This window comes from Schistocerca americana, chromosome 4 (assembly GCF_021461395.2).
Source record: "Schistocerca americana isolate TAMUIC-IGC-003095 chromosome 4, iqSchAmer2.1, whole genome shotgun sequence".
In the NCBI taxonomy this organism is placed as follows: Eukaryota; Metazoa; Arthropoda; class Insecta; order Orthoptera; family Acrididae; genus Schistocerca; species Schistocerca americana.
In genome coordinates this window covers 610172553-610244641 of record NC_060122.1, presented here as the reverse complement: position 1 = coordinate 610244641, position 72089 = coordinate 610172553, and the positions used below count along the sequence as shown (strand labels likewise).

Sequence of the window (72089 nt, the reverse complement as noted above, 5' to 3'; positions counted from 1 at the left end):
CTTATCTTAGAAGAAAGATTAAGGAAAGGCAAACCTACGTTTCTAGCATTTGTAGACTTAGAGAAAGCTTTTGACAATGTTGACTGGAATACTCTCTTTCAAATTCTAAAGGTGGCAGGGGTAAAATACAGGGAGCGAAAGGCTATTTCCAATTTGTACAGAAACCAGATGGCAGTTATAAGAGTCGAGGGACATGAAAGGGAAGCAGTGGTTGGGAAGGGAGTAAGACAGGGTTGTAGCCTGTCCCCGATGTTGTTCAATCTGTATATTGAGCAAGCAGTAAAGGAAACAAAAGAAAAATTCGGAGTAGGTATTAAAATTCATGGAGAAGAAATAAAAACTTTGAGGTTCGCGGATGACATTGTAATTCTGTCAGAGACAGCAAAGGACTTGGAAGAGCAGTTGAATGGAATGGACAGTGTCTTGAAAGGAGGATATAAGATGAACATCAACAAAAGCAAAACAAGGTTAATGGAATGTAGTCTAATTAAGTCGGGTGATGCTGAGGGAATTAGATTAGGAAATGAGGCACTTAAAGTAGTAAAGGAGTTTAGCTATTTGGGGAGCAAAATAACTGATGATGGTCGAAGTAGAGAGGATATAAAATGTAGGCTGGCAATGGCAAGGAAAGCGTTTCTGAAGAAGAGAAATTTGTTAACATCCAGTATTGATTTAAGTGTCAGGAAGTCATTTCTGAAAGTATTCGTATGGAGTGTAGCCATGTATGGAAGTGAAACATGGACGATAAATAGTTTGGACAAGAAGAGAATAGAAGCTTTCGAAATGTGGTGCTACAGAAGAATGCTGAAGATTAGATGGGTAGATCACATAACTAATGAGGAAGTATTGAATAGGATTGGGGAGAAGAGAAGTTTGTGGCACAACTTGACCAGAAGAAGGGATCGGTTGGTAGGACATGTTCTGAGGCATCAAGGGATCACCAATTTAGTATTGGAGGGCAGCGTGGAGGGTAAAAATCGTAGGGGGAGACCAAGAGATGAATACACTAAGCAGATTCAGAAGGATGTAGGTTGCAGTAGGTACTGGGAGATGAAAAAGCTTGCACAGGATAGAGTAGCATGGAGAGCTGCATCAAACCAGTCTCAGGACTGAAGACCACAACAACAACAACAACATCAAACAGCGTTAAGAACGTAAACATGTTTAAAGGTATTAACTATAAGGGAGGCAGATAGTATGTTTATTACTGCGTCTTTTAGTGTGGGTTTTGTAACTTTTCGGGCACTAGCAAAGCCATTAAAATCCCAGCCATGAAGCTGAGTGAGGTAACGTTGACAAACGAACGTAGGGCAATGTCGACAGGCTGTCGGTATTTCCCCATGCTCTAAACGTCAGGAAAAAGGTGTTTACACTTAAGTAAGGCCTTATATCCAATTTTAAATGGCGAGGACAAGAAAAAGAAAATCGATAGGTGCTAAGTGGAGTCTAGTAACCTTAAAAATGGCATTTAAGTTTAATGAAGTCAGGGAGATCACTGAATATCGTATAGGAGGAATTGAAAATACCAGGAATTACACTTTATGGCCTATTAAAATCAAATTCACACAAGATCTTGAGGAGAAGATTTATTTTTATTGCTGAACAAAAACAATAATTGGCCAACAATGTGACTACATTGGCACAATAATTCTATGACATTTCCCTGATTGAGTTGGGGTGAATTGCCCATGAACTTGCTGAAAAACTAGGCCATAAGAACAATTTGATTAAAATTACCAAAATATCTGGAGAAGACTACACTTCTGTTTTTAAAAAGAAAAATCCTTGTAAGCTTCATAAAACTATCAGCAACAAGTACAAATAGATTTCTAGGTTTCAATAAAGCTGAGGCTGATATATTTTTTTCTAGCTTGAACAACTTTTATAAACACTTTTTGTGTATATATTTTGATACATGTTAAGATAATTAAATATGTTATTTGGTAGAATAGGAATATTATTGGTTCTGAGCACTATGGGACTTAACTTCTAAGGTCATCAGTCCCCTAGAACTTAGAACTACTTAAACCTAACTAACCTAAGGACATCACACACATCCATGCCCGAGGCACTATTCGAACCTGCGACCGTAGCGGTCGCGCGGTTCCAGATTGTAGCGCCTAGAACCGCTCGGCCACCCCGGCCGACTAGGAATATTATTCTGTCTGTATTTCTTACCCAGGTACTCGGGGCAATACTGACAGGTTGCACGCTTAAAAAATATTTATATAGCTTCTAAGGCATTTAATATTTTTCGATTTTCCTGGTACAGGTATACGTCTAACGTTCCTGGATCAGACACGATGCCATGGGAGTGACAGATTCCAAAGCAAACCGAAAAATGTCTTAACGTGTCGATATTGGCCCGGTCTCTCCTACTCCAAGGGGCAGGGAGGGGGGACGGATATGGTTTGAAATCTCCACCTAAATGGTGACGTCACATCATTCCTGTTCTCGTCTTCAGTTCCAGCCTACCTTCCCCTACACTATGTGTAGTTCGAATACTACGATTTGTTTTACAACAAACTATATCCAGTTTCCTAATAATGAACAAGATCGGACGATGACGTTGATAACGAATGTTTCAAGTTAGAAGGGCTAATTATAGGTAGCTATTCTTTTATTTATCGCACCACCTGTTACACGAACACCAGTGATAGAGAATCATGCACTTTACTATGAAAGGCCTGCCGGAGTGTCCGAGCGGTTCTAGGCGCTTCAGTCTGAAACCACGCGACCGCTACGGTCGCAGATTCGAATCCTGCTGCGGGCATGGATGTGTGTGATGTCCTTAGGTTAGTTAGGTTTAAGTAGTCCTAAGTTCTAGGGGAGTGATGACCTCAGATGTTAAGACCCATAGTGCTCAGAGCCATTTGAACCATTTTGAACTACGTAAGATGCCCGTATACCACAACAATCAATAAATTATGTCAGACTGAAATTTTACCAGTGCTGATGATTTCTCCATCTCTCACATCCCTAACTTCTTTATTCTTGCAACTACTGGCGTATATTTAATCACATACCTCTCAGCGACTATCGATATGCAACGGCACGATGAAGTTAGGTGAAAGATTAAAATGGGTAATTTATTAACTGCAACTCGTGCGGCTACAGTATTCTCTCAACGGACAGAAATTACGGATGAATATAAAAACGAACAAAGACACATTAAATATACTCACTACAAGCTATTGGAAATATGACTCACATGTCAATTGCAACAAGTTATCCGAATTACTTACGCAAAGAAAATAGTAACTGTGAAGTAGAGAATATATAAGTCAAGACTAATAATATACAAGTCAGAATTTTACAGGTTATTCTCTGTAGGGAATGCCAGAAGGCAAGAGAAGTTGGTTCAGCAACAAGCTGGGAACGAGAGGGAAGAGGCGCTGTATGCGTAAATTAGTCAGCGAATTGTTAAGGTGCTCCTCACGCGCAGTACACGCTAGCCACGCACTGTGCGTCTGGATTTTCGCCGTGAAATACTGCGTGACGTCAGAGGTGGACGCTGTGTCAAGGCCTGGAATACACGGTAAATCGCGCCCAAACTGGCCAGTGGCTGAACTCGTGAAATATCACTGCAAAAAGTTAAAGGACAGGAAAACGTAATTTGTACCTGCTCAGGCAAAATGTTTTTTATGTATGTGGAGATAAAAAGAAGACGGCGATCTCAAAAGCGAAGATTTACGTTACGTATACTACTGCAGAGTCTGATTTTTTTTTTTTTTACATGCAATTATGTTACGTTATTCCTGTAAGTGATACTGCGTGGGGTGCTTTACAAAACAGCTCACAGTTGCACACTGGCTCCTTCTCGTTGGTTAGTTCGTTCATAACTACTCCTCTGCTTACCGAAGATGCACCTTTTCATTATTAGTATTCACTGATAATCGGTTAGGTGAAGTTTGTTAAGCATAATGCGTTGACATGCCACTGTTAGTTTATGATTTCATTTGCCGAAAGGTGTTACTGAAATACAGTAACAAAACCATGCCACAGGATCCGAGTAAAGCTTCAAATTTCGTGAATGGTTCAGTCCCGAACGACATTCCCTACTTGAGAATTACTGTTCAGTACCAACCTTGTCGATCCACAGCCAAACCAGGCATTTCGAACCGTAAGTGGAACTATTAAAACAACTCCGCTATCCAGTAGCTATCATTAATGAGTAATATCGCACCTCCCCAAACTAGAAGACTGGTAGCCCTGAAATCAAAGCTGAAAAAAATGTAATGGCAACCCATCCATTCCCATTCATAGCGATACAGATTTCCTTAAACGCTAGCAACAGAGACTGAAGTCAAGACATCCATCTGCAGCTGTCCCCAACCGCCTCAACACCTTCAGCATCAATGATCATCGGACATCAGTTTGACACGATCTGCAAGTCACGAACTCCCACCTCGAGTCAGCTCCAACTTGGAATGTACCAGGATTTTCTCTTACCAGAAGACAGTCGTGCAACATCAGCACGATTCGCATAGGGACTTCAGAATGTCTCTGATGCGACCAATGTGAAGCTGAAGAGCAAATAGTAGCCCACATGGCGCTGGTTTGGCCCGATATATCCTTCTGCGCTACGTTACGAGACATCCATTTTAGCGACCGACCACATCTGAAGACTCCACATTAATGACTGGAGAGCGATCAAAAGCAAGCAGCAGTAAAAGTCGTACTGATCACAGAAAAGTTTAATCACACTTTGTCCCGTCCCATAGAGGTTTTGTTTGTTCTCGTGTCGGTGGAGATGCAGAAACGGCGACCTCACAACTCGTTACGCGTTCATTCTTGTAAGAGCGTAACTATATGTTCAGTAAGAGCATAAACATCATCCCTCCACAGATACGTCTCGCACTTGATGAGCTCGGCACCTCGAAGCAGGCGCCGTAAACTGACGCCATTTTCAGCGCAAGCCAGCGCTGTTAAGCGGTTATTACACAAGTATAGCGCACGGTTTGCTGCTGCGTGGGATTCGCTAGGTCGGTTATCGATCTGTGTAGTTTTCCCGCTGTGTATTCCTGAATCGGCCAGCCGGCTGCAGATTGGTCCAGCCTGCTATATAAGGCCGCGGACAGCCAAAGACGCGACAGTCTTGCTGCGTCCTCAGAGCTCGCCACTGCTTAGACATGCTGTCAGCACAGATGATTGTCACAGGTAAGTGTCCAAACAGGTTATGGCATACCATTAAATGTGTCCGTGAGGGACTGCAAGCTGAGCCGCTGCCAATCGTATTGGACGTTAATCTGTTGTAGCACTATTGTCATTAGCAGTGCCATTAGAACTATAGTTTGTATAAAATTGACAGTGCGAGTAAATTTCGCACTCTGAGGGTCCCAAAAAAATTTTATTGTGTACGTAGACGGTTCAGCCATTTCGGGAATCGAGAACATCGACGATTTTTGCCTTTTATCGACATTGACACTGGCAAGATTTCATTCAGGCCCGGTGATTCGAAGACTGTAGAGAATTTTTTAATTTCAACTTAGAAATCGGATAACAAATGATACAAGAAAATTTTTTCGAGTGAAATACATACAAGTTAACATTTTTCTGATTTTTCCTTTACTTATATTGTGAAACCTTGTTTCCTTCCAAATTAGATGACACGTCAACGGGAAGTAATCTATAGGTTTTTGCCTTTTATCGACATTGACACTGGCAAGATTTCGGACCCGGTGATTCGGAGACTGTAGAGAATTTTTAATTTCAGCTTAGAAATCGGATAACAAATGATACAAGAAATTTTTTTTGCCTGACATAATTACAAGTTTAGCAGTTTTCTGATTTTTTCCCTGTACTTATACTGTGAAACCTTGTTTCCTCCCAAATTAGATGACGCGTCGACGGGAAGTAACCTATAGGTTTAATTGAGTGTGTTTCCAAGTATCAAAATATGTGACACATAAGGCTATATCTTTTGCCTGCATTGATTTCGAAGCTTAACTTCCTTACAGCAGCAAGGGACCATAGACCTCACTATGCAACATAAATTTCAGCTTGATACATCTATCTGTTCCTAAAAAAAAGGCGTCTCAGTAGATGGATGAACAGACACTGTTGGATAACAAATGACAACACTATTTCTCATATGACATAACTGCGAATTAATAATTTCAGATTTTCCCTTTACTTTCACTGTTTGACAAATTTCATGATTGTACGTCAACAACAAGTACTCCATAGGTTTTAATGAGTTTGCCAGTATAAAAATATGTGGCACAAGTTGACGTATCTTTTGGTTGCACTGACTTATAGATTTACATTCATTGCACCACTAAGGGACGACAGACCTTTGTATGCGACATAAATTTCAGCTTTATATGTCTACCCGTCGAAGAGAAAAAAGGAGTCTTAGCAGACTGACGAACAGACTCACAGACTTTGTAAGAAATGACAAAAAAATTTTTTCACTTGATATAATTACAAATTAACATTGTTCCGATTTTTTCTTTTACCTGTACTATGAAACGTTGTTTACATCCAAATTTCATGATTCGAGATCAATGGGATGTACCCTATAGATTTTTATGATTGTGTTTACGAATATCAAAATGTGACATAGATGCCCATATCTTTTGATTGTATTGACTAAGAGGCTAACTTTTATTGCACCTCTAAGGGACCATAGATATTAGTATGTGACATGAATTTGAAATTGGTATGTCTACCCGTTCCCGAGAAAAAGGGGTCTTAACAGGAGGACAGACTGACAGATAGTCGGATAACAAATGACAAATATAATTTTTTTCGTGTGTTAAAATTACAAATTAACAATTTTCTAATTTTTTCCTTTGGTTGTACTGTGAAACATTGCCCTTCTTGCCAGATTTAATGATTCTGGGTCAATGGGAAGTACCCTATAGGCATATGGCATAGAAGCCGTTTCTTCTGATTGAATTTACTTAGAAGCTTCAATGTTCTACACCGCCAAGGGACCATAGATCTTAGTATGCGACATAGATTTCAACTTGATATGTCTACCCATTTCTGAGGAAAAGAGTCTTTAATAGTCGGACAGACCGACTGACAGACAGAAAAACAAGAAAGGGTTCTGTTTTTATAGATTGAGCTACGGAACCCTAAAAAAATGCTAACTGTTATCAGTAGGTTATGGACGTAAAGGTTAAAGCATTTCACACAGCAAAGGAAGTTTGTATATTCCCTTTTCCTTTTTAAGTCTCCTCTTTTATTTTATTCATGCTGTTGCCTCTAGAACGAAGACTTGTTTGATGCAGCTCTCCCTAACAGTCCATCCTGTCCAAGCCTCTGTATCTTCAAAAAACTACTGCAGTCTACATCCATCTGAACCTGCTTAGTGTATTAATGCTAGAACTCGCTGTACCCTTTTTACTTCTCACACTTCTCTCTGTTACCAAACTGACTATTTCTTGGTGTCACAGGATGCCTGCTATCAATCGATCACTTCCGTTAGACAAGTTGTACCATAAATCCATAAATCTCTTTTCTCCCCCATTCGATCATTCGATTCAGTATCTTCTCATTAATTATTCGATCTAACCATCTAATCTTCAGTATTCTTCTACAGCACCATATTTCAAAAGCTTTTATTCTCTTCTTCTCTGAACTGCTTATCGTCCATGGTTCACTTCCGTATATCGCTACACTCCGGGCAAACACCTTCTGAACAGAGTTCCTAACATTTAAACTTATATTCGATGTTTTTCGAGAGATAGGGTGCGTAGGACAAATTCTGCACACACGTTTCTCTTTTTTAACACATATTGGAGCATATCTTGAACAATTGATTTACACATGTTAAGTTCGTTGCTGCACTACAGTTTGTGAGACAACACCGTTGACACACAACGGACGAACTTCCACTATTTAACACTGCCTGCTTGCAGCTGACGTGTCAAATGCTCATCCGTTGCTTACATTTGTTATCTGGGGCTGCCACATAGATCTAGCAGTTGTGACATTATAGTTGGGTAGTGAAGTGTTGTTGGTTTCAGTTTGGAATGACTTTCATCAATAATAGTATTTGCTTTTATATTTAAATACGCTACTGAATGTTAGCCACCATCATACAGTTTGATAAATTATTTAAATGCCTGTCTTCTACTATTCATTATGTTGTATTACAACAGCCTTAATTAATTTTATGCGTTGTTTCAAATATACAAAGCATTTGAAGATGACCGTCTGTGTAAAGCTAGTTCACCATGTTACTGCTGTGTCAAAATTTATACCTTAGCAGCTGATCGGTACAAGTTGCTCAAGCCTGTGAGTTGTTAGTACTGGTAGAAAATAATAAAACATTCCTTTTCCTCACGTGCTCTAACCCCGCAGTGACCGCACTACTTATCCCTCTGCCCATGACGTAAAAGGCCAACTTCTCCTAGCTCACGAACGATTTTTTCTTTTGATTTGTGACTTTTGGCCTGAAGGCCATACAACCAACGAACGAATTCAACAACGTCAATTAAAATTAGGCATTTCTTAAAATATTACTGTCTCTGTAAGTATATTAGTTCGTTACTGAGCATGAACACTATAATATTGACGTTAGGTGAATCTTTGGATTATTCGACTGTTAGTTGCTAAACGCATTTTGTTACAAAACACAGCCGATAACCGCGGGCAGCACGAATACTTCATTCGGGCCGCAGTTTGACGACCACTGTTTTAGACGGACGGTGAACTTATGAAAGCACGATAGCAGGATAAAAACTGTAATGTTAGACATTAAGTTACGAAATGTTGCGATAGGTCCTAGAAGACAGCCTTAAAAGTTTACCGTACTTTATCTTCTTTTTACCAATAACTTCAGAAATATATCATTCATACAAGTTTTTGCTTAGCAGTTTGGGATCGAAAAGGTGTACTTAAATATTATCTTCATTGTCTTCAGTTTTATCCTAATAAACTTTCACACGTCTCCAGTAGTCTGCAAAGGTAACAATTTACAAAAGTTAGACTCTTTTATGTCGCAACGAAGATCGCTTCCGCTGTGACTATATCTGAATAGACTTTGCGATCTCAGACTGCGGATAGAAAACTGTACTGATGAACAGTTCGCTGTTCTCGTTACGACGTAAAATGACCGTCACCACCAGGATTCAGTTGCCATCAACAACTTGCTATAAATGTCATTTACTTGCATCTAACGTGAAATCCTGAGGCAAATTCCTCGCCTTCACGGCAAACTGCCAGTCTACATAGCCATCCTCAAGAATTCTTATTTTATTTCTCTCTGTTGCGTGCGAAACAGCAAATTACACTTTACTTCTTTTTTCAAAAATTGGTCGCATCTGTTCTGCAGAGAAAATACTTAGATTCTTCTTTGAAGACACTGTCTTCACCAGTAATAACAAGGAGAATCATTTGAAATCTTTAATATTAAACAGGGATGTGTCGCTGTGCTCACTATATTCTCACTATTTGTTGGTGCAGTCATTCGTCTTGTCAAACCAAAATTACCGTCAGATGTAGAAACTGAGGATTATCAACGTCTAAAAAATAAGGATCGGTACAAAAGTATCTTCAACTAGCGTCAATTCAGCTCCAATACTTGGATGACAAAGTCGTTTCTGACGGTTGAGAAGATGATACACAGGCTATTCTAAATGCTTCCAGTGAAGCAGATGAAAACAACGCCTTGATCTTAACGTAAAAAAGACATATCCTGCGTCAAGCTATTCGCATTTCCACCCAGTTCCTCCTGCCATCACAATCACTGGCGAATTCAGCAGAGCATATTGCATTTTCCTTACCTCCGTAGTCATGTATCGACAAGTACAAACGTTGATGCCGAAATCTAACGTCACCTCGAATGTGGAAACACGGCTTTCGCTATCCTGAGGGAAAGGTTTTCGATAATCGCAACGTCAGGACTCAGAATGAGTACACGTCTGTAGAACTTGAATCACCAATAGGAAGCGCATAATTTGCATGAGGAAATAGATATTTGTTCTGTCTGATGAAAATCCATGGAATCAATTTCCAAGACGGACGAACTGACGGCTAATGCTATGTACTACGTAGCGACAACTAACAAACATCAGCTCGGGATGACTGCTCATGTGGTCTATCTTCCAGACTCTCATCTCACCCAGCAAATTGTGTGCACTCAGCTTAAAAGATGGACAAAGTGAGAAAGCTGCTTGCAATTGCCATAAACTTTGTGATAAGGTACAGGTGATACGCGCATAACAGGATAACACCTGCATGGGTCAATGCGTGTGACTGACACCAACTTACCAGGTGATGTACTTCTGGTAAAGGCTAATTTTCGGTTCCAACAGGCCAACACAGTTCATGGTAATAATGTCACTACTTGTGGGGTGTTATGAAGTTAGATCATTTCGTGATTAGGGGAGTAGATGAATAATGGTTAATTTCATAATTAGAGTATGTTGTTGTTGTGGTCTTCAGTCCCGAGACTGGTTTGATGCAGCTCTCCATGCTAATCTATCCTGTGCAAGCTCCTTCATCTCCCAGTACCTACTGCAACCTACATACTTCTGAATCTGTTTAGTGTATTCATCTCTTGGTCTCCCTCTACGATTTTTACCCTCCACGCTGCCCTCCAATGCTAAATTTGTGATCCCTTGATGCCTCAGGACATGTCCTACCAACCGATCCCTTCTTCTAGTCAAGTTGTGCCACAAACTTCTCTTCTCCCCAATACTATTCAACACCTCCTCATTAGTTACGTGATCTACCCACCTAATCTTCAACATTCTTCTGTAGCACCACATTTCGAAAGCTTCTGTTCTCTTCTTGTCCAAACTATTTATTGTCCATGTTTCACTTCCATACATGGCTACACTCCATACAAATACTTTCAGAAACGACTTCCTTACACTTAAATCTATACTCAATGTTAACAAATTTCTCTTCTTCAGAAACGATTTCCTTGCCATTGCCAGTCTACATTTTATATCCTCTCTACTTCGACCATCATCAGTTATTTTGCTCCCCAAATAGCAAAACTCCTTTACTACTTTAAGCGTCTCATTTCCTAATCTAATTCCCGCAGCATCACCCGACTTAATTCGACTACATTCCATTATCCTCGTTTTACTTTTTTTGATGTTCATCTTATATCCTCCTTTCAAGACACTGTCCATTCCGTTCAACTGCTCTTCCAAGTCCTTTGCTGTCTCTAACAGAATTGCAATGTCATCGGCGAACCTCAAAGTTTTTATTTCTTCTCCATGGATTTTAATACCTACTCCAAATTTTTGTTTTGTTTCCCTTACTGCTTGCTCAATATACAGATTGAATAACATCGGAGAGAGGCTACAACCCTGTCTCACTCCCTTCCCAACCACTGCTTCCCTTTCGTGCCCCTCGACTCTTATAACTGCCATCTGGTTCCTGTACAAATTGTAAATAGCCTTTCACTCCCTGTATTTTACCCCTGCCACCTTTAGAATCTGAAAGAGAGTATTCCAGTCAACATTGTCAAAAGCTTTCTCTAAGTCTACAAATGCTAGAAACGTAGGTTTGCCTTTCCTTAGGCTTTCTTCTAAGATAAGTCGTAAGGTCAGTTTTGCCTCACGTGTTCCAACATTTCTACGGAATCCAAACTGATCTTTCCCGAGGTCGGCTTCTACCAGTTTTTCCATTCGTCCGTAAATAGTTCGCGTTAGTATTTTGCAGCTGTGGCTTATTAAACTGATAGTTCGGTAATTTTCACATCTGTCAACACCTGCTTTCTTTGGGATTGGAATTATTATATTCTTCTTGAAGTCTGAGGGTATTTCGCCTGTCTCATACATCTTGCTCACCAGATGGTAGAGGTTTTTCAGAACTGGCTCTCCCAAGGCCGTCAGTAGTTCCAATGGAATGTTGTCTACTCCCGGGGTCTTGTTTCGACACAGGTCTTTCAGTGCTCTGTCAAACTCTTCACGCAGTATCGTATCTCCCAATTCATCTTCATCTACATCCTCTTCCATTTCCATAATAGTCTCCTCAAGTACATCGCCCTTGTATAGACCCTCTATATACTCCTTCCACCTTTCTGCTTTCCCCTCTTTGCTTAGAACTGGGTTTCCATCTGACCTCTTGATATTCATACAAGTGGCTCTCTTTTCTCCAAAGGTCTCTTTAATTTTCCTGTAGGCTGTATCTATCTTACCCCTAGTGAGATAAGCTTCTACATCCTTACATTTGTCCTCTAGCCATGCCTGCTTAGCCATTTTGCAGTTCCTGTTGCTCTCATTTTTGAGACGTTTGTATTCCTTTTTGCCTGCTTCATTTACTGCATTTTTATATTTTCTCCTTTCATCAATTAAATTCAATACTTCTTCTGTTACCCAAGGATTTCTACTAGCCTAGAGTATATGAGACAGAAAGTTGTTCTTCAGAAACAGATTTGAATCTTATTGGTTTAAATGGCTCTAAGCACTATGGGACTTGACATCTGAGGTCATCAGTCCCCTAGACTTAGAACTACTTAAACCTAACTAACCTAAGGACATCACACACATCCATGCCCGAGGCAGGTTTCGAACCTGCGACCGTAGCAGCACCGTTGTTTCGGACTGAAGCGCCTAGAACCTCTCGGTCACAGAGTGAGACGCTGTAAAATGAGGGTTGCCACTGGGTTCTGTCCTGCTTCCATTGCTTTATATATGATTGACCTGTCATAAAACATTGCAAAAATAATTCTTTCTGAAGATGATATCAACGTGAAAGACTCTGGATGTATTATAAATGATTTAGCAAACAGGGCAGTGGATGACATTAGTACATGGGTAACAGAACATGGACTCAAGTGAACTGAAAAAAAAGAAAAATAAAAACATCACAGTGTATACTGTTTCTGACTCGGAACTCGCGTCGAATCAATTTACTGTCTCGAGCTGATCAGATAATCACGGAAATCGTTCGTTATAGTTTATAACTTACAGTTATATCTTATGGTGAAAAGCGCTCTTGGTATTATCACATTCATGATCGCGTGAAGAAACTAAAAGTTCCCGTCTCTAAAGTAAGGACAATCTTCACCGACTCTGAAAAAAAAATAAGTGAAGAAGTTTGTTTACTTAGCACACATTCGCTCTCTGTTCTATGGTTTCATATTTTGAGACAATTATGCGCGCTCAGGAAGAGTAATCTCAGCGTAGAACAGGGCGTCAAAACGATCTGCTGTGTCAGTTTGCAAACTTCCTGCAGGCCGTTCTTCGAAAATCTGATTCTGCCATCCCTGTACATGTATTGAGAATTGTAGTTAACAATGGGGACTCATTTGAAAGGAACTGCGAGAAGAAAACGTGGCAGATTCTGCTTTGGTGATCGCTCTTTTTTGGGAACCGTTCATTTTTACTCGTTCACCGTTCATTTGTGCTTGGTATATGGTTCTTACGAAAAATAGAAAATTAGTAGCATAGGTGACTGTAGATGGAAGGCGCCAAGAGGGGGCACTTGCCTCCCCCTGGAGTAAAGAGTTTTTATTCATAACAAAATTCTCACACACTTGTAATTTTCGTGAGTCTGCAAAACCTCTCGTTTAGCCAACTGTAGCATTAGGTGGCTGATTGCAGTGAAATAATATAAGATGGCGCACGAAAAACCGGCCCCGAGTACAGACTGCTCGCCAATTACGCACGATTTGTTGACTGCTACTAGCAGAATAGATAAACATGTAATAATTAGGCAGTGAAGAAACAGCAAATAAGCTAATGCAAGCAACAACTTCCAAACATTAGATGACGATTGGTGGGCGACAATCGGGACCGATTTTTCGTGCGCCACCCTGTACCACTGAAATAATATTGTAGAAGTTATCATATTCTCTTTACAAAATGTGACACCAGACTCTCTATTATGGAGCGCGGGCTTTATTCGGTTGTAAGTCGGTCTGCCTTCCATAACAATGAACATGCCCTTTTACCTTGGATCAAAATAGACGGAAAATGGCCGCTCGTGTGTGCCGTGCCGACTTCGTTTGCATTAGTAATAACAAAAAAAATCTTGCCTTTTTACATGTATTTCTCCTGCTGTTTATCGAAGTAAGTGAAGTAAGCTGATACGCCGTTTTGTTACCTGGAAAGATGTATGTATTATATACCACGTAATTTTTATGTAATTTACGTAATTATAAAATACATTTTAATTACCTGTCGTGGACGCTGAATAGAATACGAAAAAAACCAGAAGTTCAGAGTTAAAAAAAAGCTTGAAATAAATCGCCGACAGAACAAGATCGACAGTTTCCCGTTCCCTGGAGCTATAAGTAGAAAACCGCGACCGAAGTGTACTATGAAAGTCCGTTCCTTAGAATTCGTTCCTCGCTCGTTCCGTTCGTCTTGGTGAACCGTTCCTTTGGACCCGCTAGTTCGCGAACGACCCATCTCTAGTGTTGCCTTTGTGTTATTGATGATGGTGGGCCGCGCGGGATTAGCCGAGCGGTCTCCGGCGCTGCAGTCATGGACTGTGCGGCTGGTCCCGGCGGAGGTTCGAGTCCTCCCTCGGGCATGGGTGTGTGTTTTTGTACTTAGGATAGTTTAGGTTAAGTAGTGTGCAAGCTTAGGGACTGATGACCTTAGCAGTTAAGTCCCATAAGATTTCACATCCATTTTTTTTTATGAAGGTGAGTGAGAGAAGCCCGAGGGTGGAACTTTTGTCATGTGATATAATTCAGCTGCGGCAATTGAGCTCACTTAACGTACTCAACAGCAAACGAATAACCAACAGTGTCAACTAACTTCACTCCACCACACACTGATAGCGGTTACTATTAGACGTATCTATTAACACAAATATGGCGGAGAAAATTTCTTCTTTCGGTTTGAAACTAAATTTTTATCATCTCGAATCATCTGTGAACTTCCGTAAACGGAAAATCTACTCCGTGGAGACTTCGTTTTCGCATTGTAAAGGTCCGTAGGTGTGGATGTGAGCCCACATTGCCCGCTGCATACAGCTCACTGAATTGTTGTGACCCCTGTCTGAGAACTGACACAGCCATTAGCAGTCGGTGTGTGTTGGTATTGTCGATTGCCTTGTAATTTCACGCTCCATCTCCTGCATGCACCGACGAAATGGTCAAATGAATATATGCATACGTTTATTTTCGATTAATACTCCACAACGAAAATGCTAATATCGAATTGCCGCAGCACGACGCCAGTACTGAGAACTGTCTGCAGTGGTGAGGGATGGCGAGAAGCGGTTATTGGAGGACGACTGGTCCTGCAGAATCCGAGTTCTCTGCTCGTCCGGACAGCTTGAACAGCCCGCAGCGTTAGTCGGCTAGGAGACGCGTTGCCTTCTTGCCTTCGCTCTGAGTATTTATGAATATCTTCTCCGGAATATTTATGGGTGTAATAGAAAATAAAAGTCCTTATGTAAGGAGAATGAAATATTATTCTGTTGCGGTACAAGGTTATTCCAAAATGGCACTTAAACGATTTTCTCTCGGCTGCAGCTCTTCATGTGTTGCAACCTGGCGATAATATAGCGAATACGTGCATGTTTTCTAACTGTCGGAATCTATTTAATTTGCAAATGAGGTCCTTACCGCTGTCACATTGGACTATCGTTAAGTGCTAAGCCCGGTTGCGTGTCATTGTTAACAACGTGTTGCCGAAGTTAAATCATTCTCGATTATCTGAGGTGGAAGCTATTGAGTATAAACAGACCTGAGCTGTAACATGAGATTAAAAGGAGAAAAATGAAGCTATGGCGATTTTGCGAGATAATGAAAATGCTTTTTATTAACTGGAAGTGATTGTAGAGTTACGTACCTCAGGCGGTAAAGACGAAAGCTTTACAGTAGAGGTGTTCAACCTTATAGCTTATCTGGGCCACATTGGAAAAAGACGAGTATTTCTGGGCCGCACATAGTATGCGAACACTACTAATAACCACCGAAAAAAAAGATACAGGCCGTCGGAGGTATATAGTGAAAACATTTACGTAATTTAGTATACATTATGATTCTTCATTATAAAAAGCAAGATGTAATTAATTTGACATTTCATTTTATATATGTGATTTCCCTAAATATTTTATATATAATTACAAATCAAAGAATTAAAATGACATTTTTCTTCGAATTTGGGAAACTAATCTATCAATATCAGGTTCGATCGAAGTGGCTGCAATCCTCCCGGTGTTCATCTGAGATTCTGGTATATTTTTGCTTTCTGTGTGCTTTACTCTTGAAAATAACTGTTCAAGAAGGTAAGTGGTTCCAACCAAACATGAAACTCACACTGAAGCGCCAAAGAAACTCATATAGGCGTGCGTATTCAAATATAGAGATATGTAAACAGGCAGAATACGGAGCTACGATGGCCAACGCCTATACAAGACAACAAGTGTCTGGTGCAGTTGTTAGATCGGTTACTGCTACTATAATTGCAGGTTATCAAGATTTAAGTGAGTTTGAACGTGGTGTTGTAGTCGGCGCACGAACGATGGGACAAAGCACTCCGAGATAGCGATGAAGTGAGGATTTTCCCGTACGACCACTTCACCAGTGTAAGGTTATTATCAGGAATCTGGTAAAACATCAAATCTCCAACATTGCTGCGGCAGGAAAAAGATCCTGCAAGAATAAGATCAAAGACGACTGAAGAGAAATCGTTCAACGTAACAGAAAAAAGTTGCTCTGAGCACTATGGGACTTAACTTCTGAGATCATCAGTTCCCTAGAACTTAGAACTACTTAAACCTAACTAATCTAAGGACATCACACACATCGATGCCCGAGGCAGGATTCGAACCTGCGACCGTAGCGGTCGCGTGGTTCCAGACTGTAGCGCCTAGAACCGCTCGGCCAACGTAACAGAAGTGTAACCCTTCCGCAAATTGCTGCAGACTTCAGTGCTGGGCCATCAACAAGCGTCAGCTGCGAACCATTCAACGAAACATTATCGGTATGGGCTTTAGGAGCGGAAGGCCCACTCGTGTACCCTTGATGAGTGCATGACAGAAAGCTTTACGCCTCACCAGGACTCGTCAACACCGACATTGCACTATTGATTGCTGGAAACATGTTGCCTGGTTGGACGAGTTTCGTTTCAAATTGTATCGAGCGGATGGACGTGTACAGTATGGAGACAACCACTTGAATCCATGGAACCTGCATGTAAACGGACGGTTGTTCAAGCTGGTGGAGGCCCTATAATGGTGTGGGGCGTGTGCAGTTGGAGTGATATCTACATCTACATCTACATCTATACTCCGCGAGCCACCTTACGGTGTGTGGCGGAGGGTACTTATTGTACCACTATCTGATCCCCCCTTCCCTGTTCCATTCACGAATTGTGCGTGGGAAGAACGACTGCTTGTAAGTCTCCGTATTTGCTCTAATTTCTCGGATCTTTTCGTTGTGATCATTACGCGAGATATATGTGGGCGGTAGTAATATGTTGCCCATCTCTTCCCGGAATGTGCTCTCTCGTAATTTCGATAATAAACCTCTCCGTATTGCGTAACGCCTTTCTTGAAGTGTCCGCCACTGGAGCTTGTTCAGCATCTCCGTAACGCTCTCGCGCTGACTAAATGTCCCCATGACGAATCGCGCTGCTTCTCGCTGGATCATGTCTATCTCTTCTATTAATCCAACCTGGTAAGGGTCCCATACTGATGAGCAATACTCAAGAATCGGACGAACAAGCGTTTTGTAAGCTACTTCTTTCGTCGATGAGTCACATTTTCTTAGAATTCTTCCTATGAATCTCAACCTGGCGCCTGCTTTTCCCACTATTTGTTTTATGTGATCATTCCACTTCAGATCGCTCCGGATAGTAACTCCTAAGTATTTTACGGTCGTTACCGCTTCCAATGATTTACCACCTATGGCATAATCGTACTGGAATGGATTTCTGCCCCTATGTATGCGCATTATATTACATTTATCTACGTTTAGGGAAAGCTGCCAGTTGTCGCACCATGCATTAATCCTCTGCAGGTCCTCCTGGAGTACGTACGAGTCTTCTGATGTTGCTACTTTCTTGTAGACAACCGTGTCATCTGCAAATAGCCTCACGGAGCTACCGATGTTGTCAACTAAGTCATTTATGTATATTGTAAACAATAAAGGTCCTATCACGCTTCCCTGCGGTACTCCCGAAATTAACTCTACATCTGCAGATTTTGAACCGTTAAGAATGACATGTTGTGTTCTTTCTTCTAGGAAATCCTGAATCCAATCACAAACCTGGTCCGATATTCCGTAAGCTCGTATTTTTTTCACTAAACGTAAGTGCGGAACCGTATCAAATGCCTTCCTGAAGTCCAGGAATACGGCATCAATCTGCTCGCCAGTGTCTACGGCACTGTGAATTTCTTGGGCAAATAGGGCGAGCTGAGTTTCACATGATCTCTGTTTGCGGAATCCATGTTGGTTATGATGAAGGAGATTTGTATTATCTAAGAACGTCATAATACGAGAACACAAAACATGTTCCATTATTCTACAACAGATTGGCGTAAGCGAAATAGGTCTATAATTATTCGCATCTGATTTATGACCCTTCTTGAAAATGGGAACGACCTGCGCTTTCTTCCAGTCGCTAGGTACTTTACGTTCTTCCAGCGATCTACGATAAATTGCTGATAGAAAGGGGGCAAGTTCTTTAGCATAATCACTGTAGAATCTTAAGGGTATCTCGTCTGGTCCGGATGCTTTTCCGCTACTAAGTGATAGCAGTTGTTTTTCAATTCCGATATCGTTTATTTCAATATTTTCCATTTTGGCGTCCGTGCGACGGCTGAAGTCAGGGACCGTGTTACGATTTTCCGCAGTGAAACAGTTTCGGAACACTGAATTCAGTATTTCTGCCTTTCTTCGGTCGTCCTCTGTTTCGGTGCCATCGTGGTCAACGAGTGACTGAATAGGGGATTTAGATCCGCTTACCGATTTTACATATGACCAAAACTTTTTAGGGTTCTTGTTTAGATTGTTTGCCAATGTTTTATGTTCGAATTCGTTGAATGCTTCTCTCATTGCTCTCTTTACGCTCTTTTTCGCTTCGTTCAGCTTTTCCTTATCAGCTATGATTCGACTACTCTTAAACCTATGATGAAGCTTTCTTTGTTTCCGTAGTACCTTTCGTACATGATTGTTATACCACGGTGGATCTTTCCCCTCGCTTTGGACCTTAGTCGGTACGAACTTATCTAAGGCGTACTGGACGATGTTTCTGAATTTTTTCCATTTTTGTTCCACATCCTCTTCCTCAGAAATGAACGTTTGATGGTGGTCACTCAGATATTCTGCGATTTGTGCCCTATCACTCTTGTTAAGCAAATATATTTTCCTTCCTTTCTTGGCATTTCTTATTACACTTGTAGTCATTGATGCAACCACTGACTTATGATCACTGATACCCTCTTCTACACTCACGGAGTCGAAAAGTTCCGGTCTATTTGTTGCTATGAGGTCTAAAACGTTAGCTTCACGAGTTGGTTCTCTAACTATCTGCTCGAAGTAATTCTCGGACAAGGCAGTCAGGATAATGTCACAAGAGTCTCTGTCCCTGGCTCCAGTTCTGATTGTGTGACTATCCCATTCTATACCTGGTAAATTGAAGTCTCCCCCTATTACAATAGTATGATCACGAAACTTCTTCACGACGTTCTGCAGGTTCTCTCTGAGGCGCTCAACTACTACGGTTGCTGATGCAGGTGGTCTATAGAAGCATCCGACTATCATATCTGACCCACCTTTGATACTTAACTTAACCCAGATTATTTCACATTCGCATTCGCTAATAACTTCACTGGATATTATTGAATTCTTTACTGCTATAAATACTCCTCCACCATTGGCGTTTATCCTATCCTTGCGGTATATATTCCATTCTGTGTCTAGGATTTCGTTACTGTTCACTTCCGGTTTTAACCAACTTTCCGTTCCTAATACTATATGCGCACTATTTCCTTCAATAAGAGATACTAATTCAGGAACCTTGCCCTGGATACTACTGCAGTTTACCAATATTACGTTAACTTTTCCTGTTTTTGGTCTCTGAGGACGGACGTTCTTTATCAACGATGATAATGTCCTCTCTGGTAAGCCGTCAGGTATTTTATCGTTTCGCCCAAGGGGGGGTCCCTCTAACCTAAAAAACCCCCGTGTGCACGCCACACGTACTCTGCTACCCTAGTAGCTGCTTCCGGTGTGTAGTCTAGATACGACTCTGACAGGTGACACGTACGTAAGCATCTTGCCTGATTACCTGCATCCATTCATGTCCATTGTGCATTCCGACGGACGTGAGAAGTTCCAGCAGGACAATGCGACAACGCACACTTCCAAAATTGCTACAGAGAGGCTACTGGGACACCCTTCTGAGTTTAAACACATCCGCTGGCCGCCAGACTCCCTAGACATGAACATTATTGAACACATTTGGGACGCCTTGCAGCCTGCTGTTTAGAAGAGATCTCCACCCTTTCGTACTGTTACGGATTTATGGACAGATCTGCAGGATTTATGGTGTCAGTTCTTCCAGCACCACTTCAGACATAAGCCGAGTCCATGCCAAGTCGTGTTGCGGCACTTCTGCATGTTCGCGGGGGCCCTACACAATATTAGGCAGGTGCACCAGTTTCTTTGGCTCTTGTGATATTCGCTATTTTTTGCTTCATTCAAACAGAAAATAGTTAATACTTTCAGCCAGAAGGCAAATATTTGTTTATAAAGAATGATTAATGTATAATAAGGCGCCGCACAGCGACGGTGGATTTTCCTAAATAATGTAATTCGTCGTCTTTGGGCGGCAATATAAAAAGAAAAATACGGATAGATATGCGATCCTTCACCATTTTGTTCGCTGGAGAACAAATGAAGCCTTGAGCGCTAAAGACTTGTACTGTTTTTCTTAAGTAAGACGGACGCAGATTTTTGGCAGTCTGATCTAATTTTTACTAAATAAATAAAAACGTGTTCCGTCTAGGTTTGAGTGAAGTGTAAAAAGAACTGCTATAACTTATCGTGACGACGCACGAGCGACTCAGGAGGACAATGGCTATATAAAAGAGCGCTCAATGGTCATGAAACGGACATAAAAATCTACTGTCATTTTAGTACTACGCTTAAGGTACGATATATGTTTTAGTTATAATAAATATTTGTTCTGGGAATACTGAATCATTTAGCAGTGCTCATTTCTGTCATCTCCTTAGTATTATTTTCATTTTAATTATGCATTTTGCTAAGATTACAGACACCAAGATCAGCAGTCCAATGTGCGTGTTACATTGATAAAAAGAAAACTGTTTTATCGTCTTCTTGCATCAGCTTTAATATTGAATTTCCCTTTTGTGTGATGTTACAGTTGTTTTTGCGCCCTTAAGAACTTTCTGGTGCCTTAGGAAATTGTTTTGTCATAACGATAACTTCACAACCGGGTATGATCGTATCTACGATCATGAAGCAATTAGAAAGGAGATAATGCAATTTCTTAATCAATAGGACGCTAGCTGTGACTGCTTCAAGCCACGCAAAACTGCGAGTGAAGACTATTAACATTTCATAATGCAATATTTTATGACAATGGTCAATCCATGATTCTTACGCCAATTGTGATTGATAAAACAGTAAGCGAAATCTCAATTTCCAACTTTTCCATTGAATAACAACATCACTTGTATTTTGTTAGATCACACTCTTCAGTGTATAACATGTCAGTGGACAGCAAGGGCTATTTGTCTGTGAACTGGTATGATTTTTAAAGGTCTAACAAAGATACTTGATCAAATTTTTCTGTTAGTTGAATGCCAACTGCAATTCTATGTCTTTTATGTGAAAATCGTCTGGCAGATTGTCCATAATGGGCGTAAGAGTTGTCACATAAATACAAAACTTTTGATTAGTTTTTCGAAGATCTTGACATCTATTTTCAAATTGTTGCATCAAAATGAAAAGTATGGCTGAGTATTTCATCCCATCTTTGGGTTTATGACTAAATCTTTAGTTTCGCAGTAGCAACTGAACTATCAGTACGATAACAGATTGTGTGTCTTTTTTTTATTACAGGTCGTGTAATAGATGCTCACGCCTTGGGCCACGTTGATACTTGCTTTGGACCAAGCTGATACGTACTATGAGCTCCATGTGGTCCGCTGCCCGCGGGCCCCGGGATAGACACACTAGCTTTATAGGATCACTTTGTTGTTCATCTACTTGTCTATCTGTCCGAGTGTAAAGAATCCTTTTTGTCAGGGACTGGTGGACGTGTCAAGTTGAAATTATATGTGCTCAGATCTGTCTGTACAGACCTTGCTTTCACAGACAAGTCGGTGCTTGTCAATTACTCATCGACGGAAGCTTTGGTCTGCGCTGTTGATCGGTGTCCGGCCTGCGCTATGTCTGGGAGGGTTTGAATTTACGCAGATGGCACACAGACAGGTCTGAGCGTTTCAACGGTATCTCAGATTAACGCCCAATCCATTGTTGCTTTGGCGAGCGTCGTGTCTTTGTTGATTCGGTGTTCTGATACACAGAATTCAATATGAGTGATGTTTCTGGAGATTCTCGAGATTCGTGGATTTACTCCGGAGAGTTTGTAACAGAATTTATAGATCTTTACAGGTCTTCAATCAAAATTAGGCATTATATTTTTTTGTGTCACTCATTTTAATGGGCCTACATTACATATATACAAATTGCAAATAAATTAGTTTAATAACTGTGACAACTTTCCTCCACTGTGGAAGATTAAGAAACTTAATCGCAGTAAAAAATAAAAAAATGAGTTTGATTTTCTATTCCCACCTTCAAATATTGCAGCCTTAATACTGCATATATAGCACGACATGACGTGACTTAATCATGTTGATGACAGCAAGCAGAAAATTTAAGATCAGCACAGCTTCTGCCCGTAGCTAGAAATCTCAGTGTCATTAAAAACTTCTCGTAAGCACTTACTGCTTTACTAATTACGGTATAATGTCTCTGTATGTGTGGTTTGACATGTTGCAAAAGCACTAAAAATTTCTCTTCGTCCATTCTTAAATAGGTGAATCATTCATCTTTTTTCAAATTTTAACTCTTTTAAAAGATTAACATGTGAGAGTGACGTACGTTTTAGAAGCCAGTTCCTTGTCCACTTGTTACGCTGTGGTCTCTTTCTTTTTTCAACTTCCGAAATGACAGCTGTAGACAGCAGAATTACTTTATAAGCAAATTTATTCAGTTTGACCAGAGCCCCCATGCTGTTGCCCGATGAATTCAACACTGACAAAAACTGTACCTGTGGTCGGAACGTGTAAATGCGACGTAAAATACGCAGACCCTATGCGCAGACAGTCGTTGTGAATCCAGCCTGCACAGACAAATCGGAATATGTAAAGGTCCCCTAAGGTCTATGGTTCCCTGACGATGTAAAAATTTTAAGTTTCTACGTCAGTGGTATCAAAAGATACGGCCATTTATGTCAATTACTTTCATACTCACGAACAAACTCGCCACAACCTACATGTTACTACATAAAATCATGAAATTTGGAAGGAAGCAAGGTTCCACCTACAAGTAAAGGAAAAAAAAAATCCTAAAATCATTAATCTCAAACGAAACAAATATTGTTCTTGTCTTTTGTTATCGACTGTGTGTCTGTCCGTCTGTTAAGACGTACCGAGTTGAAATTTATGTCACGTACTAAGATATATGGTTCCTCGGCAATGTAATAAACTTAAGCTTCCAGGTCGATGCAATCAGAATATATGCCCATTTATGTCACATATTTTGACACTCGCAAACTCACTCAACAAAACCTATAGGGTATTTCCCACTGACTCAGGATCATGAATTTTGACAAGAAGCAAGGTTTCATAGTACAAGTGAAGGAAAAAGTCCTAAGAGTGTTCATTTGTAATTACATCATACGAAAAAAAATATTTTTTTGCCACGTTATCCGACCACCTTCATGTCCGCCTGTGAAGACCACATTGCCTCACGAACGGGTAGTACTGAGCTGAAATTTACGTCACAACCTAATGTCTACCGTCCCTTGGTGGTGTACAAAATTTAAGCTTCTACGTTATCATAGCTTACCAGCATTGATATCGACAACAGGCAAAAACTGTCGAAATTTTCGGTTTCAGGGAAGGACAAACTGTCTATAAACATCATTAAGTTTGTGCGCAACCCTTGGTGGGTGAGTCCTACTCGCACTTACCCGAATGTTTTTTATTAACTGGAAGTGTGTTCGACTAACAGGAAATAATTTTTACAAAGTTGGCTGAAAGAAAAAATCGTTGCTTCCTCTCACTCTCTCTTTATTCGTGCGACGCGACTTATACTGCTGCCGAATAAAGTGAGCCACTTCTCACACATTCGTGTCAACTGCAGACCAGCGAACTAGCTTCTCTCTCTCTCTCTCTCTCTCTCTCTCTCTCTCTCTCTCCCCAGGCGTTCTACATCGCACGGCAAGACAATGTCAACATGGAAAAACCATTGTGTACATAAAAGAAACATTTTTGTATTCCCATGGACTGATGATGCCGTTCAACATATTGCATTATTAAAAAAACAAAGCGAAATACCAATACACTGTGACTCATAGCGCTTGCTGTAAAACGTGTTTATCAATTTTTAACGAATTATTATGTACAACAAGCAGGCTGAATGGTTATGGAATGTTTGATCTATATACACAGTAGAGAAAACAGCTGCAAAGAATTTTTAAATGTTTCATTGCGTTCTCATAGAACGAATGTACTGTATTTCTAGCACTGCTAGAAACTAGACATTTCAGCGCAAGCATCAGCCGCAAACAAAAGACATCTCGTTAATTTTATCATTTACTAATTTCGTTCAATTACCCAAATATTACAGCTGGAAAATTGGCGTCTGTGTAAAAACGTATCGAGACAATCCGTCACACAATTCAATAGAGTCGCTACTTCAGTGTCCGACTTGTGGTCTACTCTCATTTTAGTTACAACAGACCTAACACCAGCACATCAGTTATATCGTGGCTTATGGACATAACATATCATAACTTCATTTCTGACTATACTATATGCAAATATTTTACTATATTTATTTATTTATTCATTTACTTTAACTTAGTCGCATACGCTTCCTAGTACTACATCACACTGTTAAAAACTTAGCTAGGTATATAGTGATTAAAACACGCTGCACTTTGACACTCCACCCCATGAATTTATGAGGTAATGGCACACGTTGGTGATTTCTGGTTCGGCCAAAATATGATGTTAATAATATAGTAACTATAATGACTGACAAAAATGTGAAGCTCCCAAAAGTGAAACGACACGAAGTGAAACTTCACTGGTTGCGAGAGAGATGAAAGTCGATGTGATATTACACTACTCGCCATTAAAATTGCTACTCCACGAAGATGACGTGCTACAGAAGCGAAACTTAACCGACAGCAAGAGGATGCTGTGATATGCAAATGATCAGCTTTTCAGAGCATTCACACAAGGTTGGCGCCGGTGGCGTCACCTACAACGTGCTGACATGAGAAAAGTTTCCAAACGATTCCTCATACACAAACAGCAGTTGACCGGCGTTGCATGGTGAACGTTGTTGTGATGCCTCGTGTAAAGACTTTGATAAAGGTCGGATTGTAGCCTATCGCGATTGCGACTTATCGTATCGCGACATTGCTGCTCGCGTTGGTCGAGATCCAATGACTGTTAGCAGAATATGGAATCGGTGGGCTCAGGAGGGTAATACGGAACGCCGTGCTGGATCCCAACGGCCTCGTATCACTAGCAGTCGAGATGACAGGCATCTTATCCGCATGGCTGTAATGGATCGTGCAGCCACGTCTCGATCCCTGAGTTAACAGATGGGGACGTTTGCATGACAACAATCATCTGCACGAACAGTTCGAAGACGTTTGCAGCAGCATGGACTATCGGCTCGGAGACCATGGCTGCGGTTACCCTTCACGCTGCATTACAGACAGGAGCGCCTGCGATGGTGTACTCAACGACGAACCTGGGTGCACGAATGGCAAAACGTCATTTTTTCGGATGAATCCAGTTTCTGTTTACAGCATCATGATGGTCGCATCCACGTTTGAGGACATCGCAGTGAACGCACACTTAAAGCGTATATCCGTCATCGCCATACTGGGGTATCACCCGGCGTGATGGTATGGGGTGCCATTGGTTACACGTCTCGGTCACCTCTTGTTCGCATTGACGGCACTTTGAATAGTGGACGTTACATTTCAGATGTGTTACGACCCGTGGCTCTATCCTTCATTCGATACCTGCGAAACCCTACGTTTGAGCATGATAATGCACGAGGGCATGTTGCAGGTCCGGTACGGGGCTTTCTGGATACAGAAAATGTTCGACTGCTGCCCTCTGTTCTCCATATCTCTCACCAATTGATAACGTCTGGTCAATGGTGGCCGAGCAACTGGCTCGTCACAATGCGCCAGTCACTACTCTTGATGAACTGTGGTATCGTGTTGAAGCTGCATTGGCAGCTGTACCTGTACACGCCATCCAAGCTCTGTTTGACTCAATGCCCAGGCGTATCAAAATGGTTCAAATGGCTCTGAGCACTATGGGACTTAACATCTTAGGTCATCAGTGCCCCAGAACTTAGAACTATTAAACCTAACTAAGCTAAGGACATCACACACATCCATGCCCGAGGCAGGACTCGAACCTGCGACCGTAGCGGTCGCGCGGTTCCAGACTGAAGCGCCTAGAACCGCTCGGCCACACCGGCCGGCCCCAGGCGTATCACGTCCGTTAAATACGGCCAGAGGTGGTTGTTCTGGGTACTGATTTCCCAGGATCTACGCACCCAAATTGCGTGAAAATGTAATTACATCTCAGTTCTAGTTTAATATATTTGTCCAATGAATACCCGTTTATCATCTGCATTCCTTCTTGGTGTAGCAATTTTAATGGCAAGTAGTGTATTTCAGTGATTACAGTGTAGACTCAAATTTACAAAGAACTTGGCTATATAAGCCCATTTATCACTATGACACTTGTAAAACCTCCGATTTATGTACCCCGCTCGATCGGGATCTGATAGCAGCCCAAATAATAATTAATTAATGTGACCGTGTACCTAATGGGGCTGGCAATCGGATTTGACTGCTACGGAGTTGTTACATTCCATTTTGTCCTTCTCAAATGCTGTAATAATGAAATGTCTAGTGACAAGAAGAACGCCAACACAGCTTCACTAATCAAGACCTATATTCGTCTCAAAAACACAAGAAAAAGGAGACAGCCACTGCGTTCGTCATACATATTTAATAACGGCTAATCTCAGCACAGGCTTCTTCGTTATTCATAATCGTGACACGCTAATACACTCCAACACTGCAATCCAACACTGCAATCCAAATGATGCCGGCGTGGTAGACGCGAAACCACAAATATCGGCACAGAAATATCACTGATCACTCTAGTAATTATACTTCTTCACTTTCCCGTGTTATTCTAACACAAAGGGGTTAAACCGCGGCGATAGCCACTCCCTTTGTCGGTCAGCCTTGTATTACCGCAACAGGCCTCCACACGGCTCGGCCCGCAACCTGAGAACTGACTCCTCTCTACACTCGCTCTCGCAACACGACACACTATCGATTGTTTGCCCTGTCGACCTGTGCCGAGTGCAAACTTATAGTAAGGGCTTACGGACCCCTTACACACTGCACTGCCCTGGATGCCCAACTATTGTAACTGGTCCTCGACGTGCTGGACACTGGCGTTCGAGTGGAGTTCACTACAGAGCTGGTGCGACACACGTTCTATTGAGGACAGATCTGAGGATCTTGCTGGCCAGGGGAGTGCCTCAAATCTTGCAGGCACTTCACAGAGACACGTGCCATATGTGGACGAGCAACGGCCTGTTGTAAGACGATACTGTAGCGTGAGAAGTAACACATGAGGGCGCAGGACATCTGTGATGTACCGTTGTGCTGTCAGAGGTCCCTCAGTCACTACCAGCCGTGGCCTGAAGTCATACAGATGGTTCCCCACACAGTGACGCCAGGGGTAACACCACTCTCCAAATTGGAGAGCTGGGACCTCTGCCTAGGTCGCCGCCACACTCGCTGATGACGGTCATCTGGGTAGGTAGCGCAGAAGCGCGACTCATTGCTGGACACAATACAATGCCATTCCCCTGCTGTCCATGTTTCCCGATCACGGCGCCATTCGAACTGTAGCCTTTTGTGTTGCCATGTTAATGGTAGCCTGCCATAGGACAATAATTCTCTAGTCCAGCTGCTACTAGTCTCCGACCAATGGTGCACGATGGCACAGAACGTTGCAGCATGTCCATTGCTTGTTTTCGGATGGCAGTCGCACATGTGTTTGGAGCACAATATGGCTATCCTGCCTTGTAGTGCTCAGACGTGATGGACTGGAATCTTGACGACGAACATGGCTGCACTCACGTTTCCATGCAATCCAAAATCGAGCCACTGCCACATCCGAATGGCCCACAGATGTGGGTATTGTACGGTTCGACCACCTGGCCAGAGACTCACAAAGTGGCCCGTCTCCGACTCCGTTAGGTGCTGATAACGCAGTCTCGCAGCAGTGCATAGCATCTCCGTGTCCTCCACAATGGTCACTCGTCTGACGCTATTCACTCCGTTTTCCTTGTAAGCAGGCTGTTTAGGTTTTTATGTTGGTAACGCCACGTAGCGCTCTATATGAAAATCACTGGCTGTGCTGTGTGCAGTCTGTGGTTGGTTAGAATTGTTGGAATTTTTGCTATTGTAGTGTTGGGCAGTTGGATATGAACAGCACGTAGCGTTGCACAGTTGGAGGTGAGCCGCAAGCAGTGGTGGATGTGGGGAGAGAGATGGCAGAAATTTGAGAGCGGACGATCTGGACGTGTGTCCATCAGTAAGAGTAAATTTGCAATACTGTATATCATGAACCGGTATATACAGGGTGTTACAAAAAGGTGCGGCCAAACTTTCAGGAAACATTCCTCACACACAAATAAAGAAAATATGTTATGTGGACATGTGTCCGGAAACGCTTAATTTCCATTTTAGTTTCGTCAGTATGTACTGTACTTCCTCGATTCACCGCCAGTTGGCCCAATTGAAGGAAAGTAATATTGACTTCGGTGCTTGTGTTGACATGCGACTCATTGCTCTACAGTACTAGCATCAAGCATATCAGTACGTAGCACAAACAGGTTAGTGTTCATCACGAACATGGTTTTGCAGTCAGTGCAATGTTTACAAATGCGGAGATGGCAGATGCCCATCTGATGTATGGATTAGCACGGGGCAATAGCCGTGGCGCGGTACGTTTGTATCGAGACAGATGTCCAGAACGAAGGTGTCCCGACAGGAAGACGTTCGAAGCAATTGATCGGCGTCTTAGGGTGCACGGAACATTCCAGCCTATGACTCGCGACTGGGGAAGACCTAGAAAGACGAGGACACCTGCAATGGACGAGGCAATTGTTCGTACAGTTGACGATAACCCTAATGTCATAATCAGAGAAGTTGCTGCTGTACAAGGTAACGTTGACCACGTCACTGTATGGAGAGTGCTATGGGAGAACCAGTTGTTTCCGTACCATGTACAGCGTGTGCAGGCACTATCAGCAGCTGATTGGCTTCCACGGGTACACTTCTGCGAATGGTTCATCCAACAATGTGTCAATCCTCATTTCAGTGCAAATGTTCTCTTTACGGATGAGACTTCATTCCAACGTGATCAAATTGTAAATTTTCACAATCAACATATGTGGGCTGACGAGAATCCGCACGCAATTGTGGTTCAAAAATGGTTCAAATGGCTCTGAGCACTATGGGACTCAACTGCTGAGGTCATCAGTCCCCTAGAACTTAGAACTAATTAAACCTAACTAACCTAAGGACATCACACACATCCATGCCCGAGGCAGGATTCGAACCTGCGACCGTAGCGGTCTTGCGGTTCCAGACTGCAGCGCCTTTAACCGCACGTCCACTTCGGCCGGCTGCACGCAATTGTGCAATCACGTCATCAACACAGATTTTCTGTGAACGTTTGGGCAGGCATTGTTGGTGATGTCTTGACTGGGCCCCATGTTCTTCCACCTAAGCTCAATGGAGCATGTTATCATGATTTCATACGGGATATTCTACCTGTGCTGCTAGAACATGTGCCTTTACAAGTACGACACAACATGTGGTTCATGCACGATGGAGCTCCTGCACATTTCAGTCGAAGTGTTCATACGCTTCTCAACAACAGATTCGGTGACCGATGGATTGGTAGAGGCAGACCAATTCCGTGGCCTCCACGCTCTCGTGACCTCAACCCTCTTGACTTTCATTTATGGGGGCATATGAAAGCTCTTGTCTACACAACCCCGGTACCAAATGTAGAGACTCTTCGTGCTCGTATTGTGGACGGCTGTGATACAATACGCCATTCTCCAGGGCTGCATCAGCGCATCAGGGATTCCATGCGACGGAGGGTGGATGCATGTATCCTCGCTAACGGAGGACATTTTGAAGATTTCCTGTAACAAAGTGTTTGAAGTCACGCTGGTACATTCTGTTGCTGCGTGTTTCCATTCCATGATTAATGTGATTTAAAGAGAAGCAATAAAAAGAGCTGTAACATGTAAAGTAAGCGTTTCCGGACACATGTCCACGTAACATATTTTCTTTCTTTGTGTGTGAGGAATGTTTCCTCAAAGTTTGGCCTTACCTTTTTGTAACACCCTGTATATGATGATATTTTGAATATTATTAAGGTAAATACATTGCTTGTTCTCTATAAAATCTTTCATTTGCTAACTATGCCTAAAAGCAGTTAGTGCCTTCAGTAGTTAGAATCTCTTATTTAGCTGGCAGTATTGGCGCTCGCTTTTCTGCAGTAGTTCGAGTAACGAAGATTTTTGTGAGGTAAGTGATTCATGAAAGGTGTAGGTTATTGTTAGTCAGGGCCATTCTTTTGTAGGGATTATTGAAAGTCAGATTGCGTTGCGCTTGGCTCTGAGCACTATGGGACTTAACAGCTAAGGTCATCAGTCCCCTAGAACTTAGAACTACTTAAACCTAACTAACCTAAGGACATCACACACATCCATGCCCGAGGCAGGATTCGAGCCTGCGACCGTAGCGGTCGCGCTGTTCCAGACTGAAGCGCCTAGAACCGCTCGTCCATTCCGGCCGGCAGATTGCGTTGCGCTAAAAATATTGTGTGTCAGTTCAGTGTTGATCAGAATAAGTAAAGAGAGAAATGTCTGAGTACGTTCAGTTCCGCTCAGCTGTTTGAAAATCAAATAACATAAGAGGTTAACCAGTACAGTAATTGATAAATTTTTCTAAGCGGATGTTTCATCCTACCAGACCTGGTAGCAAAACTAAACACGAAGAACACTAATGCGTTTTGGTGGTCGCTCTACCTGCCACAGAAAACTGCAATTCTAATTTTTTTATACATACCGATGGACTGTATCTGCATGAAGTTACATTGTAATCCGAACATGCCTTTATGGTACTTCACTGTCTTTATCATTCATTGTATAATCGTTCCTAAAATGGACGATAACACAGCACTTCCGACTTCGCCTGTGGCTACGAATGAAACCGAGAAAACACACGGAACATTTGTGAATGAGGAAAAAGACATTTTATTTTGCTCCACTCTTCGGAGCCATTAAGAATAAGCTTGTTAAAGCAATATCAAAATCTCCTTAATGTGCACTGCTCAAATTACGTTCACGACAATCGAGAAATCGTTATTTACACGTAATGTAGTTTCTTAGCGAACCTTTAATATTTAGAGTATTTTCACGTTGATCTTTACAGTGATCACTCACTGGCCTTCTACTACTTCGTTCTCGGCGTTCAAAGATAATATTGCGACACATCAAATTCTTGGCATGCAAATGTGCCATCGTTCGAAATATTTGATATAAATTGATTTTAATAATTTTAGTACAAAGACATATTTATCTAACTGCGTGAATATAAAGACATACCTCTGCACTTTTTTATATTTTTCATTGTCTACCCATACAAATAGCACGGGCTGTTAGATTTCTCGCTCACTGTGAAATCAGAAACTTCCCAGCCAAATGCCAGGCGAACTGATAGTGAAGTCGAGGGAGCCCCAGTTGGAAACAATTGGGAGGCGATTTCCAACTCCGGAATTTGCCTTGCATCCAAGGGAATCCTGCAAAAACTCATTGTTAGAAGCAGGAGAAGGGAACTGTTGGTGTTGTGATCTTCAGCCCGAACACTTGTTTCGACGCAGCTCATCACGTTGGTTTACTTATGCAACACTCTTTAGTTCTGTATATATAAACTAACTGACCAAAAGTCAAGAGATTGGTTGTGCCGTTTAAAGACTTGCCTTGTATAACGCACCAGTGTTGCGAAAATCGTGTATGGAGCGGGTGTTGACACGATATCTGAGCAGTCTTTCAGGAGCAAGTGTCTGGTGAACATGACATCGTGTAACGATGTAGTCGTCTTTGAACGTTGGGTGGTAATCGGCGCAAGACGTGCGGGTCATTATAGACCTTTATAGGAGATTACACAAGAATTTGGGTTTTCATCTCAGCAGCGTCTAGGGCGCGTCTCCGTTACAGGGACAAAATTAGGAAATCAAATTATTTTGTTGATTAAATTTGCCTTCTTGAAACTTCCTGGCACATTAAAACTGTGTGACGGATCAGGAGACGAACCAGGACATTTGCCTTCCGTCGGCAAATGGTCTACTGACTATTTTTTCGTCTTTCTTTCTGTGTGTTTCTTCGTCGTTTTTCTTCTTCTGTGTCGTTGTCGCCTGATATCTCTGAAATTACATCGAAAAGAACTTCGCTCAATTTCTTTTATTACAAGGGGTGACCAGTTCTCCTGATACAATACATTGAACTACCGTGTCACCATCTGAGCTATCCAAGCACGACTCGCGATTCGCCTTCACAGCAGTACTTCCGTCAGTACCTCTCCTCCTACCTTCCAAAATTCACAGAAGTTCTCCTGCATATCTTGCGGGAGGTTCGAGTCCCGGTCCGGCACACAGGCAATTTCAATGCAGAATGAAAAATTCATTCTGAGTACTTAACAGGTCTCTACTGAGAGTTTTGATAGATCAAGGCAATTCCAATGCAGAATGAAAAATTCGTTCTGGGAACTTAACAGTTCTCTACTGAGATTTTCGATAGATTTTGAAAAATTTCTAGTGAACATAAGCTATAAAATGCATAGCTTAAGAGTTATGAGGACTTGTTCAGTGGAGGAGATGTGTTTCACGGTAGCGAAGATGAAGAAGTGCTCATAGCTCCTCAGGTATGCATTTTAGAGCCCATGTTAAATGGACATTTTTTTCCTTGTTTTGGTCCATACTACAACCTCTGCAAGTTGTCTACCCTACAATCTTAGCAACAATAGTGCCAGTAGACGTATTCCACGGTCAGTGACGGGGACTGGGCGTTTGCGTCGTCGTCATCGTCATTTGTCACAGTGGTTACATTGGATTGTGAAAAAACTGGGACTACGGTCGCTGATGACCGCGCAGTTGAGTGCCCCACAAACCAATCATCGTCATCATCATGATCAACACTGTCAGTGATAACAGAACGGTTTTCGCTTGTAACTTTCGACTCGTTCGTTTCCAGTACAGGGACCCTTGGTCCAACCAATGTAGATCGTTGTGGGTGCCAGAAGCCAAGTCCAGCTCAGTTGGTGTCTTTCAAATGAAGCGTGCTACGTGGGTGCAAACAGGTACAGTTCGTTCCAGTCTGCTGGATTAGCGGGGTCGCGTAGAACTACAGACTTGTATCACTAACGCCAATTACCCGGCTGTGTAGACGAGGTCATTAAGGTACGCCTGTGACTCCCGACTCGGAGGTAGCCAGTTCGACTTCCAGTGCTGAAAGAGTTTTCACAGCCAGTATTTGATTGGGAAAAGGAGGAACGGTGGGTGTGCACCAAAGCTAAAGATTAAATTTCAAACCTCTCCGCAGAGTCCCACTCTGGAACCCGCTTCAGCTGACGCAATCTGTGGTTTCATGCTTCACTTTATTACTCGCCTACAAATGCTAAAAGTGAATGAAACATAACGTAGTAACCTTTTTCTTGACAATATTTGACAGTATAAGTAACTTCTATTCAGGACATCGCTGTAAAATGTTAACTGTATCCATTACATTTAAAAAAAGTTATCTTGGTACCAGAAGGAAGTAGAAAATTTTGGTTGTTAATTCGTTAAAAATTCAGCAATGTATTTCTCAAAAAGATTTTCTAAGTCATTTTTTGTTCTTTACAATTAATTAAATCGTAAAAATTATTTCATAACTTGGTAGCGCATTTGTCCTAGGAGAAAATAAGCGTATAACCGTTACTGTGGGGCCATCCAGTGAGAAGATTTAGCCAGTTATCGAGAGCGCCGCTGAGATATCTAGCCAGTTACCAAGAGCACCTTTTTTTTCAAAAAGTCGATATATCTCGAAATGTTATTAACATTTTTTTTCATTTTTCTAACAAGCTTCTTTTTTACTTTCTGCTGGCAATAATTACAGTAACTAGCAAGTATGGGAATGATAATGTTAACGAGGTACGGAGAACCCGATTTTTAATGTTTTTTTCTATGTATCTCGAAACATTGGAAAGCAAACGATATTTATACAAAATAAAGTGGTAGATCTTATTAAGCCCTACTACTTTTTCCTTTAGTATATTTCAAAAGGAGCTATATGTTTTTACTCATTGAAGAAAAACAGTTTTTTGTAGCTTTGCGGAGTTTTTTGGCTGTGTCTGTAATCTTTGATTTCGATCGAGTTTCATGGGAAATAAACTCCATTTGTAAGTAGGCTGTTTAGGTTTTTGTATTGGTAACGACATGTAGCGCTTTATATGAAAATCACTGACTGTGCTATGTGCAGTCTGAGGCTGGTCGGCATTGTTGCAATATTCGCCATTGTAGTGTTGGGCAGTTGGCTGTTAACAGCGCTTAGCGCTGCGCAGTTGGAGGTGAGCCGCCAGCAGTGGTGGATGTGGGGAGTGAGATGGCGGAGTTTTGAGAGCGGATAATCTGCACAGATACAGTAAATTTGTATGACTGGATGTCATGAAGTGATATATATATATTATGACTTTTGAACACTATTAAGGTATATACATTGCTTGTTCTCTATCAAAATCTTTCATTTGCTAACTACGCGTAAAAGCAGTTAGTGCCTTCAGTAGTTAGAATCTCTTATTTAGCTGGCAGTATTGGCGCTCACTGTACTGCAGTAGTTCGAGTAACAAAGATTTTTGTGAGGTAAGTGATTCATGAAAGGCATAGGTTATTGTTAGTCAGGGCCATTCTTTTGTAGGGATTATTGAAAGTCACATTGCGTTGCGCTAAAAATATTGTGTGTCAGTTTAAGCACAATCATGTACAATTTTTCTAAGCAGACGTTTCACTTTTAAAATTTTATTTTGTATACTCTCATATTATTTTTGGTTTTCAGGTAATACTTTTGGCAAATTTATTACTAGGCCGTCATTCCTGCACTGCGCCAACGGCGTTGCCGCAGTGGTAACAACGATTCTCGTCAGATCACCGAAGTTAAGCGCTGTCGGGCTGGGCTAGCACCTGGGTGGGTGACCATCTGGTCTGCCGAGCGCTGTTGGCAAGCGGGGTGCACTCAGCCCTTGTGAGGCAACCTGAGAAGCTACTTGATTGAGAAGTAGCGGTTCCGGTCTCGCAAACGGACATACGGTCGGGACAGCGATGTGCTGACCACATGCCCCTCCATATATGCATCCAGTGTCGGCTGTAGGCTGAGGATGAGACGGCGGCCGGTCAGTACCGTTGGGCCTTCACAGACTGGTGACTATGCTGTATTTTATACCCCTCACAGGCTGTCTGCTGCTGTCGGTGGCTGCCAGCAAGGACGGCCCATGCAAGCGGTGCCCGGCTTACAGCTACCCTGTCTGTGGGAGCATGCCCGGCAGCGGCAACTCCACCAGCACCAGCGCCTTTAGGAGCCGCTGCGAGATGGACCGCTTCAACTGCATCAACAAGACAGGTAGGCCGCCTGTAAACGATAGTTACAAATCTACACTGCCTACACAAATAATTTTTCCTTGTATTATTTCGTTTTATTCGTAACTCCTGCTAAACCTCTGGTTCGATTTCAACTTTCCTACGAAAGTAATATGGTGTCTCAACGGTACATGTATCGAATTTATTACGAAAGTAGTAGATTGAGATCTGGGACACACATTCAAGATACTTTAACTTAACAAAGACAAGGCAATAATTAACAATCAAACACAAACTCTGGCTTGTAATTTCCAACAGATTTTATTTAAAAATTGCATCACAATAGTAAACTACTGTTCCCCTGGAATAATATACATAATTGCCCTAGAATTTGAAACATTACTAAGGAGACAAGATTTCTACAGGCGTCAAAGCCCATCCCAAACAATAAATAATTTTAAAACCCTCTTTACATAAATGTTAAGCACCATACAAACAATAAATGCTTTACTGAGAAGAACTTCCACATAAGCAGGACATCTTTCAAGATATAGCAGCAGAAACAACTCAATTTCTCTTTCTGAATAAGATATTAGAAACTCAGTACAATGAAATCAAACAATGGAAAATCCAGGATGGAATGTATCAATATTAGAGAACAAAAGTTGCTGCTCACCTTATAGTGGAGATTCTGAGTTGCGATAGGCACAACAAAAAGATTCACACAATTATAGCTTTCGGCCATTAAGGCCTTTGTCAGCAATAGACACACATACACATACACGCACACACACACTCATGCAAAGGCAACTTGCTCCCACATCTGCAGTCTCAGATAACTGAAACCACACTGCGAGCAGCAGCACCAGTGCGTGATGCGAGTGGCAACTGTGGGGGAGGGGGGGGGGGGGGTAGAGGAAGGGGTAAGGAGGAGACTGGGGCAGGGAGGGGAGGTATAGTATGTGGAGATGGCAGGCAGTGAAGTGCTGCAGTTTAGATGAAGGTCAGGAGAGAAGGTGGGGAGGGGGGGGGGACAGGAAGTAGTGGAAAGGAGACAAATAAAAAGAAATTAAAAGACTGGATGTGATGGTGAAATGATGGCTGTGTAGTGCTGTAATGGGAACAGCGATGGGACTGGATGGTTGAGGACAGTGACTAACAAAGGTTGAGACCAGGAGGGTTATGGGAACATAGGATGTATTGCAGGGAAAGTTCCCACCTGCGCAATTCAGAAAAGCAGTGGAGCTGTGCCGTATGGATCTTTCCCACCAACACCAGCTTTTCTGAATTGCGCAGATGGGAACTTTCCCTGCAATACATCCTATGTTCCTGTAACCCTCATGGTCTCAACCTTCGTTAGTCACTGTCCTCGGCCATCCAGCCCCATCCCAGTTCCCAATTCAGCACTACGCAGCCGTCATTTCACCACCACACCCACTTTTTTAATTTATTTTTATTTGTCTCCTTTCCGCTACTTCCTCCCTCCCCCCTCCCCACCTTCTCTCCTGGTCTCCGTCTGAACTGTAGCACTTCACTGTCCGCCACCCCTACCATACTATCCCTTCCCCTCCCTGCCCCAGCCTCCACCTTCCCCCACCCAGACGCCACTCCCATCATGCACTGGTGCTGCTGCTCGCAGTGTTGTTTCAGTTATCTGAGAATGCAGGCGTGTGTGCAAGTTGCGTTTGAGTGTGTGTGTGTGTGTGTGTGTGTGTGTGTATGTGTGTCTATTGCTGACAAAGGCCTTAATGGCCGAAAGCTATAATTGTGTGAATCTTTTTGTTGTGCCTATCGCTACTCAGCATCTCTGCTATATGGTGAGTAGTAACGCTCCTTCTCTAATATCGGTACAATGAAAGACATCTTTCAGATATTACAAACTTTCAGTGACAAGTAATGACACATCAGAGGTGCGCGGAAACTACAACTCAGATCGAGCCTGAATGAAAGCTGAAAGGAACGGTGAATAAGTATAGACGGATGCCTCGGCGTCATCACGAACAAATAATAAAATACTCAACGTAAATTCGGCGAAGAACTGGAGTCTACTTATAAACATAGCGACCGTACTATCGATTACAATTCAAACTGGCCGCCGCCAAGGCGTCGTCCCCCAGTTGAAAGACCAGCGACAACGGACGACGTGCATCGCTAATTATACCACTGAAACAACAACATGAAACCACCAATTGGGCAGTATCCAGAGTAACAAAATCCTTAAAAATTTAGAAAAATTTCAAAACAGGAATACGGCCACAGGAGACCCACAAGCCATTTACATTCAGAATTAACCACTTTAAATATCTGCACCACTTTGTCATTAATATGTGCAGACAGGTTTATTACTGCCAGAGCAGGAAGTGATAATATACTCAAATACATAAGAAGCTGGTCATAGTGACAAATCACGAACTCTTAACTCATAGTCCTAGAGACGATTAATTATATTGTATACATTCCATAAACACACACTGAATAGTTACAGTACGACAGGACTCTAGCACATGATAAACTTTTCATCATTTTTAATTTTTTTACCAAACATTTTTCCTACTTCCCGCTGGTTCTAATTACAGAACTAGAGAGTGAATGCTTGTTTACCTCTGAACAAATTACCAAAATACCAGCAGACAGCCAGAATATCGAACCTGTGGTTTTTTCGGAGTGCACAGACACGCGCTTAGATATACACACCTTGCCCGTATCTCAAGTCCGTCCAAAACAGGCAAACCTCATTCACACAGGTAACCACTGTTCAATAAATTGTACACTAGTGGCCAATACGAAACAGATAACACTGGGAGAGACGTTAACTGCAAACAGCACGAAATTCAGTATGCATATATACAGCAAGACTTTAAGCATCTGAATAATTTCCCTCCCGCCAGAGGTTCGAGTCCTCCGTAGGGCAAGTGTGTGTGTGTGTTGTTCTTAGCATAAGTTAGTTTAAGTAGTTTGTAAGTCTAGGGACCGATGATTTAAGCATTTTGGTCCCTTAGAAATTCACACACATTTGAACATTTTTTTGAATAATTTCCACCGTTTGATTTGGTAGCGGTTGCAGGCTGATACATTACAAAGTCACTTTCAGATGTTCACATCGTTTAGCAGCACAAACGAGACCACCGCCTTCTCAATAGACGGAGTACACACTCGCCGACCGCACGCACGTCTCCGTACGCATCCCCACTGCCCACATGACAGAAAGGGGCAGAGCATGCGCAAAGGGCGACCGCCGACAGACTGCACACCGAAGCGCCAGTCACCCGCCCAAAACCAGCCCTCTCCCCACAGCGTCGTGCGCTTTAATAGCTGAAAAGCGACCAAAGCGGAAAACCGCGGCCACGAGGTACAGAGTTGGTCGCAGAGATCTTAAATGAATACAGAGAAGCGACTGGCACCAACGGCGACACGTATCAGATGCAAATGAGATAAAACAGTCATAACGGAATTACGTAGTTTCTTTCGTAACACGAGCAACAAATTAAGGTGTTTGCGTTTTCTGGATGGAAACTGGTATAAATGTGCTCTCTGTCCTGTTGTATTATTGCATCGTTAGTACTTTGCCCAAACTCTGTTCTTTCTAATCATCTCAAAAATTCTCATCGGCATTGACTTTGTAAGGTTTTGTAGTTCTTGCAGTGAAATTTTCGCCCACTCTTCTCTTATAGCTGTCTTCAGCTCGCACAAGGCCTCAAACTGCCTTCCACTGCAATAAACATGTCTTGAAAGTATACCCAAAAGTTTCTCAAGGTCTTGAAGTCCAGGCTAAGTGCAGGCCGGGGCAAAGCATCGATATCTTCATCTTCAAACTACTTTTTTGTTGTGGAAATACCTGGACAGATGCATTATCTTGTTGAAACATTAAACTTTCCTCCTCTAGGTCCTCATACCTTCTAATCAATTCTGTCTCTAGCGTCTGAGTGTATGTATTAGAGTTTGTTCTTGTGTTCACCTTTAGTGCAGAATGCTGCCCAAATCATATCACTTCCACCACCAAAATTTCTGTTCACTCTTACCTGCAACTCTGTTCTCCGATCATGCCAATCATATTGAAATCCATCCGGACCATCTAAGTTAAACTTCTTCTCATCACTGAAGATCACTTTTTCCAATTTTCAAGTCCATGACGTATGCTTTTCAGCATCACGTCAAACCGGTTCACGCTCTGTTCAGAGTCTTACGCGTGTGGTAGAGTTGTTGGAAACCAGCAGTGGGCTCTTACTTTAATGTAGGTTTTAGCTATTACTTCCAGTTGCCTCATTCCGCCACAGCTCTATTCGGCGAGCGGAAGGTGATGTAATTGCTGCAGTTGTTCTAAGAAAACTCTTTCTCGATTTCAGCCTAGGACATGATGCTTCGCTTTCAAACATGGGATGCCTGAATCGTTTTCATTTTATTTATTTATTTTGTTTTTCAACCTCTGCCGCTATTCTTCGTCTAATATCCGGGAATGCTTTGCCTGATTTTGTCAAATGAAGTTGATCGTAGATACCCACTTATAATGCGGTCTGTCTCCTTAAGAGTGGTGCCAATGTGCCTGCTGTGTATATTCTGGCGCTGCACATTCTGCCATGGAGAAATCTAGATGTAGAGTAAACTACGTTGTCTTCATGATATTCTGCCAGATCTTCGAGGGCTGCAGTCAGTTTCATTTCTGCCTCCTCAATTATTCGTCCTTGGGCTGCAATGCTGGGTCGTCACATAGATGAAGGATCTTTCGTCAGGAAATAAATACTGAAAACATTCCCGAGGGTACATTTATTTATATACTATTATTGTTACTTTGACACTGAAAATAAAAAAGTTGAAACAAAAAGAACATGAGAACGGCTGAGCTAGACCGATCATAAAAAATAACGAGTTGTGAAGTGCCATCGACTAGTGCTCTTCAGCAGTAGATAAGCAAGAAGCAAACTTTAAAAAAGGTTTATTGAACGCTGATACCGTCCATAGGGTGTGTCAGAAATATTTCCGTGAACTTTTTTCAGGGAGGAGGGAAGAAGGGTTGTCATATCCCTCATCCCAAAACGAGAAAGGAAGACAGTGTAAATATATACCCAAAAATCATTTGTCTTTCAAATATAATGTAAGTTTAAGATCTTATATTTTAGGTGAACTCCAACAGCTGAAGCTTGTAATTAACACTTTGTTAATCTAGTGACGTACCAATACACACATTACATCCCCAATGGCGATGAGCTGACATCGAGACACATTTATATTTGAGACTTACGTAAGGTACAATATTCACTTTAGGAAGTAGTTGTGAATGGCCACAAAAAAGTATTGGACAAGAGGCAACATGGTTGTACCGAAACGTAAGGAGGTCATTACATAAGTCATGACAACTATGATGTATCTTGCAAACATGTGGCATCACTTAATCGCAGTAAATACATTTCAAAGATCGCAACCAAGAGTGCCGAAATCAACCGACAGACTACGTCCGCATCCGACGAAGGCTCGGTATCAGCGCCTGAAACGTTGTGAGAGCTTGGCAATGCTACAACATGGATATAAGCAGAGTGGGACAGCAAACATACGTGGATATTGCCTTTCTCGCTGGCAGAAACGCTACTCGGTGTCATACAGAACTACGGGCAGTGTGGGTGACGACGAGAACGTCTGGTACTGCTGGTTAATGCAGTCATAGTCCATGATAACGCTGCAGCCCACACTGCAGATGTCATCAAGAGTTGTGTGCAACGGGAGGGGGGGGGGGGGGGGGGGGAGAGAGGGGGCAGTAATCCTCCGCCACCCACGCTGCTCACCCGACCCCAATCTATGCGACTTCGACCTCATTCCACAACTGAAGAAATCATTGCTTGGGAGGCGTTTTGCAGACAGGGCGGATATCCTCACGGCATTTCGGCAACTGGTCGAGCGGTTCTAGGCGCTACAGTATGGAACCGCGCGACCGATAAGGTCACAGGTTCGAATCCTGCCTCGGGCATGGATGTGTGTGATGTCCTTAGGTTAGTTAGGTTTAAGCAGTTCTACGTTATAGGGGACTGATGACCTCAGAAGTTAAGTCCCATAGTGCTCAGAGCCATTTGAACCATTTCAGCAACAGGCGGCACACGTTGACAACAATGCTAATGGCAAACAACGCCTTCCCCATCGTTAGCAAAGCCGTGTGGATCCACTGGGGGCTATTTTGAAGGACAGTAGTTGATTTTGATTCATTTTTGTTGCATTTGTACTCGTAAACAATAAACTTACACAGAGTTTCAACGGGTTTGTTTCATTTCATCCCCTGTCGCGACCTCCTGTACTGGAAGCTTGTTTTATGTTGGCATTCAGATACACAATGCCTTCCGGTTCAAAGCACACCGTGGAATTCTTAAGTCCTCACATTATCGTGAGATAAACCATAGCTGCCACGGTTTATGGAATGACCCTCGTATTTACAGTCTGAAACATCAGAGTCATCTAAAATTTGCTGCTGTTTCGCACCGCATTAGTGATACATGATCCAGAGCATCACAAATCGGAATGATGGTAGATCAAGGTTAGCTCATGTGCCTAACTCTAGAGAATGCATCCTTCATTTTTCAAGGACAGCTACCATTCCGCAAGTCAGGGTATGGTGGAGAGGCTAAATCGGACCCACTAATGTGCCGAGGCGAGCATTGGACTGAGGCTTTATCCCCAATACTTGCCGGTTTACGGACTGCATTGGCGGAGGATGCAGGCTACACTGCAGCCCCGTTGGCTAAGGCGAAAACTTAAGACTGCCAGCTGAATTACCCATAGATAGGCCCAGCTTTTCCCACAGAAAGAGGAACATACAGAGTTTGGGAAACATCTACAAAAGAATACGGTCCTGCTCCGCCATTCTATGCCTAACCCACACGACACCAAACCGGTATTCATCCACGCTGAACTGTGCAAAACCACGCATGGTTGATTCGGGGATGATACTGTCCACCTATCGTTAAAGCCGCTGTACACAGGATTATTCAAAGTCGTCCTTAGAGGAGCAAACTTACTTCAAGATCTGATGAAACGATGGAGAGGAAAAAGTATCTATCGAGCATCTGAACTCTGCATACCTTGAAGCGGATTCGATGGAGAGGGGGCCTCTGGTCTCTCCCCTTACACCTTCAGGCACCTCCTCCCACACTCATCACCTCACGCAGCTGACAAGTCCTCGGACTGGGTCGTGGAGGAGCAGCCGACGCAGGAACGCCTGGAATTGAAATCACCTAGACCACAACGTCCAGGTGTAGTAGGAAGAGTGGGCATATCAAAAACAGTTTCCAGTATTCCCAGGGATCTGGAGATTCAAAAGGAAGGGGGAGGAGAGGGGAGGCTGTTGCAACTATCAGAGGATCGACAGATCGGTCACGTACAGATAAATGACTAAGTATATGTGAAACGTTTTTGTATTGTTTTCTTTGTTCAGTTGGGAAGTGCGCGTTTTTGTTGTGCACCGAACTATTGCGAGATGTAAAAATACGTGAATTTAAAGTTTATATCCTCAACGGTGTATGCCTGTTCAGTCAGTGTTTTATTCGCATGACTAAACCAAGAAAAATCCTGCAGTTACGTTGTTCGAAGGGCACTGGATGATGTTATCAATGATACAAGGGTAATACTGAAAGTCGTGACAACGCATTGTTTAAACTCCTATTCCAACACTGTAACAAAAACGACTGCTCGATTGTAATATAGAGACTTTAAACCACATGTGACTAAACTGTGACGCCATTAGCATCTACCGCGAGACTACAGGCAGTTCTTCCAACATGGTCGACAACTATGTTTCGTTTTGGCAACTTGCTGTCATTGAATTCTCTGTTGAAGAGGCAAAATGCTTCTGAAATTCGCTCCAAATTTCAGTGTGCCTATGGAGATACCTGCGTAGGTGCCAGCAGTGTTAGGAGATGCGCCGCCAAACATTTCAAAGATGGAAACACGAGTATCCACGATAAGCCTGGTAGCGATCGCCCTCGAACTGTCTCTATGGAATGCCATGGGGAAATATTCCGATTTATTTTCTTGAACACGGACAAACCGTAAATGTTGTGCACTGTATCCAGATACTTTTGAAGCTCCGTCCTGCATTGCGTGATAAACTCCCTGGATAGGAGGTCATCTTACAACAGAATAGGACGCGTCCTCATACTACACATGCCACTTTGGAGAAGATCAGAACATTTGGGTGGGAAACTCTTTCGTATCCTCCCAATAATCTCGAATTGGGAACCCCCGAATACCACCTTTTCGGTTCTGTTAAGGAACAGATGCGATGCCCGTGCTACCAGACGATGGAGGATGTTTGGCCAGCAGTGTCAATCTCTTTTGGGAAGCTTGAGCGTTTTTCAAACTTGTGGAACGATGGAAAAAATGTGTACAGAGAAATAGATACTCTGCTGAAAAGAAATAAAGAGTATGTAGATGGAGATGATGTACATGGTTTGTATAAAAAATAAAGATTAGAAATTGACAGAGTTGTTGCTCATTTCTTCGAGTATGGGCCTCGTAGTTGTGTAGGCAAGGGATGACCAATTCCATGCCCACACATTCTCCTATGTTCATTCCTTGTTGTGTTCTCTGTGTGACCACCTAAGATAATTTATTCCTGCAGCGGATGCTTCATGAAATTGCCATGGAAAATGGTGAAACCATTTGACATCGTCCAAGGTTCTAGACTTATCTCACTGCGAGCTTGGGATTACATAATTTCGCAGCAGCTGAAATTTTTCAATTTCATTATCATCTATCAGTCACTGATGTCATCCAGTTTGTGCGTTGCTTTATGTGTAATGGCACTGCTCATTGTTAGCCATTCGCTGATATGCTTTGTCGACGTGTGAATTGTGTGTTTCGTTGTTGCCCCACTGTCTACAAGACTTTTAGACGTGGAGACGAGTACATCCATGGGTAGTGGCAAACGTAGAAAAAGTTATAGGCTTTTCACTTGACAACTTTGAAAAATGTTCTGTCTGCCCCTGGTAGCTGAGTGGTCAGCGCGACGGAATGTCATACCTAACGGTCCGGGTTCGATTCCTGGCTGGGTCGGAGATTTTCTCCTGTCAGGGATTGGGTGTTGTGTTTTGTCCTCATCATCATCATTTCATCCCCATCGACACGCAAGTCGTCGAAGTGGCGTCATCTCGAAAGACTTGCACCAGGCGAACGGTCTACCCGATGGGACGCCCTAGCCACACGGCATTTCCATTTCCATTACCAAATTTAAAAATTGAGAATTTCCGAATATGTGTAACTGTTTCCTTTTAGTGAGAGAAATCTCCCCCTCCCTCCCCCCCCCCCCCCCCACTCCCCTAACTTCGTTCAAGTATTTGTTACATCCTGTATAGCCCTTTGTTGCTTACAAATATTTAAATCTGATCATATTCTGGGAAGTTTGACGTTATTTTCTAATCCTCTTTTTTTTACTGATTTAATCTGATCGGTTTTTCTACTGATTTGATATTTTCTGTTTTTATATGTTAATTTACAACACAGAAGTCACAAAATGTGTGCTGATACCTACAGGTTTTGCGTTGTTGGTGTAAAGTGTAATCTACATTTAGAATTCATCTAGATGAGGAGGTAAACTTTCTAAAACCATTATGAAGTTATCTAGAACTACCCTTAACAGCCTAGGATATAACCAACACAGTCCTCACATTCCCAGTTGGCATTTGATCGTACAGCTGAATTGGTGGGCAGTAGAATCTATAACACTAATACTGTCTTAAGAATGGTGTTGTTAGCTTGCCAGGATAGAGATTGTGTCAACACCTACACATATCACTTTTTAAAACTTGACGAAATTTTCACGTTTATTTCCACTTCTAGTGGCGAAAAATAGCATTTTCTCTTTCTGAGTGATGCATCTCGGAGCACAGTTCAAGGAAAGAATAGCACACCTACTATTATAACTTAATCACTCTGTTACGCAAAACTGAATGTAGTCTCATTAAGTGAATGGAGAAAAGATATGCTGCTGAGGCAATTAAGTTATGCAAGGGAGCGAGTGGTTATCCTTATGGCAATGGATGTTCGCTAGGTGTATCAGTCATTATTGCGTTGTGCTGGTCACGGAGGAGAAGAATGTCCTGGGAATTGGTGATGGAGGCCAAAGATAACTTATTGGGCAGTATATTGCCAATATTTTAGATTGTATATGACACCTCCTTGGTCTAGAATAGCTATATGAAACAATTATACAGTGTGCTCAAAAAAAAGTATCGAATACTTTGAGAAATTGTAATACTCATCGAAACAAGAAACGTTTTTACAGGAGGTGTTAAAAGTGGCGTCCATTCACGACAAGGCATCCCTCTGCGCCACGGGGGTAAGGAATGACGCACCCTTTCAAGTATACCCAGTTGTTGTTGTACTTGCTGGCACCCTTTGAAGAAGCGACCCTGTATTGTCCTCACATCGTTGATTGGCTTGGTGTAGACCAATTCCTTCCAGTGTACCCACAACCAAAAGTATAGGGAATTGAGATCTAGGGAAAGAACGAGCCAAGGTGTGCCCCCTCCCCCCAATCAATCCAGCGGTCCTGAAATGTCTGTGTCAGATGTTCGCGCACATTGTGACGAAAGTGCACTGGTGAGCCATCATGCATGAACCACATATTTATTCGTTGCTGCAATGACACAGCCTCCAGCAAGTAGGCAATATATTAATGAGAAAGTCCAGATAATATGCCCTAGTTAACTTTGTGGTAGCACGTGTGGCCCTATTCATCTACTGCCAAGTACGCCGGCCCATATGTTCATTGAGAATCGGTGTGAATGCCGTCTTCCCTGAACTGATTGGGTATTTACATCTGCCCATATATGCTGGTTATGGAAATTCACAACACCATCTCTTGTGAACCCTCCTTATCGGTAAATAAAATCTTGGGTGTGAACAGTAGATCTGCAGCATACTTCTGCAACAGCCATTGACAGAACCGCCGTCTGCCATGATGATCCTGTGGCCTTAGGGCCTGAACACACTGTAGAGGATACAGGTACAGCAATTGTTCAGTTGTTCGTGAAGTAACCCCCAGACAAGAGAGTGGGACACGCCTCCTGCTGCTGCTAATCGTCGCACACTGGTCCCAAGGGTTTCTTCCACCAAACGCAGCATACGCTGGAAAAGTCTGTCAACCAGCTTTTCAGAGGTCACTCTGCATTGTTGATACTTTTCAGCTTAGAGAGCACAGGCTTGCAGGCTACATCCATTTGCTAAACCACAGCAGAATATCACATCAGTCATTTCACTTGTCGAGTAACAGGCTTCCATTGCTAACAAATGGTGGAGGAGAGAAAACGTAAATGGACTACAGCATTTATACGTTCAAACAGTGCAATAACAGTAAACACATAAGTGCGTTTGGAAGAAGGTAAAGTGCCATGAGCCATACTCACGATTGACAGTACAATAAAGCACACAAACACGACGAAAACTAACGCAGCCTACACCACGACTCCACAGCTGACTGCTGACTGACTACCTAATGATAGGTAGAGTACTGTGAGACATCACAATACCTTTCCTATAAACACGTGTTTATCTTGGAAAGTATGTTTTTCCTGACGCAAGTTTATTGTTTCGATGAGTGCAACCACCCCTCAAAGTACTCGGCACATTTTTTAATACCATTTCATATCATTACTAGTGGTTGAACAACAAATCTATCAATAAACATTAAAGGCAGCAACCCATTTTTATTCATGTTCTAAACTGGTGCAAAGGGTAACACAGGATGTAATATTTCTAGCTTAGTACCAATAATTCCTATTGTAAATATTGATTTTTTGGTTTGCAAGAAAGAAGTGCTTGGGTGTCTGTTGTATGAAATGCATCTTTAAAAATGAGTGTACATATTAAACTTATATGCAGCAGTATAACTAGTTCTAGTGTGAAAGTAATCATTTGGGAAATTAAAGAATTTTTGTCATTTCTCAGTTGTTTGCATTCAAAACGTTTAGTTGTATTATTATGGTTGCTGTTCACTTCTTAGCTTTTCGATTAAAGAAGAATTTCACAGAACATTTATTTTTTTCTATTTTGATACTAAAGAACATCTCTTTATTCATTTTGATGTTCTTGTTTTTCATTTACATTTTTGTAAAATGAGCTAATTTAGTTTTGATACTGTGCAAGTGAGTACTATGAACTCATTAAAAATAGAAATAAATAATTTCGGGCTTCAGTGGTTTATATAAGTTTCTATTTTTGGCCAATATACAGTATATAAATCACAGCTACCTGTGTTATTTGCTCCAGTACAGTTTATGTCAAATGATTATGAATTATATTGATTACTTTCATAACCACTTTTGCAAGTATCAAAACGTTTGATGACAATATCTATCTGAAACTATCACATTTTTATACAATAGCATATGAAGACTGGTAAGACTGATAAGTGACAAGCTACTTGCCCTAAAATATATATATAAATGTGTACTCTTCAAGGGTAGTATATACATTTTGTCTGTGCTCCAAGATGCTTCAGAGAAGCCAATGGTAATCACTGAAAGTAATGAAGCAATTAAATCTTCCTCCCATTCACTCAGGAATAATGAAACCACAAATGAAATAATCATTATTTTACAGAATTTTTGTTTTTAATGAAAACTACTACTACTACTACTCTGCAACAGATGAATTTATGTGTAGCTAATATTGATTTCTTTTGCTAGATTTAACTCTAGACTGAGATAATGATAGAATAAATCATGAAAATGTCAACATGTAACTATATTTTTCTCTTATATTATACAGAGTGATTTTTTCCACCATGTACAAACTTTAGGAATTAATCGATGACCTCTCATCGAAAAAAAGGACTAATGAACGTATGTCTGGAAGTGCATCCTTTCCATAATAGAGACTAATTATTCAGTCACATATTGTTGCAGACACTGCAATATAATGCACGCTATACCATGCAGCCACAGTTATAGTATGTGCTGTAAATGGTTTTCATGTGGCTCAACGCATGTGTGTACCTGTCACAACATGTTCTGTCTCACACATTCACATAGGCCAGGCTGCATATGAACAGTGTCAAAGTCAGCATGAATACATTGCTCCATTATCTCCATATCTGGAATGGGCTCTGCATACTTTTGAGATGGCCCCATAACCAGAAATCGCACAGGCTGAGATCCAGGGAATGACTAGGCCATGCAATTGGACCCCCTCGTCCGACCTATCGACCAGGGAAGACACAACTGAGATGCGTCTGGATGTTGTCAGTGAAGTGGGCTGGAGTACCATCATGTACCATCTACGTAACCCTTCGAATCATCAATGGAACTTCTTCCAGTGGGGGAGGAAAAGTCACCCACAAGAAACGCTGATAGTTCCGGCCTGTTAGGTGACGTGGACAGAAGACTGGTCCCAAAATACGGTCGCCAATTATCCCTGCCCACACTAGTGCTGATGATTCGCTGTCACCATACCTTGAGGGCTCTGCATACTGTCTCATAGATGACTGTAGTGAAAGTTGAAGATACCACCCTGCGTGAAGGTGGCCTCATCTGTGAATTGGATGGATGACACAAATCCAACAATCGTGGTTGCTTTATGAGGAATCCAGTGATGAAACTGTTGCCGATGTCGAAAATCTGTCGCTAGTAAGGCCTGCACAGGCTGAGTGATAAGGGCAGTAACAATGATCATGGAGAATGTTCCACACGATTGTCTGGCTTACCCTGTACTGGCGGACCATCTGACCGGTATTGACACAGCGTTCACCTTCCACAGTGTTAATCACGTTTACCTCCAAGTCTGGTGTCTGAACAATTCGGGTACATCCCTCATGATTTCCCTCTTCCTGAAACAACCTTGTCTCAGACAAACGACGAGACATTGTTGCAAACACTGAATGCTGCGATTGTTGTGCCGGGGATAGGTCTCCTGACACAGCCTTGCTGCCTACTGCCTGTTGCCATTTGCCTTTCCGTAAGTAAACACTACGTCGGTAAAATCTCTATTCAAATACAGAACCACTGTGTACAACTATGTAGCACATCCACTACAAGATGGTCAACAAGTGAAATGAATAGGACACAACATTACCAATTACTATGGCAGGAGAGGGCGCTAGGGCATGATGTATGAAGAACGATACTGCCCTCTAGGAGGAAACCATGCATACTGTAACTGTGACTGCAAGTATTAGACTGCAGTCTCTGTAACAAACAATGGTTGAATTAATGGTCTCTAGCATGGTAACCATGCGTTTCCGAACATAATTTCTTTAGACCTTTTTTGTTCCATATCTTCTGATCAACCAATCCCTGGAGTTTGTACACGGTGGAAAAAATCACCCTGTATATTATATTTGTAAGCCTATTCATACATATACATCGAAGACAGTTGTTGTATTCATGATCTACTGAACTTAAAAAGAAGAAAAGCATAATTCATAAGCGTAAGCTATTCTTTTGATGAATTATCTGTCTCATGAAAACGTTGATCTTTGACCTCCAATTCCACATTATAGTGAGATATTGCTGATATGATCCATGGTACATACTAAGAAGTAAACTATATTTTGCAACCATGAGTGATACTTAATGATGATTCACTTATCTTCCAATGATAATAATATCAACTCCTCTGAATTTCTCAGTGATTTTATTGACTGATTTTTTTTCATTGTCAAAATATTATTTTGTTAGTATTTGAGAATGAGCCCATTACGACAACACAAAGCACTTAGAAGTGGGCATTTGCTTCCATTTCTGCCCATATTTCTTTCATTCCCTGTGGGCTTCCTTTCTGTCTTCAGGTCATGTTCTTCCAATTTCTTCTTTGGTTTTTACCCTTGGTCAGCTTGCCATTTGTGAATTTTGGACTTGATGGTTTCGTGGTTTAGGACATTATCTGGGATTATTCCTACTAGTTCAGATAAGTCTTGATCTCACCAACACATTTCATTGTGCCTGTTTTGACTTTGTTCCCGTTGTCAAGGGAAAAAAATCAGGTATTTGTTTTGTAGGTTGTCACACAACAGTTTTTCCAGAACTGTCCCAAATCTGATGTAAACTAGAATTAAACAGACCTGTCCAATTGGAACCATTAATCTTCACTGTTAGGTTTGTATCAGTACCAGTGATTGTCAGTCCTTGGTGTAGGTTACGTTTCCATACCCAGTTGCACAGTTCATCCATTGAAGAGACCACTTTGGAGGCACACTGAGCTGAGTTGCAAGTTCACAGGTGTGCTGCTGGTCATGTAGGCTGACAGTGGAGGCCGTGCTTAGTGAAATTCATGGAAGGACTCGCTGGCAGCGTCACAGATCAATGAAACTTCGCTTTGACGATCCACCCCTGGGCACCATTCGCCAGAAAGTCACATATCAGATACGATTTCACATGTTGCAGAGCCTCTGACAGAGTCCATTTTTAACAAATGAATGTGGAAGGAGAAGTAGTTCTGTTTTTGATGGGGCCCAGAAGAATGCTATTATGAGCAGAACATAACAAGCAGAACTTCTTAGAAATACACAACCTGCGGTAGACAACATTAGAAAGTGGCGTAAGAAACCGGATTTAGGCCACCTTTGAAGGTGTGGGACCCCGCTCAGCTCAGGCACTACAAAAAAAGATGTTTTCCGCAATATTATAACAGCTAGGGCTGGCTAACGTAAATAAATTAGTAGTTATAGAAACTCGACTGTGCTGCCGAACTCCCATCACATTGTCCATAGACAGAGGCAGAAAGAGAGCTCCACACAATTTCTTAGCACCAAGTTTCAGGGAGCGTATAGTGATTGACGCGTGAAACAAGAGTCAGGGGCTGGCAGCAGCTATTTTTAAGGCGTCTTCTTAATCGTCTGCGCTCGGAATATCCGTAGCACAGCCAATCTAAATGACGTAAAGACCGAAAAATGCGATAACAGACATCTTCCTTTATCGGAAGCAAACGATGCAAAATAACTTCAGTGCCAGGGCTACTCACCGTCGGATGTATTGTCGCCAGACTACCACTCCACACCTCTTTAGCCGAGCAACAAGCCGCCTCTTTGAGCCTATGAGTGGGTGACAGAAAATTTCCTGGCTTCGTTGAACTTAGCCACAGACGCAACCAATGACCGATTTCGCATCCACGTCAGCCTCCTCCTGCAGATTAACATGGCGGGATCTTTCGAAGGCAGCGAGACGCTGTATGGACAGCCAAGTCGTTTTTACTAAGTTTCAGTAATTTCAAGCTTCATTCAGAAGACCTGCTGAAACGTCCCCTTTGGAAAATTATATACTACTGTGTCCTCTGAGGCCAGCCCGTTCTCCTGATCTTACACCTCTGGATTTCTTTCTGTGGGGTGCGTTAAAGGAGAATGTGTGCCGTGATGTGCCTACAACCCCAGAGGATATGAAACAACGTATTGTGGCAGCCTGCGGCGACATTACACCAGATGTGCTGCGGCGTGTACGACGTTCATTAAGCCAGAGATTGCAATTGTGTGCAGCAAATGATGGCCACCACATTGAACATCTATTGGCCTGACATGTCGGGACACACTCTATTCCACTCCGTAATTGAAAACGGAAACCACGTGTGTACGTGTACCTCACCCCTCATGGTAATGTACATGTGCGTCAGTGAAAAAGTCCAATAAAAAGGTGTTAGCATGTGGACGTAATGTGCTGTTCCAGTCTCATCTGTACCTAAGGTCCATCACCGTTCCCTTTGTATCCCTACGTAATTCGGTGCTCTCCGATACACACGATCGAACAGCGGAGGAGTGGTACTCAAGCGTCAACTTTAGGTTACAATATCTCCGGATGTAATTAACATTTTACAGTGCAACAAACGGCACTGATTACGTATTTGTTTATATGTTCAGATGTGCTAACAAAACTAACGGGGTTCCATTTAAAAAAACGTAGGTTTGTGTTAAAAAACATACTTCCGTGCATTTTTGTATGGTTTGTATTAAACAGTTACACTAGCCCCTCTCCTCATGTTCGGTCTGTGGAATCGGTTCGTCAGTATTTGATGTGGTTTACGAAATATATCCAGCGGTAACGTTAGGTGACCCACCCTGTATATATATCAGATCATGACATCCAGTCTTACAAATTTCCTTTTTCGGTCGGACACACGTCCAGACCGTCTGCTCTCAAAACTCTGCCATCTCTCTCCCCACATCCACCACTGCTGGCGGCTCACCCCCAACTGCACAACGCTACGTGCTGTTCACATCCAACTGCCCAACACTACAATAGTGAATATTCCAACAATGCCAACCAGCCACAGACTGCACACAGCACAGTCAGTGATTTTCATACACAACGCTACATGTCGTTACAAACATAAAAACCTAAACAGTCTACAGTAATTAAAACTTCCGGGCTAAGAGGCCGTGGTCCAATAGTAGAAATACTTCTCCCTGACGTTTCGTTGCCAGCTGCGGGCAACATCATCTGAGGTGAGTCTACGACTGGCTGCAAGGCCGTGGAGATCCTGTTTATATAGAGTGTGTAGAGGGCGCCACCACTCGTCACGTGTTGTCAACAGTAAAACTATCTCTGGCTGGCGTCATTACTCTCGATCGAAGGTAATTGATTGTCACATCTTTGGTACAAAGTCGATCGCCATACCTTATCTAAGTTCAAGCCTTCTTCTTTACTGTTAAAATTATTGTGGTCTTTAAAAATCTCTACAGCCTCTCTTTACATACGTGCACAATAATGCGATGTCTTAGCTAGCACGCTCGTCTCACTAAATTTTATTTCATGGTCACCCGTTTCAAAAACATGTTCCGCTACAGCCGATTTGTCCGTGTGTTCCAGTCGACAGTTCCTTTTATGTTCAGTTAAGCGAGTATAGATACTTCTTTTTGTGGTTCCAATGTAAACCATCCCACAACTACACGGAATCTTATACACACCAGGGGTAGCTAAAGGGTGTCGTGCATCTTTCGCCGATCTTAAACATTCACTAATCTTCTTGGTGGGTCTGAAGATTGTTTCAACTCTGAACTTTCAGTACTTTCCCGATACGGTCCGTAATATTGTGGATGAATGGAAAAAAAACTTTCCCCACCGATGGTTGTTTTCTTCTGGGATGGAGTGCTCGGTCTATCTCCTTTCCAGCGTACCCATTTTTCTGGAAAGCTGTTCGCAAGTGATTTAGTTCCTCTTGCAAATAAGCTGGCTCACAGATTTTATTAGCCCTGTCCACCAATGTCTTGATAGTACCTCTCTTCTGCCTGGGATGATGGTTTGAATCCTTATGAAGATAACGATCGGTATGCGTATCTTTTCTGTAGACTTTGTGACCCAGAGTCCCATCTGCTCGTTTAATTACTGAGACGTCCAAAAAATTAATCTGTCCATTACTTTCTGTCTCCATAATGAATTGTATTTTTGAATTGATGCTATTCAAATCCTTCAAAAAACGGTTCAGTTCTTCTTCACCATGATTCCATATGAAAAAAGTGTCGTCCACATACCGATACCACTTCAAAGACCTTTTTCTGGCTGACTGCAGTGCTTGCTGTTCAAAAAATTCCATAAAAATATTAGCAACGGCTGGACTTAGAGGGCTACCCATTGCCACTCCATTAATTTGTTCATAGAACTCATTATTGTACTGAAAATAAGTCGTGGAAAGGCAATGTCTAAACAAAGCTACTATATCAGTAGAAAATGTCAGATATGCAAGCAAGAGCTTCGTTGACAGGAACCATGGCGAACAGAGACACCACGCTATGACTAAACAGTCTACTTACATAGACCCCATGCTCCCCACAAAAATTTTGCAAATTGTTTTGGGCAGTGCTCAATACATATTTGTTTGAAAAAATTTATATTAATGCTAACAAATATATCAAATACACACAATTATTGATACACTGTTGGTCAAAAGCAAAAATTATCCACTGTCCATAAAGACAGTCCTGATCATTCATCACAGTAGTAATTACATTGCACAAAGTATGATCAGTAAAAGAAAATGCACACAGAAGTAGTGGATTTCCATGCAGTCTTGAAGAAGTAATGTTGTCCTTCCAACGGAAAGACAGTGACGACTCTTGGGATGCAGACTGTTAATGGGACATAACAGAGCAAACCCACAGCAGAATCAGTCAAAGTTTTGAAGAATATTAGCAGGTAGGTCATCACAGACCCACTGTAATTCTGGTAGAGGTTATGGTATTGGTGGGCCACCAGAGGTGCAGACTCACTGCAGTTCTTGTAGAGATGGTAAGCAGCCATCTGTAGACAGATAACACATTTATAGGCCAAGACAGGTTTAAAAACATAAATTATTGTCCTGTTGAGAATGGGCTTTCTGATCATGATGCTCAGCTAGTTACAGTATATGACATAGCTCCATTCAGTAATTCAGAACTACCCTCCAAAGTTCTGCGTTCAATTAATGACTCAACAACTAGAAAGAAATTTCCGAGAAAATCTTCAGCAGTTAGACTGGGATGAGGTGTACAAGGAGCCTGATGCTAATTTAAAATATAACTTACTTCATGATACACTTGTTAGAGAATTTGGTAACTGTTTTCCCAAGAAAGTAGTTAAATCAAATTATAAGAAACCACGCAAAAAACCTTGGCTTACTAAAGGAATAAAAATATCTTGTAACCACAAAAGGGAACTGTATGTAACAACAAGAAAGAGTAATGACCCAGAAACATCCAAATATTATAAAAACTACTGTGCTACATTAAGAAAGGTTATTAAAAAGTCCGGAAGCATGTGCATCATGTCTAAGATTAATACCTCTGATAACAAAATCAAAAAAATTTGGAATATTATTACAAGGGAGACAGGGCAACCAAGAGTACAGGATGATAGCATCACCATCAAAGCGAATGAAAACTTGATTAACAACAAGCCGGAAGTTGAGAATATTTTGAATAATCATTTTTTAAATGTTGTAGAGAAAATAGGATCTAAATGTTCATTAGAAAAAGCAAGGCATTAATGGAAGAGGCCTTACCCACACAATTTGATACAATTGAAGTTCCACCCACCCTACTGCTGAAATTAGGAAGATAATAAACTCTCTCAAGAATAAAAGCTCACATGGAATTGATGGCATTTCCAGTAGGATAATAAGAGCTTGTTTCCAAGAAATAAGTGGGATTCTTAGCCACATATGTAATAGCCCTCTGAAGCAGGGTATGTTCCCAGATAGACTGAAGTATGCCATTGTTAAAGCACTGCATAAAAAGGGGGACATGCCTGATGTCAACAACTACCACCCAATCTCTCTTCTGACTGCCTTATCCAAAATTTTTGAAAAAGTAATGGATTGTAGAGTAGCTTCACACATTTGCAAAAATTAAGTTTTAACAAAATGTCAGTTTGGTTTCCAAAACGGTTTTTCAACGGAAAATACTAAATATACTTTCACTAATGAAATATTAAATGCTCTGAGTAACCGGAAGTCACCCTTCAGGAATTTTTGTGATCTATCAAAGGCCTTTGATTGTGTAAATCATGGAATACTTCTAGATAAGCTCAAGTACTGTGGTATGAATGGGACAGTGCTCCAATGGTTTAAATCATACCTAACTGGAAGAGTGCAGATAGTTGAAATAAGCAGTTCACATAATATGCAAAAAACTGGTGATTTCTCAAACTGGGGAACGATCAAGAATGGGGTGCAACAATGTTCGGTCTTGGGTCCTCTGCTGTTCTTAATATATATTAATGACTTGCCATTCTATATTCACGAAGATGCAAAGCTGGTACTTTTTGCTGATGATACAAGTATAGCTATCACACCCAACAGACAAGAATTAACTGGTGACATTGTAAACGATGTTTTTCAGAAAACCATTAAGTTGTTCTCTGCAAATGGGCTCTCATTAAACTTTGACAAAACACAGTATATACAGTTCCACATAGTAAATGGAATGACACCATTGATAAATATAGACTTGGATCAGAAATTGGTAGCTAAGGTAGAATATTCAAAATTTCTAGGTGTATACATTGATGAGGGGTTGAACTGGAAAAAACACATTGAAGATCTGCTGAAACGTTTGAGTTCAGCTACTTACGCTATTAGGGTTATTGCAAATTTTGGCGATATACATCTGAGTAAATTAGCTTACCATGCCTATTTTCATTCTCTGCTTTCATATGGCATCATATTCTGGGGTAACTCATCATTGAGTAAAAGAGTGTTCATTGCACAAAAGCATGTAATCAGAATAATTGCTGGAGCTCATCCAAGATCATCCTGCAAACACTTATTAAAGAGGTAGCGATCTTCACTGTAGCCTCACAAAATATATATTCACTTATGAAATTTGTTATTAACAATCTGAACGATTCAACAGTAATAGCAGTGTACAAGGCTACAACACTAGGAGAAAGGATGATCTTCACTGCTCAAGGTTAAATCTAACTTTGGCTCAGAAAGGGGTAAATTATGCTGCCACGAAAGTCTTTGGTTACTTACCTAATAGCATCAAAAGTCTGACATATAGCCATATAGCATTTAAAAGGAAATTTAAAAAATTCTTAATGGCAACTCCTTCTACTCATTAGATGAATTTTTGGATACAATAAGTGGGTAATTCCCCCCCCCCCAAAAAAAATTAAAAATATTAAGTGTCATGTAATATTTTGTGTAATGTAATATCTTGTATAGACACCTTTTATTAATCTGACACATTCCACATCATTACGAAGTGTCGTATTCATGATCTATGGAACAAGTACTAATCTAATCTAATCTACTGTGCGGGTGCACAGTTAGCATCGAAGAGTCTTGCAGATAATATAGCAAGTCCATGAACCACCACTTGTGCAATCACAAATAAAATTTTTGAAATGTCCTTAAAACCAGCAATGCTGTTAACCAGTCCCTTGCTGAATTATCAACACACATGCGAGCACTAACAGTCCCCCTTTTTTTCCTCACATTTTGTGCATACACTATGACCAACAAAAATGTGTGCAGTGAAATGAAATTTATTTCGAAGCACTAGTGTCTATACAATTACAAATTTACGGTATGAGAATACAATTACAAAGGTACAAAATACGTCATTAAAGAATGTAATAACACAGATAACGTTTGTAGTAATACAGGCTTTACAAAAGAATAGAAATAAACATATACATCAGCGTTACAGAAATTATGACATAAGTAAATAAACAAAAAATGAGAAGAGCTTTCGAAACATTAACTTCACACATGACCATTAAAACAGAACAGAATAAATAATGTATAAACATCTCTACAAAGTAAATAACATATTATTAATGCAAATTGTATTTGAAGATAACAGTATTCCTCATCATAGTGAATGTAACTGAGTATTAGAAAAATTGTACACTGTAATTCTTATCAGATAAACACATAAAGACAGGAAGAACACTAATACACAAGGGTACACAAACACATAGCAGAATAACACAAAAGGAAAGGACAGGGTTTTATCAGTATGACTTTTTTCATACGTTTTTTCTTGTAGCTTCTCAATGCATTTCTTCCAGTTCATCACAACTCATTCTCTTATATAGCCTACCAACTCTTAAGCTAACTTAAATCTACTGAGGTCAGATATATGTACTAAGGGATGAGGCAATGCAGCAGCACAAAATAATTAACACAAACAACAATGACAAAAAAATGCAAATTGGCAAAGCAAGCAGCAATAAATATAAATTATCAAAGAAAATGCAGCATTACAACTAATATGAGCCAATGTGCAGAAAAAAGAAAAATAAATCAGTAGTAAAACTGGCTTAATAAAATATAAAATTCAGTAGAACTATGCCTGGCAAACAGTAGCAACAAATGCAATAACTTATACCTAAACATGATAAAGCTCAAGCAGAAAGAATATTACAGTAGACATAGGAAATGTCTAATACCTATGTCAGATCTTAACGTTAGAGTGATGCATCACAATAACTTACTCTACAAAAAAAGTTATGAAATCATTGCAAAATTATGTAAGCAATTCATGTGACGAGAAATGTCTATTTGTGCGCCTTTTTTTTAAAGAAAGTAGATCATAAAGTTATTATTTAATGGATCTTTTAATGAAATTACATTAAAGAATAAACAGCTACCTTTTTTTAAATTTGTTTTCAGTTAATTTGCCTTTCGTTCCTTCTGTACGTACGAACTTTGTTGTAGAACCTCTTATTTATGTGTGGTAATAATAATTCATTTACACAGAATTAAGTACATTCAAAATTACGTGAATTCATATTAACTCATTAAGAATATTTAGTTGAGAATTAAATCCTTTACATAATTCGGCCTTGGCACACATTTTCTAAATGCAGTGGTTTTTTTAAAATATTTACTGAAATCTTTCCCGGCGTTAGCTATGGAACACAAGACTGTCTCTATTAGCAGAAAATGGTTAAATATTGCCAAGCCGACATTTAATTATCATTGATAAAACATACTTCACTATACATTTAAGTTATTTGAAAGAACCAAAATTCTTAAATTTCAACGTTAACTATCCGCCTATGAATGTACAAATGTGAAATTCGTAATAAATTCCGTCAGTCTCAGGATTGCTGTAAAAGAAAAACATTTTCTTAATTCACTGCTAATTTTTATCTGCTCCCAATTTACAGGTTTGGTTAATTTTTCTTAGGGGAACAATTTTTTTAAATGTGCCGCCGCTGCAAATCGTTCGGTCGCGGCACAGCCCAGCAACACCGCTAAAAATGCTGAAAATTCTTTAAAGAAATATTATAGATGACATGAGCAAGCTAATTTACATTAGTAATACAAACTTTTGTTAAATTATTATGTATTTAGACCACAACAATAATTCAACTTACATTAGTTTGTAATTTCTCCTCTAATGGCGGCTAAATCTAGATACAGACAAAAGAAGTCTACCCATTCATAAAATGCTATGTCATAGGTTCCTCTCACTTTCAGCTCTCCAGGAAGACGACAAAGAATACACTCTACGTGGTGCTTTTTATACTACTGCTGACCATTAACATCTCTTTGTAATCTTACAACATTATTTTCCTCTGTGGCTGAATTTTACATTTTTGCTATCGCAGATATTGACACATTTCGCAATTACGTTATGAGTATAGAAATATTACAATCATAAATACATCGAGAATATTACTACAGAAAATAAAAACAATAATAACGAATGTCCTTTACACAAAATTAAATAATATTTTTTGTTGAATAATTACAGTATATACAAATTGCTTCATAGCGGCGTATATAGTACAATCAAATTTTAGTTTATTAATAGTGTGAGTGTTGCCAGGGAACGTTACAATCTGTAGGTATAAAATAGTGATATTAGTACATCTATTAAATTTTATTTTAACCAATGTTCCAGTGCAACTAAACACTAGATATTAAACAAAATTAGCTAATATATATATAAACCAAAGCATGAAACGTCATTCACTAGCCATATGGCATTTCATAAGGCAGTAAAATATCTTTCAACTAGAAAGACAATAGATGTAAAATGTTTCTCATCATTTCATGAGGAATTTCTGTAAATATCAGAAATTATGAGCTCCAGAGTGTAATCATATGTTTTCAAGTATGAGCGTGTCGTATTTGCGGTGCTTTCTACAAAAAAAGTGAATAGTGGGGTTAATGGCCTCTTTTTTTCCCAGGCAACTATCACACAGCTGGGCGCCTACAGTGCATTACGTCAAGGTCACTTACCTTCCTTACCGAAATATTTACAACAGCAGTTTCCGCTACAGTGACAGTCACGTATAAGAAAAATTTCATAGGTCAAAAAATTAGAGTGGAAATGTGTAGAAACGAAATCTCATGAATAACAGTGTTTTGATACATTCATGCATGTACACGCATTTCATAACTCTTAAAGTACGATTCTTGGTTTCCAACATCCTTTTCACAAACCTGTGTCCCTAACCTCTTCTCATTATTCATATACATATAAACACATAATCACATTCCTTGTATAGCATCATCTTGTAGATCATAAACATATCTCACCAGTATAATACACATCGTTGTCATAATATCATCATCATATCAGATCAATCACATCTCAAAATCGTCACAGCTTCTTTCAATAATTTCACAACCCAAAAAAATTGCTCTCTGCTCATTTCAGTAGTGTCATCTACCTCAAACGTACTTCAATAATCATTATCCCACACCAAATGCATCATTCAAAGCTCTCATAGTATCACAATGGTTCTGAAAAAATATGAAGAGTTCACAAACTACAGACAAAACACAATATCATAAGAGTGAAGTTATCCAACTGTGTAGTTGTGTAAACATGTGTCACTGACACAATAAAAAAATGTATGTCTCTCTCAATTAAATGACCAGATGGCTGTGTAATTCTGTGTTAGAGAAATATGGTACCGATGTGTAAAGTCGTATAAGCAAATACCATATTAGCTAGGGCTTCTAGCGCTTGCCACACGCTTAGTACACAAAGTAGGCGTGTACCCCCTGAGGATTAATGTAATTGTATCGTCAGGTGTTACAGATTACAGCAATGGGATGAAATGCATCACCGAAAACCTTCTTTGTATCTTTGTAATTCAAAAATCTTTAAAAATAAATGTTTTAAGTACAAAAATTAATCACTAAAATGCGTGTCCTGCAGCGCTAAACTGTGCGCCTCGTTGTAAGATAATTTCTGTCATTACGTGACGGCAAAAATGTTCCAAGTGTCGTAATTATCGTCGTCCATAAGCAAAGTTCTGTAGAAGTCAATGTACTTACCTTGTAATGAACAAAAGTGAAATGCTTTGCATGTAGATATCGTAGTTATTACGCTTATTGCCATGATCAAGCAAGTACTGCATTGTAACGTATTGTTGTGCTACGGAAAAGGCTGTCTCATTGTAGCTATACCACAAAGTTACTACTAAAACATGTTTTACTTTCCAGAATAATGCAGAAATACTGTGCAGATATAAAGAAGATACACCGCAAAAGCAATAATATAAATTGCGTCACACATTAGTAGCGTCATCATATAATCGTGTAGCTTTCAAATAAACTAAATACTAAGTCATCTGTAATCTCTCAGAAACTACTTTAAATCCTGAATGTCTTTTCAAATAAACCAAAATGTTGCATTAAAATCTCATTAGCAGTATATGTTCTAAGTATGTAAGCCTTTTAGTCGTTACGTAATCGTGCAACGAGCAAGCAAGAATGTACACACAGTAACACTGTGCCGTCCGTTCACTACAACAATGCATTCGTAATTACAGTCTAAATATGTTCCCTAGGTTCTTGCCTGGATAGTTGACTTCAAAACATTGTTGCATGTTAACAGTTTCTAAGTGTGACAAAGCGTACTAGTAATGTGAAGTGAAAATTTTATGGCAAAGACTAAATTAAAAAGCAGATTATCTCTCAATAAACGGTTTTACATGTGAAATGTGGTGCAACCCTTTACTCTTCCTAGTACGCAGAGTTTCAACTTCAACGCAATTATCATGTGGTATATGTCGGAATCTGTAAGGTCCATTGTAAATCAGAAAGAATTTGTGACTCAAGTTTTTCTTCTTATGTGACAATGAATGAGCTTTAATGAGAACTTTCTGACCAATATATAGTTTCTTTGCATTTGCTTCACCGTGTAGTTTTCTCCATTTGTCTGCAGCAGAATTTGTACTTTTAATAGCCAAATGAATTTTGTCCTTGTGTCGAAGTTTACGTGTATTCGAAAAAGGTACAAGCTCTCTGATTCTGTTAGGTGGTTTTCATTCTTCAGTACAAGAATAGGTGGTAAAGCAGTGGAGTCATGAGGCATTTCATTCAGCACGTTTTGAAATAAGTGTAAATATCTGTCCCAATAATGACACTTTCTGTGACAATAAAGTCTGCAAAGCTTATTGATTTCTTTCATAGTCCGTTCAGACGGGTTACAATGTGGTGAGTACAATGAAATAAAAACAGGTTTGATTTTATGATTCCGAAGCATGCATGACCAAACAGCAGATCTGAATTGCGGTCCGTTATCTGAAATGACTTTACTAACGTGTCCAACTTCACGTAAGAAATTTTTAACAAAGGCGTTGGATACAAACCGTCCAGTGGCTTTACGTAACGGTGTGAAAGAAACAAATTTTTAGTAAGTTCAACAGCGACTGTAACGTACGAAAATCCATTCGATGTTCTGACAAAAGGTCCCAAGAGATGAACAGCAGCAAATTCTTTTAATTTAGAAGGAATGACAGAAAACAACGGAGCACGATGTGAGATGGTAGATGGTTTAGCTTTTTGACAGAGTTTACAGATAGACAAGACTCTCCATATTGTTAAAATAACAAGTCGTCCGAAGAATATGATAACATTTTCGTAGACAAAGATGTGCGTAGCAGAAATTAATGTACCAAATGAGCTTATTGACAAAATCGTCAGGAATGCAAAGTACCCATAGCTTGTCATCAACAGTGCAACGTTTGAAGAGTATGTTGTTTCTAACCGGATAATAATGCCGAATCTACGTGTTTGTTCTTTCATGCAATTTACTTTTGATGTCTTTCCAAATCAGACCCTTATCTTGTTTATCAACAATGTCCTTTAAAGATGTGGTGATGAAGTTTTCAAAGGCGAATTTCTGAATGTAAAGAAACTCAAATTTTTTTCGAGATTGCCTTCTGTGTTACTTTTCTCAATCTCAGCCGGTGCATGTGATAGTGCGTCCGCAACAATGTTCGCCTTGCCGGGAATGTAGACTATTGTGAAGCGAAATTCTTGCAGAAACAATGCCCAACGTTTTAACTGTCATGATTTAATTTAGAAGACATAAGAAATTGTAATGCACGATGATCACTGTATACCTGTACATGCTTACCAGAAAGAAAGAAACGGAATGCCCCAACGATAGCTAAAGCTTCTAATTTAGTAACGAAATAATTTTTTTCAGATTTTGTTAGCACTCGGCGCGCAAAAGCAATGGTTTCCTGAACAGTAGTGTCATTTTCTATGGCTTTAGAAGTATCCGTGCTAAGGCAGAAATCTTGTGACAGATCTGGATGAGTTAGTATTGGCGCGTTAAGTAGCGGTTCTTTCAAAGAATTGAATTCCAACTGTGCCTGTTCGTCCCAGTTCCAAATAGTATTTTTTCCAGTGTGAGAATAAAGTTTTTGTGTAACCAGAATTTACATATTCAGAAAGCGATGGTACAAATTTACGAGACCTAGAAAACTGCGGTCTTGTTTTTTTTGGATGGAACTGAAATGGCTCTGATTGCTTCTAACTTTTCAGTATCCGGCTAAATTCCTTCAGAAGAAATAATGTGTCCCAAAAACTTCACCTTTGCCCTACCTAATTCAGACCTTTCCAAGTTAACTGTAATTCCAGATTCTGCAAAATTACGTAATATGCTGTTGAGGATGCGGTTATGTTGTTCCCGTGAGGCTTCTGCTATTAGAATATCGTCCACATGTAAGGTGATGTGACGTTTTAAGAACTCAGGTAATATGGAATTTAACCCGCGAATGAATGCTGCCGAAGAAATGTTCAAACCAAAAGGAAGTTTCCGAAATATATAACAAACGCCGAAACAAACAAAAGCTGTGTATTTTCTACATCCCGGATGAAGTTCGATCTGATAAAAGCTGGATCTGAGATCAATGGAAGACAACACTTTTACACCATTAAAATTTTGAAGAAGTTCTTCCAACGTTTGCGGCCTGTCTGTTTCAGGAATGATGATAGTACTGATTTGTCTTGAATCTAAGGCAAACCTGATCGATTCATTTTCTTCTCAACAACATGTAATGGATTGTTGCATGAGCTTTCTGCAGGCTCAGTGATTCCCTCGTCAAGCATATATTGTATTTCTGTTCTAACACAGTCCCTATAATGTGCCGGAATTACGTATGGTCTAACACAAAATTTAGTATGCTCACAAACACGAAATTGGTATTGAAATCCCTTGATTGTTCCTGGTTTGTGAGTAAAAACTGTGGAGTGTGCCCATAAAATCTCAAAAAGGTCCTGCCTATCAGTGTCATTACAATTCTCAATTGTTTGAATTTTATTCTGAGTTAACTCATTAGTATCGATATCATCCCTGTCAGTACTTGCAGAGTGATTGTTAGTGTCAGGTTCTGTCGAAAGTTCCGAACTGTTGTCTAACAGGAGGTAAAGCCGATTAATTTCCTCGTCATGGTTTGAGAGCCAATCTTCAAATTTCAAAGCTATTTACTAACCTTCTTTCTCTAAACTTATTTCAGCATCATGAAAGTTTAAGATTGTTTTGTATTCATTCAAAGAGTCTACTCCCAATATAATTTTTGCTGACAATAATGGAACGATAAGAAATTTCATAGAGAAACTGTGGCTGTGACAAAAGAATTCTAAGTTGGTTTGTTGGCGTACATCTACACTTTTTCCAAAGATTGCACCTTGTAATTTAATCTTACATAACGGAAGAGTGGGGCAATCGTTCGATTTGTTGCATTTGCTAAAGGATGTTTCACTAATTATTGAAATGGGAATGCCATAGACAAGTACTGCTTTAAATTTTACATCATTTACTGTAATGTGAATCACGAGATATGCAATGTTGTTATGTTTTACGGCGTGTTCCTGGAGTAAGATGTCCCTAATGTCTTCCATTTTTACGTAATTAATAGCCACGGCAGCTGCATCGTCAGCTTCATAAGTACGTTTTGTGGCTGCCAGCGGTGTGAGTCATTGTCTACTGTCTATTTGTTGTCGCGCATTGTTATTGGGATTTGGAGATCCAACCTCTACAATTTCAGCTTGTCGAGAAGGCCCTGCCCTGTTTGAATCCCGCCATTTCTGATTAAATTCTGGTCTATTGTTAAGGTTATATCGTCTGTCGTCATGTCGGTAGTTTCTGTATTTTCTTTCTTGTCGGTCACGTGGTGGAGAACTTCTCTCTGAGTTGGAACTGCGCGCTGGGCTGGCTGTTGTTCTGTTTCCTTGATAATAATAGTTCCGGTTCCCATATTGTCTGTTTCTATGATTGTCTCTGTCATTGTCATTACCGCGGAGAGGTTACCTTCCCTGTAATTATTGCTACTCTGCCAACGGTTGTCATACGGCTGGTGTCTGTTTTGGTCACGATTAGCGTTGTAAGAATAGCCTTGTCGTGTCCAGTTATTATTTCTGTCATCGCGGAATTGTGACGGATGTGACCTGTAATTGTTGTGCTCCTGATTTCGCGTCCCGCGATTGTCAGTGTCAATTTCCAATTCTTGTAACAGTCCCTGAAAAGCTTCATTGTCGTCTTTGCAATGTCCTGCCAAAATAATATGTCATAGATGTTCAGCCAATTTGATTAAGCAAATGCGAATAACTTCTGAGGGGCTGTACATGTTTGACAGATACTGATTTTTGTGCAACATGTCTTCAAAATATTTTGCCGGACTCGAAAGTTCACACTGTTCAAAATGCTTCATCATTATGATGCTACGTTTTACTCGGTCTTGAGTAGCTTGAGACCAGTATACTGAGAGGAAGGCATAATAAAATTCTCCTTCACTGTGACTATCGCGAATGACCAAACGCATTCTTACAGCAGGTTCATTTTCTAAATAGCCACACATAAATTCCAGCCTGTGCTCTAATAACCAGTTGGGAGGAAAACAATGAGAGAATTGATGAAGCCATGCTTGTGGATGAATGTTGTTGCCGGCATTCTTAAATGTTTTTAATTTACTTGTAGTAATAAACAGCTTACAGCAAAGTCATCACGACGGTGAGTCGCAAATCGGTCATTGTTACGTCGTGTCGGCGGTTCCATCTCAAAATTCAGTGCACCTTGCCAATTTCTTTCATAATTTTCGAAATGCCCTGTGTTATTATTTTGTGGCTTTTCCGTATTTCCATGTTCCTCTTCCCGTATTGGAGCGCGAATATCCTTTGAAATATGTAAATCCTGTATTACTTTTGCCGACTGATCTTGTACTTCCCGGATTTATCTTTTGTGTTGCGTATGAATTTGATTTCGATTTTGTTTAAATTTCTTAATTTGTTCATACTCTTTGTGTCAGTGAAGGCTACAGGTCTTGTGTCATTCAGATCATTATCTACCTTTGTAGATGAGTTAGTGAACTGATCCGAAAGTTTGGCTACTTTCTCCGATAATGAACTGATTTCCTCAGTGGGTTTTTCTGAACCAAGTTTCAGAGTGTCCATTTGTGTTGAAAGCGTATCTACTGTGTCTTTTAAGTTTTCCTGAGTTTTTTCAAGTTGCGTCACCGAATTGGTAGATGCAACTGAGTCAATTTTAGCTTGCAAGGTGTCGTGATTTTCATGAACAATAGTTTGCAGCTCTTTTATGTCTGCTTCTCGATTCTGTATTGCATTTTCATGACTCGAAAAAATAGGTTGAAAATTCTCATAAATTTGTGGTTTTACGTCATTACACACTTTTTGACATTTAGATTCAATTTTGAGTATCTCCGCAGTTAAATCTTCACGCGTTTGTTCCATTGAGTCTAACTTTTGATGCTGTTGCTGTGTTTGTTTCTGATTTTGTTGCATTGTGTCTAACTTTTGTAACTGTTGCTGTGTTCGTTCCTGATTTTGTTCCATTGCGTCAAATTTTTGAAGCTGTGGTCCCATTTGTTGTATTAATTGTAATAATAATGCACTGGTGTCTGAAACATGTTCCTCTGTACTTTTCGGCAGTGTATTTGCACCGACAACATTCGCATTTTGAAAAGCAGAAAATGTGTCTTGACTTGACTGAGAAACGGGTAACGACGCAAAACCTGAACCTACGATATTTGATATATTGTGTCCCGTCATTTCTGGTTCCTGGGGCAAGCTGTTGCCTACCGATCGATCGACAGTACTACCCTATTCACTAGGTGCTTCACTGTCTACACGATTATTTATTGCCTGATCCATTCCCCTATTCACAATTACCAAATTACTATGTTGAACATTAGTTAATTCATTACATGGTGGCGCTAACACACTACTCTCGTCTTCACTGTCCTTTCTCAGTTTACTTTGGAGCCTATTATTACGTTTTACACACGCCATAATTGTGACAATATTACACACGATAACACAGAAAAGTACACTTCGAAGAGCAAAATAAGAAAACACCTTAACATAGCACTGAAAATATCTAATTAATTCTTAGCACAGCTGCGAAATATCTGGTGCAAATCTACATGCATGCCACAACTGTTTTACAGTACAACAAAGAAAAACTACAACTACAAAGAAGATTCTCTCTACAATTACGCGGCAGTAATAAACAATAACTACACTAATTACACAAAGTACAAGAAAAAAATCAGAATACTCCAGGGAGGGATCCTCGGCTAATGGTCGACATATGAAACGTCTCCTTTGGAAAATTATATACTACTGTGCGGGTAAACTTCTACGTTATTTGATTCTCAAACAGCTGAGCAAAACTGAACGTACTCAGACATTTCTCTCTTTACTTATTCTGATCATCACTAAACTGACATACAATATTTTTAGCGCAACGCAATCTGGCTTTCAACAATCCCTGCAAAAGAATGGCCCTGACTAACAATAACCTATACCTGTCATGAATCACTTACCTCACAAAAATCTTCGTTACTCGAACTACTGTAATACAACGAACGCCAATACTGCCAACTGTCAGCTAAATAAAGATTGTAACTACTGGAGGCACTAACTACTGATAGGCATAATTAGCAAATGAAAGATTTTGATAGCGAAAAGACAATGTATTTACCTTAATAATGTTCAAAAGTCATCATGTATAATTATATATCAGTTCATGGCATCCAGTCTTAACAAATTTCCTTTTTCTAACGGACACACGTCCAGATCGTCCGCTCTCAAAACTCTCCCATCTCTCTCCCCACATCCACCACTGTTGGCGGCTCACTTCAGACTGCACAACGCTACGTGCTGTTCACATCCAACTGCCCAACACTACAATAGTGAAAATTCCAACAATGCCAACCAGCCACAGGCTGCACACAGCACAGTCAGTGATTTTCATACACAACGCTATGTGGCGTTACTAACATAAAAACCTAAACAGCCTACTTACACTGCTTGTAGATTTTACAATCGATATGCTTTGAATTTCTGCCACAGATGCAAATGTGTACCCTCGTCCAGCGTTATCTGCCTTTGAAAAGTAAGATTTCGCCAATCATGGTACGACTTCTCGAATATAATAGTTTTGAATTCATACATATTTATTATAATTAGACCTCAGATCCTTTAAGCATACTTGTCATGGTATTGGTCTAGAGTTTGCAATCTTTGTGGGATGATTTATCATGCAATTTTAATGTGATAAAATGAATTATGATTGTGTAATTTTGTGAAAGCGACTTTTGGAGCGTGATTAATTATGTCAGATCAACAGTCCAGTTATGTCAGATCTACAGGCCTACTTTGCACACCTCTAGGCAGCGTCCTGATCCACACCCCTATAAAGTCTTTAAACGTGTCTGTAGAATCTTAATCTGTTTTTTTACTATCACTATTGATATTTGTGTGTTACTTGATTTCCTGATTGTTTATGAGTGGGTATTGTTCAACTACAAGATTTGAGGCTAGAATTTTTCTTAAGAGTTTGCGTTCTTCTTTCCCAAAGCTTTGAGATTTCCTGTTCAAAATCAGTGTTTCTAATCAATTGAAGTGTCCTGGTTTGATTGTAAAGAGATCTGTTTTACAAAGAGGGTTAAACTGGCCGATAAATGTTACTGAAAATTCCAAATTTTTGTGCAAGAATACATGAAGCTTGATAAAATGAAAAGCTACAAAATTCTTAGGGGTGTAAAAGACTGTTCCAGTGTAGGTAGATTAAGAAACTGTGACGTATTATACTTAATAAACAAAAGTGAAGACAACAGAAGAAAATGGAGTGAACAGATCCAAAGAATGACGAATAGTAATTTACCTTACACACCCAGAACTACGATATCTGGTTGGCTGAAGAGGTCTGGCCAGGTCGAGAAAGAGATGGGCGCGGTCACAAGCAAAAGTGTAAGACTTGAAGGGCAGATGACGAAGAAGAAGCTACAAACAGTAATAACAAACATGAAACTCCGTGGCAGAGTCAAACTGTATGCTGCAGCGGGACTAGAACCAGGCACCTTTGCCTCTCATAGACTCATAGAGAAGTGTTCTTCCGAATGAGCTATTCAAGCACAACTCGCGAACTGTCCTACCAGCTTTAATTCCGTCAGTACCCTCCAAACTTTGTAGAAATTTTACAGCATACCTTGCAGGACTAGCTCTCCTGAAAGAAAGGATTCTGCACAGACGGGTCTTAGCCACAACCAGGGGGATATTTCCAGAATGAATTTTCGCTCTGCAGCGGAGTGTGCGCTAATTTAACATTTCCTGGCAGGTTAAAACCATGTGTTGGACCCAAACTCGAACGTGTGACATTACAATCTGGAAACAACAAAAATGTTATGTCTTCTATAGCTGTATAGATACGATCTTTGAGTTCCGAGGCACTAGAATAAGGCGAAAGGAAACATAGGAGACTACTCCACATTCAGTTAGAAACAACGGCACCACTACTGAAATAATAAAAAATTTGTACAATTTCTGTATGTGCTTACGAAAATAAAATTTCTTTTTTCTCTCAGTGCTGTATTTATTATTTCAGACTTCCAGCTAACGAAGAGGGATGACTGCGCTGCCTTGCGTGGAAGAAAAGATAAGCCGCCATCTACCAGTGGGATTCCCTGACAAGCATGACGTTTTGGGTCTCCTTCACTATTTTACCTTTATTTTGGCTGTTTAACCGTTACTTGTATTTTGATTACATTAAAGACTGATAACAAACCAGTAACTCATGGATTAGAAAAAATGAATACATTTCATGTAAGTTGATTAGTTGTGTAAGTACAGGATGTATCCACGGAATCTGTGTATTTTAGTCGAATATTCTTCGAATCACTATCGTGAAAGCATTTGGTAAAGGCTGGAACTAATATAGTGACAATGACAAAAACTACAATAAATACAGAAATATTCTTATAGCTATTGCTATGTGCCTGGAACTTCCATGATGCAAAGATATATATCACAGTGACTATTATATTCTGTATACATTAAAACGGATTTTTAACTATCGAATGACTAGAACCTTGTCACTCCACTGTATCTTGACCAACATCAATGACGAAACTGGCTGCTCTGTCGTATAATACAGTAAGCATCCACTTGTAATATTGTGCTTTTTATTTTTATTTTCGCTTGGGGCATGAGATCTTACTGTCATTCTATTTGGTCAGTGACAATTGACCACTGCAGTTATTGTTAATGTGTTTAAAATGAGTTATACTGAATTTTTAGCTCTAGTCTTCAGAACAAACATATTTCAATGGATCAGCTGGAAGGTACAACAGGTATTAACACAGACAATATAAAAAAACATATTAAAATAGTACAAAAAGCATTTCCCATGGTGTTGCAGCTATAAACTAAACTGAAGGGGTGGGCAGAAGAAATTGCTAACCTCAACTTACTAAGGATTAGTTTGATCACTTTATTTGTTGTGTTTCAAGAACACCACATGCACATAACAAGCAGTTTCACAAGTACTGCAAGAAAGTGTTGACTACTATGTTAATTGGCTTGTCTTAGTGTATTCATGTACTTATCTTTGAATTTAACGAAACATGTATTAATACAAAATATGCTCCTGCCAGTAGTATTTTCTTCCACTGACCTTTTCATTGACACTAAAGTTCAAATACTAAAATACTTTTTCAACATGAATTTAACAGCTGTATTAAAAACTTGATCACTGTTCTAATTTAAATGTTACATAATATTTTGTGGGGACTGGATGTATTATGAACTCAACTGCTGTGTAATTTTTTCCTTGAAACATCAATTTTACTGCCGGTGAACAACAAACACTTTAGATCTCTGAACAACTCGTTGTCCCAGTCACAAAATGGCTCTCTATTAATTTTGGTACCATACAGGTGAGACAGAAAACATCGTACCCATGATGGTTCCTTTTGATAAATTGCCATCTTTAATCCAGATCTTTGAGTATCTCTCTGTAGCGTCTTCCCAAGCAAGTTTCACTGTTTGCATCATTGAGTCCCAGTTCTGTGATGGATATAACTAATATTGTAATTGTTGATAAAAACTCAATAGAAAGTATAACAACTAGACACATCACCTGAGCAGTACACATTACTAAAAAATCTTCATGGTAAATCTACTTTTCATGTATAAAAAAATCAAGTAAAATACCTCATAAAACTGAAATCAGTAGATTATTTCCATTG

General features: G+C 40.6%; 1 long non-coding RNA gene across 1 annotated transcript; it reads left to right on the top strand.

Moving 5' to 3' along the window:
- Positions 1 to 35759: 35759 nt before the first annotated feature.
- Positions 35760 to 70823, top strand: LOC124612819. The gene is made up of 2 exons (XR_006979573.1): positions 35760 to 35944; positions 70448 to 70823. It is a non-coding gene; the product is annotated as an uncharacterized LOC124612819 (long non-coding RNA).
- The last annotated feature ends 1266 nt before the right edge of the window (positions 70824 to 72089 follow it).